This window comes from Triticum aestivum, chromosome 1D, assembly GCF_018294505.1.
Source record: "Triticum aestivum cultivar Chinese Spring chromosome 1D, IWGSC CS RefSeq v2.1, whole genome shotgun sequence".
Lineage (NCBI taxonomy): Eukaryota > Viridiplantae > Streptophyta > Magnoliopsida > Poales > Poaceae > Triticum > Triticum aestivum.
Window position 1 is genome coordinate 292,782,516 of NC_057796.1, and position 72,089 is coordinate 292,854,604.

General features: G+C 46.2%; 1 long non-coding RNA gene and 1 pseudogene across 1 annotated transcript; both read left to right on the forward strand.

Annotated features, from left to right (window-relative positions):
- The first annotated feature begins 16,343 nt into the window (after window positions 1-16,343).
- On the forward strand, window positions 16,344-21,578 carry LOC123181540 (uncharacterized). The gene is made up of 4 exons (XR_006491759.1): window positions 16,344-16,936; window positions 17,040-17,146; window positions 17,646-17,816; window positions 18,870-21,578. It is a non-coding gene; the product is annotated as an uncharacterized lncRNA (long non-coding RNA).
- A 38,714-nt stretch (window positions 21,579-60,292) lies between these two features.
- Window positions 60,293-65,961, forward strand: LOC123158987 (uncharacterized; annotated as a pseudogene).
- Window positions 65,962-72,089: the final 6,128 nt, after the last annotated feature.

Genomic DNA, 72,089 nt, shown 5'->3' on the forward strand with positions numbered 1-72,089 from the left:
GGAATAGAACTGGCCCTTAACCTGCAATTTAATTGTGCGTGCAATGATGAATCACTCTTGCCTGCTATAGTGTACATTTAGGCATCATCATACATGGCATAACCTAATACATGTGCATTCCATTGTAGAATCTGGAATATGCAATGTTTATGTTAGTTCATGCGTTGCACATGATGTTTAAACGCCCCTTAAATCTGGTTAGTCAAGTTACGGTCTGTAAGCCTCCTTCTTTGCTTCTTTTCTTGATATGTAAGATTTGCTCACACATCTATTCAATTGCTTGTTTGTATCAGCCAACCATACTAGGACTGTTTGCTTTGATTACTTGTTGTTCTTGACCTAACACTCTAACAGATCTTGTTAATGATTTAAACACTAAGGGCTGCTGTAGTGGGGGCTTGTCTAACTCATAGGTGACATAAAGGTTTGGCTGTACACTAAAGTAGGCTCTCCAAGAGTACCTAGAGATCCAGTTCGAAGATATGCCTAGTTTTTACATAGTGCACACATAGTAAATGCTCATTTCATTGTGTGCAAGTGCAAGAGATGTGGCATGTTTCATTATGTGGTGTTGTTTTGTTATAATCTCATCCTTTTCTGTTGTTCACAGACTGGAAAGTATGCATATTTATCTTCCAAGGAGACGAGTAACTAGTTTGTGTCACCTTACAGAGGGGGTGCAATGAAGATAAGATTGAGGATTTCCAAGTACAAGATGTTAGGAAGGAGCCTTGCAAGAGAAGTAGGAGCAGCGCTGAGCCTGTTCAACCAGTTAAGGTAAGTCACTTTATCCAACTCAATAGTTCAATTGCTTGTTTGTTTCAGGCATAGTTAATTTGCTCTTTTCAATTGCTTTATTTGTCCTTAGTTAATGAGATGCCCAAACAATGATGCCTGATGTTGGGTACTTGTATAACTATTAGTTGACATAATTAAAAGCCTTGCCATTTAATTACTCTGGCGAAGTGTGCCTGAAGCTTTGAAGTCTATTATCTAACTATTACTGCATGAGGCTCACAATCTAGTTTATACTAGGCTAATGATTGCATAGTTTTGCTCGCTGTAGTAGGTTTGTATGAATCCCTCCGCTATTCATTATGCCCCCTAAGACTTTGATTGAGCTACAGAATGGCCAACTGCTTGCTTACTTATATGCAACGTGTTGTCTAAATTTGTAACTTGTCTGTGTTTTGGATTTGGCCCCAACATCATGCTCCTCTCGTGAGCTAAGAGAGATTTTTGCATGCGGGCTACACAGACTACCATTTTATAATTTTTAAAATATCACCTACTTATGCTTCATGACGTGTAACATTATTGTTAGTCCTGTTTTGCCATGTACAAAATAGTCTGTCTTGCTCGCTTCACTGTTGTAACTATATTTTTGCCCTAGTCATGTGTATTTACAGAAACATTTCAGGATGAACTGACATCAACACAAAGATCTGCGAGCAGTGTGGCATGGCCATTACCAAATGATTATGGATTGGAAATGGAATGTGCTGATGTAATCGAGCATCAACTAGAGGTGGCAAGACAACGCGTGCATGATTCTCAACGTACAATCAACAAGTTGAGACTAGACTTGCAGGTATTAGATGCAGGAGTAAGAAATGAAACAAGACACTGAGGTAACCACAAAGGAGTTGGAGATTTTGCAGACTGAAATTTGTGCTATTTGAATCCGGCCAATCCTATTTTCTGAAGAGATTATAGCTCAAATGGTAAGTTATGTTGATGTGTGTCCATGATGTATGAGCTTTATTTGTCCAGTGTATGTAATTTTCTATTGTGTACGCTTTATTATCACTGGTGCCGAACTATAATGCCCAGTGGGTATATTCGGCTGTAATTTCTTTATTGTATAGTGTAGGATTATTCTACGTTTCTATGCCTTAGTCTTTTTATTGTATATTATATGTTTTTTAGAGGCGATAGTATAGAGTAGGATAATTCTTGAATATGCTATATCGTTGAAACGGGGGCCAACACGCCCAAACATTTCCTCGACGCCATACAAACGAACAAACATGTGTAGTCAAAGTGGGCCTTAATTGGGCTGGTCAAAATAATATTTCGTGGATCCCAAATGGTGTGGCCCACCATACCAATGGCTCTTAGCAGGCCGTTAACAGGCCAAAAGCTCGATATGGCCGTATATAGGGAAATGGCCTGCGGGCCTCTAGCGGGCCGAAATACATGTCAATTTTGTCTCAGCCCTTTTACTTTACGGGCCCGTAAGAGGCCGAAAGTGTTATGGGCCAGAGGAGGCCCAATTTGCAAACTAGGCTTTTAACAAGCCGAAAGTCGCGTCGAGCAGAAATTTTGCCTTGCGGAACATGGGCCCCTAATGGACCCAAAGTCAAAGGCCCAACTGTTGTGCGGGCCGTTAACAGACCGAAAAAGACAAAATGGGCTAGGAATTGGCCCATTTACCGAATGGGCCGAGGACACGCCTAAAGTCACAACGGGCTAGAATTGGCCCAACTGCAGAATGTGCCGTGAAAAGGCCGAAAGACGTTCCGGGCCGTTAACGGGCTGGAACTGACAATGGGCTGCTAACAGACCAAAAGTAGCTCAGGCCGTAATCGGGCCCAAAGACGTAGCGGGCCGTTAACTGGCTAAAACTGACGATGGGCTAGAAATTGTCAAATCTAGAATGGGCCTTTGATGGGCCGATTATGTGTAACTTGTACGGGGCGTGCTTATAAATGGGCCTGACTCAAGTAGGCCGCTAATGGGCCGGCCCGTTTATTTTGACAGGCCTGGCGTTTTAACCTGAATGGGCCACTGTTGGGCCGAGACACGTATCGACGTATCATAGGCGCGTTCCGTCCATTCACTGGATGACAACTGTCTGAACACCGGGCCGACACGTGGATCTGCTGGTGAATGAGAATTTTACATGTGGAGAATCCCCATTGGTCCGCGCTGTTAACGGGTTATCGGATCCAAACCGAAACCCGATAGCTTAACGGTGACCCGTTACGGTCGATGACACGTGTTGGTTACCCTTGACGAAAGCACTTCTATGGCGCGCGACTTATCGTCATGGAAGTGGACACTTCTGTGATGATAATTTTTGTAATGTCATGGAACACTTCTACGACAGCACAGGTATGACTATCTTGATTCTATCATAAAATCGTCATGGATGTACATGCATGACAGAAAACGTGACCTACTGTGAGAAACACGTATCATCACGGAAGTGTATTTTTTTTGTAGTGTCATCAAAGCGTATATTCCAACTCCGAGATGCTTGCACCAGTCCATAGATGGATTGCTGGAGCTTGCATACTTTGTTAGCATTCTTAGGATCGACAAAACCTTCTGGTTGCATCATATACAACTCTTCCTCAAGGAAACCATTAAGGAACGCTGCTTCGACGTCCATTTGCTAGATTTCATAATTGAAATATGTGGCAATTGCTAACATAATTCTAGCAGACTTAAGAATCTCTACGGGTGAGAAAGTCTCATCGTAGTCAACTCCTTGAATTTGTGGAAAATCCTTTGCGACAAGTCGAGCTTTATAGACAATGACATTACCATCAGCGTATGTCTTCTTCTTAAAGATCCATTTGTTCTCAATGGCTTGTCGGTCATCGAGAAGGTCCACCAAAGTCCATACTTTGTTCTCACACATGGATCCTATCTCAGATTTCATGGCCTCAAGCCATTTATTGGAATCCAGGCTCATCATTGCTTCTCCATAGTTCGTAGGTTCGTCATTGTCTAACAACATGACTTCCAGGACAGGATTATCATACGACTCTGGTGCGGAACGTACCCTGGTCAACCTACGAAGTTCAGTAGCAACTTGATCCAAAGTTTCATGATCATCATCATTCGCTTCTTCTTCGACTGGCATAGGCATCACGGGAACTTCTCTCTGTGATGTACAACTCTCCAATTCAAGAGGAGGTATGATTACCTCATCAAGCTCTACTTTCCTCCCACTCACTTCTTTCGAGAGAAACTCCTTCTCTAGAAAGGACCCATTCTTATGAACAAAAATTTGCCCTCAAATCTGTGATAGAAGGTATACACAATGGTCCCTTTAGGGTATCCTATGAACACACACTTCTCTTCTTTGGGTTTGAGCTTATCAGGTTGAAGCCTCTTGACATAAGCGTCGCATCCCCAAACTTTAAGAAATGACAACTTAGGTTTCTTACCAAACCATAATTCATACGGTGTCGTCTCAATGGATTTAGATGGTGCCCTATTTAAAGTGAATGCGGCTGTCTCTAATGCATAACCCCAAAACAATAGTGGCAAAACAGTAAGAGACATCATCGAACGCACCATATTTAATAAAGTATGATTACGATGTTCAGACACACCATTACGCTGGTGTTCCAGGTGGCGTGAGTTTTGAAATGATTCCACATTGTCTTAAATGTGTGCCAAACTCGTAACTCAAATATTCACCTCCATGATTAGATCGTAGAAACTTTATTTTCTTGTTACGATGATTCTCCACTTAATTCTGAAATTCTTTGAACTTTTCAATTGTTTCAAACTTGTGTTTCATTAAGTAAATATACCCATATCTACTCAAATCATCCATGAAGGTAAGAAAATAACGATATCCACTGCGCGCTTCAACACTCATCGGACCGCATACATCGGTATGTATTATTTCCAATAAGTCACTTGCCCGCTCCATTGTTCCAGAAAATGGGGTTTTAGTCATCTTGCCCATGTGGCATGGTTCGCATGTTTCAAATGATTCATAACCAAGTGATTCCAAAAGTCCATCAGCATGGAGTTTCTTCATGCGTTTTACACCAATATGACCTAAGCGGCAGTGCCACAAGTATGTGGTACTATCATCATTAACTTTGCATTTTTTTGGCATCAATATGATGAACATGTGTATCACTATGATCGAGATTCAACAAGAATAAACCATTCACAAGGGGTGCATGACCATAAAAATGTTACTCATATAAATAGAACAACCATTATTCTCTGACTTCAATGAATAACCATCTCGCAATAAACAAGATCCAGATATAATCTTCATCTTCTATTTGTTTTCTTGTCTTCAAGTAATTGGCAATATAAGGATTCTCAATGCAATTTACTGCACAATACATGTAAATTTCCTCTAGATCAAAATCAAGAAATCTCTTAAGGTTATATTATGGAATATCCCTAGTTATACGTTTCATTTCTTCATATCCCAGAAGCAAACTAAGTTCATTATGATGCGCAAGGGAAATCAAGTCATCACAATTTTTGGACACGATTCAATCATGAAATAATTTGCATTGGAGATTTAAATGACCACGTTCATTGCAAAGTTCACAAGTATGGCGAGAAAAAATAAATTTTTCAGCACAAACATCTAGCCTCTCTTGCAACCATTTAGTTTCTAAATACTTATGCCTCTTGCAAAATCTATCTTCCCTTTTTGGTATGTAACTACAAACTCTATGCACTCCACAAAAATTGACACGCTTATAAGAAACATTTTTATCATGACTAGTGCAATCATCATTAGTACTATGGATATTCAACGAATTCATACTAACAACATTGCAATCAAGCTCATCATTCAAAGATTTAGTACCAAACATTTTATGAACTTCTTCTTCTAACACTTGAGCACAATTTTCCTTTCCATCATTTTCACGAAAGACATTAAAAAGATGAAGCATATGAGGCAACCTCAATTCCATCTTTTGTAGTTTTCTTTTATAGCCTAAACTAGTGATAAAACAAGAAACTAAAAGATTCGATTGCAAGATCTAAAGATATACCTCCAAGCACTAACCTCCCCGGCAACTACGCCAGAAAAGAGCTTGATGTCTACTATGCAACTTTATCCTGGTAGACGTTTTTGGGCCTCCAACTGCAGAGTTTTGTAGGACAGTAGAAAATTTCCCTCAAGTGGATGACCTAAGGTTTATCAATCCGTGGGAGGCGTAGGATGAAGATGGTCTCTCTCAAACAACCCTGCAACCAAATAACAAAGAGTCTCTTGTGTCCCCAACACACCCAATACAATGGTAAATTGTATAGGTGCACTAGTTCGGCGAAGAGATGGTGATACAAGTGCAATATGGATAGTAGATATGGGTTTTTGTAATCTAAAAATATAAAAACAACAAGGTAACTAATAATAAAAGTGAGCACAAACGGTATTGCAATGCTTGAAAACAAGGCCTAGGGTTCATACTTTCACTAGTGAAAGTTCTCTCAACAATGATAACATAATTAAATCATATAACAATCCCTCAACGTGCAACAAAGAATCACTCCAAAGTTTCTATCAGAGAACGTAGGATGAAAACGTGCATCAACCCCTATGCATAGATTACCCCAATGTCACCTCGGGTATCCGCGAGTTGAGTGCCAAAACATACATCAAGTGAATCAATAGAACATCCCATTGTCACCACAGATATCCCATTGCAAGACATACATCAAGTGTTCTCAAATACAATACTCAATCCAACATAACGAAACCTCAAAGAGCAAGACTCAATTCATCACGACAAGAGATAGAGAGGGGAGAAACACCATATGATCCAACTATAATAACTAAGCTCGTGGAACATCAAGATCGTGCCAAATCAAGAACACGAGAGAGAGAGTGAGAGATCAAACACATAGCTACTGGTACATACCCTCAGCCCCGAGGGTGAACTACTCCCTCCTCGTCATGGAGACCGTCGGGATGATGAAGATGGCCATCGGTGATGGTTTCCCCCTTCGGCAGGGTGCCGGAACGGGCTCCCGATTGGTTTTTCGTGGCTACAAAGGCTTGCGGTGGCGGAACTCCCGATCTAGGTTTATTTCTGGGGGTTTCTATATTTATAGGAATTTTTGGCGTCGGGAACAACTCAGGAGGGTTCCACGAGGCGACGACAAGGCAGGGGGCGCGCCCTAGGGGGGTGGGCGCGCCCTCCACCCTTGTGGATGCCCCGTGGCTCCTCTGGCCCAACTCTTTTGCTTCGGGGGCTTCTTCTGGCCCATAAAAAATCACCGTAAAGTTTCAGCTCGTTTGGACTCCGTTTGGTATTCCTTTTCTGTAAAACACAAAAACAAGGAAAAAACAGAAACTGACACTGGGCTCTAGATTAATAAGTTAGTCCCAAAAATAATATAAAATAGCATATAAATGCATATAAAACATCCAAGATGGATAATATAATAGCATGGAACAATCAAAAATTATAGATATGTTGGAGGCGTATCAATAGACACACTCTCCCCTCTCATTGCTATGCATCTTCATGGATAGATCTTGTGTGTGCGTAGAATTTTTTTTGTTTTCCATGCAACGTTTCCCAACGGTGGCATCCGAGCCAGGTCTATGCGTAGATGATATGCATGAGTAGAACACAAAGAGTTGTGGGCGGTGATAGTCATACTACTTACCACCAACGTCTTACTTTGATTCGGCAGTATTGTGGGATGAAGCGGCCCAGACCAACCTTACATGTCCACGCACATGAGACCGGTTCCACCGACTGACATACAACTTGTTTTGCATAAAGGTGGCTGGCGGGTGTTTGTTTCTCCTACTTTAGTTGAATCGAATTTGACTACGGCCGGTCCTTGAAGAAGGTTAAAACAGCAAACTTGATAAATCATCGTTGTTATTTTTGCGTAGTTAAGAACGGTTCTTGCTAGAAGCCCGTAGCAGCCACGTAAAACTTGCAACAACAAAGTAGAGGACGTCTAACTTGTTTTTGCAGGGCATGTTGTGATGTGATATGGTCAAGACGTGATGTGATATACGTTGATGTATGAGATGATCATGTTTTGTAATATCGACAACCGGCAGGAGCCTTAGGGTTGTCTGTTAATTATTGTATGAAATGCAAGCGCCATGTAATTGCTTTACTTTATTGCTTGGGTTAGCAATAGTTGTAGAAGCAATAGTTGGCGAGACGACCCCGGCGCAACAATGGAGATCAAGTTGTCAAGCCGGTGACGATGGAGATCATGACGATGCTTTGGAGATGGAGATCAAAAGCACAAGATGATGATGGCCATATTATGTCTCATATTTTCATTGCATGTGATGTTTATCCTTTATGCATCTTATTTTGCTTAAAACGGCGGTAGCATTATAAGATGATCTCTTCACTAAATTTCAAGATAAAAAGTGTTCTCCCTGAGTATGCACCGTTGCCAAAGTTCGTTGTTTCGAAACACCTCATGATGATCGGGTGTGATAGACTCTACGTTCACATACAATGGGTGTAAGATAGTTTTGCACATGCAGTATACTTTGGTTAAACTTGATGAGCCTAGCATGTACAGACATGGTCGCGGAACATTGGAGACAGAAAGGTCAAACGTGAGTCATATAGTAGATATGATCAACATAGAGTTGTTCACCATTGATGACTACCCCATCTCACGTGATGATCAGACATGGGTTAGTTGATTTGGATCATGTATCACTTAAGTAACTTGAGGGATGTTAATTTAAGTGGGAGTTCATTAGTAATTTGATTAATTGAACTTAAATTTATCATGAACTTAGTCTTAATAGTTTTGCATATCTATGTTGTAGATCAATGGCCCGCGCTACCGTTCCCATAAATTTTAATGCGTTCCGAGAGAAAGCTAAGGTTAAAGATGATGGTAGCAACTACACGGACTAGGTCCGTAACTTGAGGATTATCCTCATTGTTGCATAGAAGAATTATGTCCTTGATACACCGCTAGGTGACAAACCTGCCGCAGAGCTACTGCAGATGTTATTAACGTCTGGCAAGCTCGATCTGATGACTACTCAATAGTTCAGTGTGCCATGCTTTACGGCTTAGAACCGGGACTTCAAGGACGTTTTGAACGTCATGGAGCATATGAGATGTTCCAAGAGTTGAAGTTGATATTTCAAGCAAATGCCCGGGTTGAGAGATATGAAGTCTCCAACAAGTTCTGTAAATGCAAGATGGAGGAGAATAGTTCTCTCAGTGAACACATACTCAAAATGTCTGGGTATCATAACCACTTGACTTAGCTGGGATTTGATCTTTCCAGTTGATAGTGTTATTGACAAAGTTCTTCAATCACTGCCACCAAGCTACAAAGGCTTCGTAATGAACTATAATATGCAAGGGATGACGAAAACAATTCCTAAGCTTTTTGCAATGCTTAAGGCCGCAAAGGTAGAAATCAAGAAGGAGCATCAAGTGTTGATGGTTAACAAGACCACTAGTTTCAAGAAAAAGGGCAAGGGAAAGAAAGGGAACTTCAAGAAGAATGGCAAGCAAGTTGCCGCTACCGTGAAGAAGCCCAAAGCTGGACCCAAGCCTGAAACTGAGTGCTTCTACTTCAAAGGGAATGGTCACTAGAAGCGGAACTGCCCCAAATACTTGGCGGATAAGAAGGATGGCAAAGTGAACAAAGGTATATTTGATATACATGTTATTGATGTGTACCTTACTAATGCTCGTAGTAGTGCATGTGTATTTGATACTGGTTCAGTTGCTTTGTAACTTGAAACAGGAGCTGCGGAATAAAAAAGATAGACTAAGGACGAGGTGACGATGCGCGTCGGGAATGGTTCCAAGGTCGATGTGATCGCCGTCGGCATGCTTCCTCTACATCGACCTTCGGGATTAGTTTTAGACCTTAATAATTGTTATTTGGTGCCAGCGTTGAGCATGAACATTATATCTGGATCTTGTTTATTGCGAGACGGTTATTCATTTAAGTCAGAGAATAATGGTTGTTCTATTTATATGAGTAATATCTTTTATGGTCATGCATCCTTGATGAATGGTCTATTCTTGTTGAACCTCGATCGTAGTGATACACATATTCATAATATTGATGCCAAAAGATGCAAAGTTGATAATGATAGTGCAACATACTTGTGGCACTACCGTTTAGGTCATATTGGTGTAAAGCGCATGAAGAAACTCCATGCGGATGGACTTTTGGAGTCACTTGATTATGAATCATTTGATACTTGCGAACCATGCCTCATGGGCAAGATGACTAAAACCCCGTTCTCCGGAACAATGGAGCGAGCTAATGACTTATTGGAAATAATACATACCGATGTATGCGGTCCGATGAGTGTTGAAGAACACGGCGGGTATCGTTATTTTCTAACCTTTACAGATGATTTGAGTAGGTATGGGTATATCTACTTAATGAAACGCAAATCTGAAACATTTGAAAAGTTCAAAGAATTCCAGAGTGAAGTAGAGAATCATCATAACAAGAAAAAATAAAGTTTCTACGATCTGATCATGGGGGTGAATATTTGAGTTATGAGTTTAGCTTTCATTTAAAACAATGTGGAATTGTTTCACAACTCAGCCACCTGGGACACCACAGCGTAATGGTGTGTCCAAACGTCGTAACCGTACTTTATTAGATATGGTGTGTTCTATGATGTCTCTTACCAATTTACCACTACCGTTTTGGGGTTATGCATTAGAGACAGCTGCATTCATGTTAAATAGGGCACCGTCTAAATCTGTTGAGATGACACCGTATGATCTATGGTTTGGCAAGAAACCTAAGTTATTGTTTCTTAAAGTTTGGGGATGCGACACTTATGTAAAAAGGCTTCGGCCTGATAAGCTCAAACCCAAATCGGAGAAGTGCGTCTTCATAGGATACCCTAAGGAAACTATTGGGTACACCTTCTACCAGAGATCCGAGACAAGATTTTTGTTGCAAAGAATGGATCCTTTCTAGAGAAGGAGTTTCTCTTGAAAGAAGTGAGTGGGAGGAAAGTAGAACTTGATGAGATAATTGTATCTTCTCTAAAATTGGAAAGTAGCACATCACAGAAAATCGTTCCCGTGATGCCTACACCAACTAGAGAGGAAGCATATGATGATGATCATGAAACTTCAGATCAAGTTACTACTGAACCTTGTTGGTCGACCAGAGCACGATCCGCACCAGAGTGGTACGGTAATCTTGCCCTGGAAGCTATGTTATTAGACCATGGCGAACCTGCGAACTATGAAGAAGCTATGATGAGCCCAGATTCTGATAAATGGCTTGAGGCCATGAAATCTGAGATAGGATCCATGTATGAGAACAAAATGTGGACTTTGATGGACTTGCCTGATGATCGGCAAGCCATAGAGAATAAATGGATCTTCAAGAAGAAGACTGATGCTGATGGTAATATTACTGTCTACAAAGCTTGACTTGTCGCAAAAGGTTTTCGACAAGTTCAAGGGGTTGACTACGATGAGACTTTCTCACCCGTAGGGATGCTTATGTCTGTTCGAATCATGTTAGCAATTGCCGCATTTTATGATTATGAAATCTGGCAGATGGACGTCAAAACTGCATTCCATAATCGATTTCTTAAAGAATAGTTATATATGATGCAACCAGAAGGTTTTGTCGATCCTAAAGGTGGTGACAAAGTGTGCAAGCTCCAGCGATCCATCTATGGACTGGTGCAAGCATCTTAGAGTTGGAATATACGCTTTGATGGGGTGATCAAAGCATATGGTTTTATATAGACTTACGGTGAAGCCTGTATTTACAAGGAAGTGAGTGGGAGCTCTGTAGCATTTCTGATATTATATGTGGATGACATACTGCTGATTGGAAATGATATAGAATTTCTGGATAGCATAAAAGGATACTTGAATAAGAATTTTTCAATGAAAGACCTCGGTGAAGCTGCTTATATATTGGGCATCAAGATCTATAGGGATAGATCGAGACGCTTAATAGGACTTTCATAAAGCACATACCTTGACAAAGTTTTGAAGAAGTTCAAAATGGATCAGTCAAAGAAAGGGTTCTTGCCTGTCTTACAAGGTGTGAAGTTGAGTCAGACTCAAAGCCCAACCACTGCAGAAGATAGAGAGAAAATGAAAGTCATTCCCTATGCCTCAACCATAGGGTCTATCATCTATGATACACTGTGTACCAGACCTGATGTGTGCCTTCCATAAGTTTGGCAGGAGGTACCAAAGTAATCCAGGAGTGGATCACTGGACAACGATCAAGAACATCCTGAAGTATCTGAAAAGGACCAAGGATATGTTTCTTGTTTATGGAGGTGACGAAGAGCTCGTCGTAAATAATTACGTCGATGCTAGCTTCGACACTGATCTAGATGACTCTAAGTTACAAACCGGATACATATTTATATTGAATGCTGGAGCTGTTAGTTGGTGCAGTTCCAAGTAGAGCGTCGTGGCGGGATCTACGTGTGAAGCGAGTACATAGCTGCTTCGAAAGTAGCACATGAAGGAGTCTGGATGAAGGAGTTCATATCTGATCTGGGTGTAATACCTAGTGCATCGGGTCCAATGCAAATCTTTTGTGACAATACTGGAGCAATAGTCTTGGCGAAGGAATCCAAATTTCACAAGAGAACCAAACACATCAAGAGACGCTTCAATTCCATCCGCGATCAAGTCAAGGAGGGAGACATAGAGATTTGCAAAATACATATGGATTTGAATATAGCAGACCCGTTGACTAAGCCTCTTCCACGAGCAAAACATGATCAGCACCAAGACTCCATGGGTGTTAGATTCATTACAATGTAATCTAGATTATTGACTCTAGTGCAAGTGGGAGACTGAAGGAAATATGCCCTAGAGGCAATAATAAAGTTGTTATTTTTACATTTCCTTATTCGTGATAAAGGTTTATTATTCATGCTAGAATTGTATTGATCGGAAACTTAAATACATGTGTGGATACATAAACAAATACGTGTCCCTAGTAAGCCTCTACTAGACTAGCTTGTTGATCAAAGATGGTTAAGGTTTCCTAAGCATAGACATGTGTTGTCGCTTGATAACGGGATCACATCATTAGGAGAATGATGTGATGGACAAGACCCATCCGTTAGCTTAGCATATGATCGTTCAGTTTATTACTACTGCTTTCTTAATGTCAAATACATGTTCCTTCGATCATGAGATCATGCAACTCCCGGATACCGGAGGAATACCTTGTGTGCTATCAAACGTCACAATGTAACTTGGTGATCATAAAGATGCTCTACAGGTATCTCCAAAGGTGTCTATTGAGTTGGCATGGATCGAGATTGGGATTTGTCACTCCGAGTATCGGAGAGGTATGTCTGCGCTCTCTCGGTAATACATATCATAATAAGCTTGCAAGCAAAATGACTAAGGAGTTAGTTATGAGATGATGTATTACGGAACGAGTAAAGAGACTTGCCGGTAATGAGATTGAACTAGGTATGGAGATATCGACGATAGAATCTCGGGCAAGTAACATACCGACAGACAAAGGGAATTACGTATGTTGTCATAATGGTTCGACCGATAAAGATCTTCGTAGAATATGTAGGAACCAATATGGGCATCCAGGTTCTGCTATTGGTTATTGACCGGAGAGGTGTCTCGGTCATGTCTACATAGTTCTCGAACCCGTTGGGTCCGCACGCTTAACGTTCGTTGACGACATAGTGTGATATGAGTTATGTGATTTGGTGACATAATGTTGTTCGAAGTCCCGGATGAGATCACGAACATGACGAGGAGATCCGGAATGGTCCGGAGGTAAAGATTGATATATAGGACGATGATATTCGACACCGGAAGAGTTTCGGGAGGTACCGGGTAGTCATCGGATCACCGGAAGGGGTTCCGGACAATCCCGGGAGGTCTATGGGCCTAATGGGCCAAGGGGAGGCACACACCAGCCCACAAGGGGGCTGGCGCGCCTCTCCCTGGCCGTCGGCCCTAGGGAAGGAAAGGGGGGAGGGCTAGCCCCTCCCGCCTTCCCCTCCTCATGGGAGAAAGGAAAGGGGGGGCGCCACCCTCCGCTGCCTTTCCCCGCGAGCCTAAGAAAGGCAAGGGGGTGTGGCTAGGGCAAGGCCCAAGGTGGCCGCCGGCCCCTTGGAGGAGCCCTAGGCTGCCTCCCTTCCTCCCCCAACCTGTATATATGAGAGGGAGGGGTGCCACACAAACCACGACAATCTCTTAGCCGTGTGTGGTGCCCCTCTCCACAGGTTCGTCTCTCGGTCATATTTTCGGAGTGCTTAGGCGAAGCCCTGCGGAGATAGCATCACCACCACCCGTTGTGCTGCCGGAACTCATCCACTACTTCGTCCGTCTTGCTGGATCAAGAAGGCGAGGACGTCACCGAGCTAAACATATGCTGAACGCGAAGGTGCCGTACATTCGGTACTTGATCGGTATGATCGCGAAGAAGTTCCACTACATCAACCACATTACTAAATGCTTCTGCTTACGGTCTACGAGGGTACGTAGACACACTCTCCCCTCTCGTTGTTATGCATCTCCATGGATAGATCTTGCGTGTGCGTAGATTTTTTATTTTATTTTCCATGCAACGTTTCCCAACAATTAATTTTTACAGAGAATGTACATACACCTTCCAAGATTGAAATTTATATGCTTTCTAAAATAGCGTACAAAAAGTTTACTACTCTCTAAGGAAATGCAATAGCCCCCGAGTCTTAAGATAGTTTTAATAAAACTGGCTTGAGGGTCAAATATTTTTTAAATAAGAATGTGTAGTAGTCCCCGGGTCTCTGGATGAACGGAGAAACCATCCAGAAGATCAACTCGTTCTTTCATTACTAACCTATCCCTTTAATGTGCAGGAGTCGGTGTCTTCCTCATTCTCCAATTTATTACAAGAACTAAAGGATCTAAATAGCCAGTTGACACGGTCCAAGGAAGACATGGGTGTTATACATCAGTAGATGGGAATGACGCAAGGTAAATTGTGGATGTGTTTTACTATTTAAACATATAATGAGGCTAGCCAACTTGCCTCCAGAGGGCTCCCTCGTGCGCAGCCCTTTGTGGCCGTATGATCTGGCCTTCGGCGCGTCTGGATCGTATTCCCCTTACGGTTAAATCTTTTTCACCTCAAGGTTGTTTTTCGTGTCCAATGACGGGTGCGATCGCCTCGAGCTCGCATTGGCCGGGTCACTCTCGCGCATGTGCGGGACGTTTTTGCCCAATCCGCTGCTCACGCGCCGCATTGACCTCCTTGATCAATCCCCTCGTGCCGCACCAGCTGAACCCTGCTAATTTTTTTTAAATAATACATTTTTTTATTAATTTTCATAAATATTATGCTGGGTAATTTTTTTTCAAAAATAATACACCGTCGGCCCGCTGCAGGCCGAATGGGCCTAGTTGGCCCACAGCAGGCCGATTGGACTCCAGTCGGCCTACAGCTGGCCGACTGGCCCCTGTCGGCCCACTGTGCGCTGATTGGGTCCTGTCAGCCCACTGTGGGCCGACTGGAGTTAATTCGCTCGTTGTGGGCTAATTGTTTTTTCAAAAAAAGTAGGCATAAAAATATATGTTTAAAAAATGTTAAACGTGTATAAAAAAATGTTCCTGATGTATACAAAAAATGTACAATATATATGCAAAAAAGTTAACTAAAAATATGTTTTAAAAAGTGTTAATCATGTATTTAAAAATTGTTAAATGTGTGTATAAAAAATGTTCCTTATCTATACAAAAAATATAGAATGTGTATGAAAAAAAGTTGACACAAAAACAATGTTTGAAAAAAATGTTAATCATGTATTTGAAAAAATGTTTCTTATCTATACAAAAAATATAGAATGTGTATGAAAAAAAGTTGACACCAAAAAATATGTTTGAAAAAAATGTTAATCATGTATTTGAAAAAATGTTCAACGAGTACACAAAAATGTTTCATGTATTGGAATGAAAGGTTACACGTGTATAAAAAATGTTCCAGCTCCGGATCCGGTATGGGAGCATCACGGACCTAAGTATGATTGGTTGCTCTTTTTGTATGGAACTGGAACATTATTTTGAAACATATTTTTTTGGTGTCAACTTTTTTTCATACACATTCTATATTTTTTGAATAGATAAGAAACATTTTTTATACACACATTTAACAATTTTTAATCATGTATTTGAAAAAATGTCAACTTTTCAAACATATTTTTTTGGTGTCAATTTTTTTTCAAACACATTCTATATTTTTTGTATAAATAAGGAACATTTTTTATACACACATGTAACAATTTTTAAATACATGCTTAACACTTTTTAAAAGATATTTTTTATGTCAACTTTTTTGCATATATATTGTACATTTTTTGTATACATCAGGAAATTTTTTTATACACGTTTAACTTTTTTAATTACATGATTAACATTTTTTAAACATATATTTTTTATGCCTACTTTGTTTGCAAAAACAATTAGCCCACAGCGAGCCAATTAGCTTCAATCGGCCCACTCCCGACAGGACGCAATCAGCCCACAGTGGGCCGCCTAGGCCATGTATTTTTTTTATCCAGCGTAATATTTATGAAAATTAATTAAAAAAATGTATTATTTAAAAAAAATAGCCTGAACCCTAGCCCCTTTCCCCGATCCCCACAGCAGCCGCACCCTCTCCTCGCTCGCAGCCGCCTCCTCTCCTCTCCTCCACGCCGCCGGCCTTGTCTCTTCGCTCGCCTCCTCCTCTCTTCCATGCCTCCATGGTTCCAGATTGGGCACTGGTCGCCGTCGTGCGAGAGCAGGGCAGCGGGGTCTTCGCGGAGGAGTGGAGGGGGAGGATGCGGACGACAGGGCGAAGGAGGTGGCTGGCGAGGAGGACAAGCAGCAGGGGGGAGGAGAAGGGTGACGCCTCGCACACCGTCTCCTCCCCGCGGCGGTTGGCCGGTCGACTCGTCGCGCCACCGCGTCCTCACCTCCTCTGCGCCATGAGAGGCGCCGCCTCTGCTTCCACCCCCGCTTCCTGCTTCCTTCCTCCTTGGCACCACAGCTGCCGCTCTACTCCCTCCCTTGTCAGCCACCGGCTCACGAACCTCCCTCGTTTGGGCCAGGGCAGAAGGCCATGGCGAATCTTGCGCCTCTAGAAGAAGCAGCAGGGTTGGTGGAGCGTCGAATACGGGCGGGGTCAACGGTTGAGGGAGGGTCGCCCACCGAAGCAGCAGGAGAAAGACCTTGAGGTGGTTCAGATTTGCCTCTACATCCTTTCTCTCTTTCCCTAGGTTTTGATCTCCTGTACATATTTTGGCCACCTGAGTTCTATCCGCTCTCTGTCAATTTCAGTGAAGCTGCATCATCCAACACAGCGAGATGAAATACTCAGAAGAAATTGCAGCAAGTGCGATTGATAGTCAGGGAATTGATTTGATTCTGAATCTTCCGTTCTTCGGGTACTTATTTCACACTCTCTCTGATTGGTCAATGTGCTATGCAAAGTTGTTATATATATGGATTAAATTTGCTTTCATACATGTCTGCATCATAATTAATGTTATTCCCTTCTGAATTAGCAAGTTTTAGACGATAATTCACAATAATGTCAATGCTAGGTTTGATTCACCACCAATGCTCTTTAGGTTACAAAGGGGTTTTTAATTGAGCATTCAACTCCGCCTTCGTCAGTATAAAAAATTCATGGAGGTTTGGTGTCTTCTTTATTATCTGGGTGCATTATGTACTATGCATGTTACTAACTGTGAGTATTGTTGCCAGTCAATATGCATTCGTCTACTTTGGATCTTTTTTTTCTTACTTTATACTTGCTTTGCTATTTGTCGTGTATGCACATGATTTGGATTGATCTACTTAGAAGCATGAGTTTATGAAAATTGATATCTACTAGGATTGCTCTGCTCCTGTTGACATGCGATGCCAATTGTGACATGACAGATTTGTCTGAAGTGGAACGGATGGTCGTCACCTTTGACTAAGCTGCTGAGCCCAAGAACTTTGGCAGACTGGTGGCCTAGCTGTTCAACTTCTCAACACGGTTCAATTTTGTCTTTGGTCATCCTTGCATACACTCGGCAGAGAAGTATCTATACTGAATTTCTGCTCTAGGTAATTTATACTCATATAATTTATCTCTAATACCCAGTCCGAATCATTAGTGCTAGATCGACAATTTTTAAGCCCTATTTGTGGAAGTGCATTGCATGTGTAACTAAACTGGGCGCGACCAATCTTGAGGTTTACCATGAATTTTTATAAAATGGTCCGTAAGCAAGGCATGGGGCAATCACGAATAACTCATATATGAGGGTATGTGCCCCTTGTGCTATATTTATAGCAGGTTGTACTCACTACTCAGCATAAATTGTGAGGTTTGATCTGGTAGAGAAGGACCGAGATAGTCTGGTCTTACCTACATATAGGAGTCGTTATTGAGGACTGAGCATCGAGCGTGATTCCGTTTCCAGTCCATGTAGATTAGCCATTTGACGACTTAGCTAGAAACTTTATAGGTTTTTAGTATATATATCTTCAGTTATGTTGTCATGCTGTGACACGAATTAATAGAAAATAACCATGTAGTATCTTTTTTTTATACGAGTAAAGTGTGTACAATAAATTTGCAAAAATGGTCCATCAACTAGCTGAATAAAGAAACACTCTATGGGAAAGGTGAACAAGCACACTAAAGCACACAAGTCGTAGTAATTCCAAAGTATTTTTATAACTGCGTTTTAGTAGACTATGTCATGATTTGCTTTTTCTGAACCTTGATAACATTATCCTGGATTTGAGACAACAGTCTACAAATTTTTCCCTTTATTTTTTATCATTGTGAAGACCAAATCTACAAAATCAACCAGTTGTGAATTCATCAAGTACGAGACCTCTGTCTATATCATTTCTGCAGGTCGAACATGAAAGGATGCCGGCTGATTGCTTTTCCAAAACTGATGTTTCATGTCTTGAAACTTTCCCCATTTTTGTTTTCAGAGGACAAATGATATCTCGGATTAGTTAGCTTCTTTTTACAGTTCCTATCCATTGAACTATATGCAATTTTCAGCTAGACCTCTTTTTTACAGTTCCTATCCATTGAACTATATGCAATTTTCAGCTAGACCTCTTTTTTACAGTTCCTATCCATTGAACTATATGCAGTGTCAACGAACAGCGTGAGATGAGATAGCTGCAACGGTGGGGCCAAACAATCCTATGGCAGCAGCAATAGTCAGCCCACAGTAAATCTCTGTTAAGTGCTCCTTTCTCTTTACCTTTTTACTCCCGTGTCTCTGATTTTGATTTCATAATCTATGTTTTTAGCTAGGCACCATGTTTGCGGATTTCATAAAGAAGGGTAGATGAAGAAGCTATCAGAAGATTTTGTTGAATGAAACTTGCATTCTGATGTTACGAGTGTAGAAATATATTCTGCATTTTTAGGAAATTAGATAATAGGACCGGCTAAGGCTAGCCAACTTGCCTCCAGAGGGCTCCCTCGCGCGCAGCCCTTTGTGGCCGTCTGATCTGGCCTTCGGCGCGTCTGGATCGTTGGATATTCCCCTTACGGTCAAATCTTTTTCACCTCACGGGTGTTTTTCGTGTCCAATGACGGGTGGGATCGCCTCGAGCTCGCATTGGCCGGGTCACTCTCGCGCATGTGCGGGACGTTTTTGCCCAATCCGCTGCTCACGCACCGCATTGACCTCCTTGCCCAATCCCCTCGTGCCGCACCAGCTGAAACTTAGCCCCTTTCCCCGATCCCCACAGCAGCCGCACCCTCTCCTCGCTTGCAGCCGCCTCCTCTCCTTTCCCCCACGCCGCCGGCCTTGTCTTTTCATTTCTTATGTGAAATAAATCATCAGTGGCATTCTTGGTTTCCCATATTGTTTTTGGTTATAGATTTAAAGTGACCTTTTCTGTTTTTTGCAAACCAGAGGGGTTGTTCCAATTATAAATGTATTGCAACTTCTTTTGGCTGCTATAAAATGCTTGGTTGCTCAATATAGTAGATGCATGTGAGACTACACATTGGTGCAATATTAGTTCTTAACTTCATGAGCAATGAATATAACATTTTACCGGAGATCATACCCACTGACGACACTGTATGATACAACATTGATTACAATGGCGTTTGTAGCGCCATCATAGGACAGTTTCTCCCGACCTTTAACCTGTGTGTAGAATGTGGAAACAATTGAGGATAGGGTGGCTATCCCTATATGACAGGTCTGACGGTGCATCTGAAATTGCCATGTAGTTGCATAGCTGTCAAAGAGTAAGCATGTGAAAGTTGGGTTACCTCTATATTTGTTAGAGTTGGAACTTGGTACAGTTTTGCAAAATAAGATGATAGCTCACATTTTCTGGATGACCCAATGCTTCTTTGGTGAAATTTGATCAGCCTTACATATACATTTGAAATGTTATGCTGTATACAGTTCATCAGGTACTGGAATTTGCCGGACATTAATGTTTCCGTTTTTTATCTGTTTCTTATTTTCCGAGTCACATCTCTACAATGTTTCCAATGAGGCAAGGACACCTGTTTTCCTCCTTGCATGCCAATTATTTGAGAGACAAATAAACATTGTTGTTGGCCTATGAATTATCACATCATTCCCCTGATTCTTTTTAGATCATTTTGTTTTAGAGTTTTTGTTTCTTGAAACCTCAAAATAGTGACTGGCATCTTGTCCATGTTGCATCATTTTATACTGACAATCAGGAGATATAGTTGATCCTTCATTTCTCTTGGAACCTTATCCAAACATTAGAGAATGAAACTAAAGCTACGTACAGAGAGAATGTGTAGACTTCTTGCTGGGCATGAACTCCGGTTCGCCTATTACGAGTGAGACCACTTCACTTTGCTTCCAATATTGTAGATGGCGGAAGTGGTGCTCTTACATACAACCGTTAGAGAAGTATATGTAGCCATTTCCTCTGTAGAAAGGAATGCTATTTTAGGTGGTTGTGAGTTTTGAACCTTTCATTGCCGAAGAGAACCGATGATCTTCCTTCACAAGTTTATTTTTACCTATGTATTATGGTCATGCTCCCATTGTTTGGGTGATTTTACCTAGGCTATGCACGTACATATAATATTGCCATGTTCCCCTTATTCATGCATCACCAACATTGCTGCCAAATTGATGTTCTGTTTCTCTATGCACTGGTGTTATAGACTGCCATTTGTTTTGTCGAACAATTTGTGAAACTGATTTTCCATTGCTCTATGTACTGGTTTTACAGATTGCTATTTGTTTTATCTAGCTTAGTAATTCATTTGGTTTACATCCTCATGATATAGATATACACATGCCCCTTTCCTATTTTAGCTATCATTTGCCAACCTCTTCATTATCTGACTATGCACATTTGTTCCTATATACAAATGTGATTGACATTATGGTGTTTACAAAACGACATGTCACCTCAATGCCATTTGTGAAGAACAAGTATGTGGCTCGGGAGGGCCTGGGTTGACGGATGCTGTCATCAGGAGTGGCCACATTGTTGGGTCCTCAACAATTTTGACTGAAGACTCCTGGACTTTACCATTGCGAAATCATGTGAGCAGAGGTGTTCCAGGAATCTTTGGGAAGACGTGTGTATATATGCCATGTGTCCCACTATCATTTTTTGTCTTTGTGAGTTGCTGAAAAGATCTTAGTCATTTCAACTCAGATGAAGTTGTTAGGATGATTAGGTCGCAGCTTATGCAAAATGTACTGTAATAGATTCAGATAAATTCTGGAGGGGTGAAACCCTTTGAAGTCATAGCTAACATGGCTCTATGTTACTCCAATAAGGTAACAAACTATGCATGTTAAATATATGTTTTCAAAGATAAATTGTCCTTCATTTTTCGCCTTAAAGGCTTTGAATTGTTACCCGAAGTAGTTGCTAAAACCTACTTATACTAACAAAGTCAAATATTTTAAAACACTTGGGGCTTGACATGGTTTTGCGCTTGCTCACAAACAAAGTTACTGAAAATAGCAAATATTTCACGTACAGGTTTTTAAATGGGACTGCGCCATTTGGCACAACGAGTCATCTATGATCCTAAATTAAGTTGCACATTTATGAAAACTATAAGAACAAAAATGCCCAAGGCTGAATCGTTTTAGTATTACTGAACAAATACAACAGAGATACTGAACGAACAATATCAATTTATTTATGCTGGTACAAGGTCAACTTCTTTTGTTGATGATCATATTCACGTGTCTTTGGCCACATATATATGATCCCAGGCTTCAGATTAGAATTGGGCTCACACACAACATTGAATGAACAAGAATATACATAACTTAATGTGTCAGCACACATACTGCTTCTATTGCTGACAGTGATGTTCTCCTATTTTAAGCAACATATGGTACCATCGATGCCTCCATCAGAGACACATACTAAACTTTAATACTCATCATGACACATACTAAACTGTCAGCACTTTCATCGGAACTAATATCCACAGGAGATCCACTCCTGACGGGCCACACACATTGTTTTTTGTGGGCTGGGCCAGGTAATATATGGGCCATTCGAATACCTATGCCTCTGTATGCACAACACAAAGATTTTTTTTCTTCGTGCATATGGAAAATAAAAGTTTGGTGCAAACACCGGTAAAAAAATACATCCATAGCTGGTCTATACATCTTATACAAACATGTTTTTTTAACTTAGGTTTGTCATCATGAAGACCACATTTTCAAACTAAAACAATGCTTCCTTAGTTGGTCTGTACATGTTATACAAATATTTTGTTTTTCCAAACTCAGATTCCGCAACGTGATAAACATATTTTCAATGTAGCAATGGTTTAATACATGGTCCTTGCAAAATGAAACTATTTTCATCGACAACATGGCTTTAGCGGGTCTCTGCGCCATTTGGCGCAACGGGTCAACTAGTTTATTTAACAGTCGAGCGACACAATTAAGTAATGTGAGCGTCCATGTTTTGAGCAGTGGCAGGAGAGGCGTTAGCTACGCTACACGCCGAGCTATCAGGCATGATCCAAATTGGAACGATAAAAGGTGATGGCGCTACAAGGCGCCCGAGACCTTGACGGGGTCATAGAAGCTCGGTAGGCGGCTCAATCTTTTTGAAAATTGTGAAAAAAAACTAAGGAGCATAGAGGCGAGACGGACACGCCGGTTCGGCAATTCCCAAGCAGTCCATCTTCCACTTTTTCTTTCTTTTTTGTAAAACCTCCAAAAATGAGCGCCTATGGAGATTCAAACCCCACACGCTTAGGCTATGTACAACCCAACTAACCGGAAAACTTTAACGTTGTGCTACTTACCTTCTTTAATTCTTCTTCAAATAACCAATGTGAATCTGTTTGTTTTTTTACGGTTTTTGCATTTTGCCGGTTTATTTCTTTCTTAAAATTCGTGATTTTTTTTTCCAAAAATCGATGAACTTTCTTCAATTTATAAACTTTTTTAAAAACTTGATGAACGTTTTTTTGAAATTCGATGCACTTTTTTTCTAAATCATTTTTTTTTCAAAATTGATGATTTTTTAAATAAAAAGTTGATGAACTTTTTAAATTCAATGATTTTTTTGTCAAATTATGATTTTTTTCTATCAAATTAATGAACTGTTTCAAATTTAATATTTTTTTCAAAATTGCTGAATTTTTTTCAAATTCAGTAATTGTTTGTTCAAAATTGGTGATTTTTTTTCAATTTGCGATATTTTTCCAAATCCTTGAACTCTTCTTTGAATTTGCAATCTTTTTCCAAATCTGTGAACATTTTTCAATTTGCATGAAGTTTGTTTAACAATGGTCAATGGTCAACGACCAACCGCTTGACGGTTTTTTCGGCAACAGCTAGCGTATGCCCTTTTTTTGCTTGAAGCAGCGTGGCTTTTTTTTAGAATTTACAGCATGGCTTTTTTGAGTCGTGCAACGTGCATGAGTGAGAGATCTCTCTTTTATCGGTTGATGAGGGCTTTCGTTGGGCCGGTTTCGAAGCTGGCCCATTCCACTACAGGCAGCACAGCGGGAATTCATTAATGGCGCAAAAAACAGCTCTCGTGAGGATTTGATCCCACAACAACTTCCACCTCTGGTGCGAGTTGCCCAACCACTAGACCAAACAGGCTTTAATAAATCATTAGGGCGCAAACTGTTTAAGATGTATAGCCACGCTATTTACTAGATAAAGAAATTAGAAAAGCGTGATTTTTGAAGAAAACAATGTGAAGAAAATTTGAAAGTTCGCACATCTCAAAACAAACCACGAATTCAAAGAATTTTCATCAATTAGGAAAAAAATCAACGATTTCAAAAACATTCACAAACTTGGAAAATAGTTCATCGACTTTTCAAAAAAGTTCATCATTTTTGAAAAAGATATATTAAAATTTTAAAAAGTTCATAAGCTTTGAAAAAAGTTCATCTATTTTCAAAAAAGTTCATCGATTTTGAAAAGGTTCATAGATTTCGAAAAGAGTTCATCAATTTTCAAGAAAAGTCCACAAACTTGAAAAAAAGTTCATCAATTTCCAAACAAAAAGTTCATCGATTTTGAAAAAAGTTCATCAAAATTGAAAAAGTTCATGGATTATCAAAAAAAAGTTCATCAAATTTGAAAAAGTTCATTGAATTTGAAAAAGTTTGTCAAATTTGAAAGATAAGTTCTTGCATTTTTGAAAAAAGTTCATCAAAGTTTAATTTTTTTACAAAATTTGAAGATAGTTCATGGATTTTTGAAAAACGTTCGTTGGTTTTGAAGGAAAATTTCATCGATTTACAATCACGCATTTAAGAAAAATAAATAAATAAAAAGAACAGAAAAAAGTAAAAAGAAAAAGAAACAGAAAAAGGAAAAGGAATTTCGAACTGGAGAAAGAGTAAGAATTCTTACTCAAGAAGTTATCATGCATTAAGCTAGCGATGGTTGTAGTGGTTAGCGTGGTGTGCTGTGAATGTATAGGTTTCGGTTTCATGTTTGATTCGCGCAGTGCACCATTTTTTGAACTTTATAAAGAGAAGAAGCAAAACGCTAAATGGGCCGGCCCATCTCGCGGCAGAGGGAGTGCGCTGCAGGTGCCCGTTTGCGAAAATGACCTGTAACGGGCGCCTGCAGCGATAAATAGAAGCGCCGATGAGGGGTGAGCGACGATCCTGTCTGCTGCGGTGTGAGCGAGCGAATGTTTGGGCCACGGCCCAGTATGATCGTCTGTGACCGCCAGCGCACATAACGGGCGGCAAATGCGTTGATTAGGAGAAATCACTAATTGAGGAGCGCTCCCCGCAACGATTAGTCGGGGAGCGCTCCCCGCGCGCCAAGTGTCACGCGCGGAGCGGCCGTGAGACTTTTCCGAGGTGCTCCGCGCGCGACACTTGTCGCGCGCACGGCGTCTCCCGTGATTTCCGGTTTTCCTTTGTGGTTTTTCCTTTTTTCACTTTAGTCCTTATACTTTTAATGTTTTGTAATACCTTTTGATCTGTTTTGAGATATGTTTCTCTCTGGTGTGGGCGAACCGTCGTCGCGCACTGTTCTTTCTTTGCCGTCGTCTCCGCCCGTCGCGGCCGCCGCTCTTGTCGCGTGGTTACGGCGGCCCCCGTCCCGGTCGCCGCGCTTGTTGCCTGCTCTTACGGCGGTCCTTCTTTAGCGTCGACCGCGCTTCCCCGTTCGCGATATCGTCGTTCCTTACCGGTTGCCTTTGTGGGTTCCCTGTTTCCGTTTCTCGTTTCTCTTTTTGTTCCCATTATATTTCCGGGATATGGAGATTTATGGGGTAGTTATGGGTGGGGACTACCAACACTATCAGATGTCAAGTTTCAACTGGGTTTTGTGGGATTAGTTCTTGATAATCATTGTGTTCCTTGCAGTTATGGCTTGTCCCTTTTGCCGTATGCCTGGTGGCCCGTGTTCTTCTGTTGATTCTTCTATAGATGGGTTCAGTGTGGTCCTGGATCGGCGTTGTTGGAGGCGTGCTGTAAGAATATCATTTTATAATTGTTCAATTTTTGGCACACATGCTTATTTCTTTTGGTGCTGCCCATGCTGTTTAGGTTTTGATTATGATCCTTATTTTGATTTGTTGTGTAGTATGTTCCGTGCAGTGTTAGAGCTCATCTTGCTCGTTACATCGAGGAGTGTAGGGCTTTAGCCATAAGGAGGGGTGAAGAAGATACTGATCTTGCTCTTCAGTGCAATGAGGTTATTTGTATGGTGTTCTGTTTAGTCATGGTCGGGTGAGGAGCAAATTCCATGGTCCTTCCTGGGAACTATTGGTCAGTGATTATGGTGTTTGTCCTCGTGATATAATGACCATTAGGCTTGAACATTATGGAACGTGGATTGGTATTGATTTTTATCGTGTTGGTCGTGGAGATGCGTTGTCTCCTTTACCGTCTGTTGGTAAGGTTTATTTTTAAGGAAGTTTTTAGCTTGTTTTATTGCACATGATGATTTTTCTGTTCCCTTGAGCCTGTGTAATTATATTTTGTAGCTCTTGATGGTTTGAGCGACTTCGAGATGGAACTTGTTGGGAGTTGTTATTACACCCGTGGTGTTTTTCTTAATTATCAGTACATGTATTTCATGAGGTGTCAACTCTTTGATGATGACTACATACCCTGTTGTCCTTTTGTTCACAGGATTGATTCCATGAATGTTAATGGTCATCATATGGTCAGATTTTTTCCACTGTTTTTTCTTTGTTTCTGTTTATTTATTTATTTATATTATCTCTTCTATTTATAGTTTTGAATTTTTGTTCTATTTCTGATAGCTTGATGTTTTTTGTCAGGTTATTCCTGGTATTGTTGTGAGGAGTTTGTGACTTTTCCTAGGACTGGCGTTTTAACCCTTGAAGTTACTTTGGAATCTGGTGATGATGATATATATGTGAGCACTCCTTGCTCCTACTTCATTGTCTTGGGTAGTAGAATGGTGTTCAAACAGGAAGGTTTCAGTGATTTTCTCCAGGCATCGTCTATTGAAGTAAACAGCTTGGTGCTGATAACTTTCAAAGAGCGTGATGGGAGGCTTGTTGTTATCTTCAATCTTCTGCCGCAGTGATGTTAGTTATAGCCTTTGAACATAAATGGATTTTGTTTAAAAATCTATGCTAGGTTTAATGTTATCTAGATATATGAAACGATATGAACCTAAGTGTTCATTGCTGTTGTATGTTTGTAGAAGAGGTATGGCTGTGCATCTCTTTTAAAGATGTTTTTTTGGACGGATGTTATTTAATTGGGGTCATAGTTATCAATACAGTAGAGGCACGTGTGTTGTTTACTCTGAGGCACGGTTGTGCATCTCTTTTATGTGAGGCACGTGGATTAAGCAAATGAAGGCACATAATTGAAGTCAGTGCAGGCACGGTTGTGAGGAGGCACGGGTATACTGAGAGGTACGTGTGTGCAACGCCAAAGTTGTACGGGCGAGATACTATGGGTTTCATGTGAGAGGCACGTGTGTGTGTAGCACGTAGAGTTACTGTTGGTTTTATGTGAGGCACGTGGATTGAGCAAAACGGAGGCATGGAATTATAGTCAGTACATGCACGGTTGTGTGGAGGCACGGGTATACTGAGAGACGCGTCTGTGCAGCACCAAAGTTGCACTGGCGATCACGCGTGCGGAGCACGTAGAGTTACCATGGGTTTCATGTGAGGCACGTTGATCAAGCAAACAGAGGCACGGAAGTGAAGTCAGTACAAGCACGGTTGTGTGGAGGCACAGTTTTGAACCCTCTTGCTGCTGTCAAGTTTCTAGAGGCACAGATGTACGGCAGTAGAGGCATCGGTCCGAACATTTGGTTAGAGGGGCTCGGTTGTGGATGCACAGGTGTGAAGTCTCTAGGGTCACGGGTGCGTGGCACCACATGCATGGATTGAGTAGACACTTAGAGAGCCACGCTTGTCCATAGGTCAGTTGCATACGGTAGTGTAGTTTGTGGCATCGTGCAGAACTGGTGTACGGAGAGGAACCTGTGTGCAATAGCAAGGATGTTCTGAATGGATGGAGCGGTGTTTGATGCGAAATGGAGGCAAGGATTTTTTCAATGTGGTTAAAGTAACAAAGTTCTTGTCGCTTGTGTCTGTGTACCGAATGTTCTTCTGCAATATTTATGAATTGTTCACGCCAATGTTTAATAAGCATTGTACTGAAAGTTTACAATGATATCATCACATATTCTTGTAAATGCACGATACTCTTGTAAAGATTGAGTATGAAAATTATAATACAATATCGTGCGACATATCTCTCGTTCTATAATCATGGATACAATGTATGCTTGCTCAGTACCGGGACATAACTTACTAATTGCATTTAGACATGCAAAACGTAGTATGCATTTGTACATGAGCACACCACTGTGTTCAAAGTTCAAACATAAAATAGTAATACAATACACACAGCATCTTTGAGCAATAACAAACATATTTACAACATAGGTTCATACAATCTAAATTATGATAATAGTAGTTCCTACTAGTTTAATGTAGACATCCATTTTCTCGCAATTTACCAACCAATGTTTCCCTTCCGGCGCTTCCAGCCGCTGGAAGATCCCTCGTCTTTGTTCTTACGTGGGCAGAGTCTTTCTTTCATTGGTTGTTGGTGGAGGTGACGTAGCCCGTTCTTGATGATTAGGATTCTACGGTACAACTCGTAGCTAACATACCCGTCCTTTGCCACGTACTCAAGGTGTATCGGGGAAAGTGGCTTCCACTCCCAGAACTGGTGCTTCTCCTTTGGGAATGATTTCTTCATGTTCTTGTATGAGGGGTCGATGATGGCCGCTGCAAGGTCACCCATGGAGTCCCTTTCTCCACCACCCTTGATGCAGAATAACCTCTGGATGTCGACGTGGTGCTCGTCTGGAATTTTGATCCATGCACGGGCAAGCATGGTCTTGTCGTTCCTGGTGTCGACGCTAGTGAAAGTTACCGCTTTCCGTTGGAGGAAGTCAACTAACACCTGGGAGCGCTCGGATCTGCAGTAGTGGTATACAAGGACATGCTCGCGCATGGCAAGTTGGACGACGGCGATCCCTTGTCATATGTAACTGCTCTTACATGTGTACTCGAGGTCGAGGCCGACGAACTTGTTCTTCTCCTCCTTTAGCCATTCCTCGTACTTTTTGATGATCCGCTCCACGGTCCATGGGTCGTTGGTGTACACCACCTCCAGCACGGTTGTACCGTGGGTAGTGATGTGTTTGGTGAGTGTTGTTAGTTTCCCGTCGTCCATGGCTGGAGGTGTGCGGTGGTGAACTGCGGCCGGCGAGAAACTTTCAAGGAAGAGGATGCAAATGGAGTTGGAAAAGTGAAAGGGTTCTTCTGTCGTGCAAAAAAGGAAACCGCCAAAGAGCAGTTGCTAGTCACGCGGCGGTTCCAGGCGTAGATTTTCGGAAACAGGGTTTTGTTTTATCTGTTTTTTTTAAGATTTTCACTTCTCTTGTTCATTGAATTTTTTTATTCGTTGCGTGCTGCGTGCGTGATCCATATGTGCGTATTCCATCTTTGGCTGTGAAAGTAGTCGTGTAAATGGTAGAACACTCAACAGATGCATGGTCGTGCCTTTGTTGTGAAAACGTTTTTTTCAATTAATAATCTTCCTTGGTTAGGGAGGCACTGTTGTTATGTTATTTGGTGCACAAGTGTGTGTTTAGGAAAAGTTGAAGTAAATATAGTTTGGACTTGAAAACGGAGTCCTGTTTGGTTTTTAATTGAGATATGTTTCACTAGATGGTTTGAATAAGTTTGATAACATGGCATTGCTAGAGGTTTTGAATCAAAAACTGATTCTTGTTTCGTTTGATTTTTGAAAATGAATCTTTTTGTTTTTTGGTTTTTTGAATTGTGAACTTTTCAAAGGATAAGAACTAAATTTTTTCGAATGAATCATTCCGATAGTTCAAACAACATTTGTTGCAAAGGATCTACCGATGGTTGAAACAGCAAGTTGAGGGTCCGTAAGAGCTACATAAGTTGCAAAAGATTGTTCCGATAGTTCAAGCAAGCACATGGTCCATAATAGTTACATTACTCTACCATCCTAACTAGCAAACCTATAGTAATCAGTGTTTTTCTCCTGGAGGCATCATCATGAAACGAGCGTTGAACATTCTAGGAGATACACTGTTTGCTTCCATTTTAGGTGCTGGTTCCGACGGAATCTACATAATGCGCTGAATGATGATGGAAACAGAACGGTCATGGCGCTCTTTGAAAGTGATTAGAACAATGTTCTTTTCAACAACGGATGCATCTGATATGAAGTCTCTGAAAGAAGACTTTTCTATTACCATCCTGCCGTCGTTTTTGGAGATGTAGTACGACGAAGGAGTGATGACATGGGTAGGTTCATCAGGAGCTTCAAGGGTCACCCTGCCATTGGTTGGCATGTCCACCCATCTCTTCAGTGTTGAGACAACGCTCCTCGGAATTTTCTAGAAGAAATCGAAATTAAATAGAAATTAAAACCGTTGATTTGTCACTTGGACAATAAATAAAAAGAATGGCTGAATACGGTGAGTGCGCAAACATTAAGAAATTCCATATTGAAAGTAATATAATTCCTGGCATGTTCAGGTTTGTGTGTAAACAGATAAAACAACATATTAAGAGAACAATAGAAGTTTTGTTGTTTTAGGTTTGAATAAATAGGTTCTTTATAATTTTACATATAAGCAATATTACGTCAGTATTGTTTATATTACATATGAGCAAAATACGTTTGGTATTTTAACAAGGACAGTTGTAACCAACCATGCGTAGTCTTTGGTGTTAGTGGGAGTCAAGACATGGACAAATGGACGGCAACGGATGAAAGTATCTCTGAAAAGGCGTTGTAGAAAGAATCGTGTCTGGTCGTAGGTAAGCTCAATATCCTTAGAGTAGACACAACAGTGAACATGGTCGAAATCGTCAAAAGAAAGATCGTCGAGAGCTAGAAAAAGAAAAAGATTTTAAAGTTAGATAAAGTTATATCCAACAAGGGGTTAATATTATTCAGTTCGATTCATGCATATAAAATTACAGCGAAAGAAGATAAGTTTGTAATATAAAAATATAGCGAAAGAAGATAAGTTTGTAATATTAAATACCTACCAACGTGGGGTAATGGAAGCAGCCTTTTGTCATCCTGATATGTTTGTATTTCGAGATTGAGACCCTCGTCTGGTAGTTCAAAATCTATGCGGTCTCCAGCACGAAGTTCATAATCATCCGCAAAGGTGTTCCACTCACCACCGCAGAACTTTGTGTAGTTCGCCCTATGCTTAAACAAAGCATTGTAAGACCTTCCTTCATGTGTAAGAAGGGCTGGATCTACCTGCTCTTTACGCAATTTTCTTGCTTCTTTCTTCCTCTCGTCAATGTATTCAGCGAGAAAAGCTCTGACATTAGAAGGTACATACTGGAAAAAATAGTACAAATAACAACCTGTAAGTATAAATTTGAACTCGCGTATTATTAATGTTAAAAGTTTTCTTAAATTGGATATGAATTTTTGATAAGAATTACAGATTTTTGGCATATGTTGACTAATTTTAATTAGAACTGAAGATGCACTATAGTAATCAAGGTATGGGCAGGCAAACTAATGGAAAATGAAAACACAAGACAGGTGCGAAGAAGTGACAGCACGGGAACCTAGTGTAGGTGCAAGGGGGTATGAGTAACAGTGACGATTTCTACTGTGTTGTAAGCAACTAATACGTTAGTAATGCTTACTAACCATGCGTCTCCAGCAATTTTCATCAAGAATAACCTCAAAGTGCTGGAGAACTTGAGGGTGTGGTTCGCAAGGGCCGCCTGGTTGGCGGCAGGTAGGGCAAATCATACCTAAATAATTCAGAACAACTATGTTAAGAAAACAAGAATATCATAACAATTTAAAACAAGCTTCAGCGTTGAAGGTAGACAATGACTAGCTTCTGCTACGTTAGTCGTATTAAAAATATCCGTACGAAGGCAGACAACAATTACAAATTTACCAGAAATCTTCTCATCTAGTCCTTCCAGAAAAGCAGTATGACAGAGTTTAGATCACTTGTTTAGATTTTCAAATGGTTTTTTATTGCTTTAGAGAATGAAGTCGTTGTACCGGATCTGATGCTTCAATAACTATCAAATGAAAAACCTAAACATAAAATAGTAATAATTTAAATATCTTTTTCAAAACATAGATACGGATCGGAGCATGCTGCTTACGCATATGCTTTTTACCTGGGAGAGAAGAAGAACGGGCGTCGACGAACGGAGATTGGGGTATGGGAAGCTTAGGGCAAGTACCCACGGCCAGCAAATCTACGAGAGAAGCACGACTTAGAAGTTAATCGAGAGACCCAATAAAAACTCTACAATAACTTGTTTGAAATGAGACTGTGTGCAAGGAAGAAGCACGAACCCTAGAAGTAGGCGGACGGATAAGCCAGATGGGTTGTGATGGGAAGCTTAGGGCAAGCACCCACGGCCAGCAATCTACGAGAGAAGCACGGCTTAGAAATTAATCGAGAGACCCAATAAAAACTCTATAATAACTTGTTTGAAATCAGATTGTGTGCGGGGAAGAAGCACGAACCCTAGGCTAGAAGCAGGGGACGGAGAAGGCAAGTGAGTTGTGATGTGGCTGAGGGAGTCGGAGCTTATTTAAATATAAAGCAGTCTTGAGAGAGCAAGAGTAGTAATGAGTGCTTCTTGTTTTATTTTTTATCCTGCAAAATGGAATGAATGCTGGTTTGTGGATGGTGTGTGCGTGCATTCCGAGGTGTTATGTGGATGCGAGACATTTGACTCGTCCAGCTGCCTCTCACTGTAGTTGTACAGCCGTGCTGCTTCCCAGCGGAGTCTTCTACGTGCCTATCCTGCCTCACATACTTTTTGTGAGGCACGGTTATACATGCTAAAAAGCATACTCGTGCTTCTGTGTTTTATCTTTTAATCACATGTTTAATCAGATATGGTTGGGTGTGTCTTTAGGAGAGGATCGGTGATGATGTTATTAGATGCACGGTCGTTGTAACAGGAGAGGCATGGTCGATATGTCGGGGGATGCAAGTTGACGGGAGGCATGATGGTTGCTAACGAGAGGCACGTTTGCATCTGAAATCGAGCCACGGTTCGTGACTCTGGTATTGCAATTTTTTTCAGGAAGTCGCTGACCCAGGGGAGCCACTGTTTTTATGTACGCTGGCTTCAGGCGGGAATATGTATGATAGCCCACGGTTATATGTATGTCAGAAGCATGGACGTGCTTTTGTTTTGGCAATGTTTCTGGTGGTACGCAGACATGGTCCGTTGATGTCACTGAGGTTTGTCTTTAACCAAATTGGAGGCACGCGTGCGGCTTTTGTTCTGGCCGAACCGTGCTTCTATTTTTGTTCACTCCCAGTGTAGTATTTGTACGACAGGGTCATCTCGTTTGCCTCTTCGCATTGTTCTCTCGGTCAAAAGATGTGCTGGTGACCGATGGGATGGCTTTTTATTGATAGTATTTATTGTGCCAGATACCGTGCTAGAGTTAATCTAGAGGCTCCTCGATTACAGCGTGGCAGTCGTGACTTTTGAAGTGCATGGTTTCATGGGCTGCAGAAGCACAATCGTCCATTCACCGTTCCCGGTGCAATTAAATGGGCGCATGGTAACTGAGTCGTCTTTCCCCAAGGTTAAGTAGTGGTCTATTCCTGGAGGTTATCGCGTCTTATTCTCTCCAGAGAAGTGCAGGTAGCTCCCGTCATCCTCGCCTCGTATGAGAAGCACAGTCAAACTCCATTGTCGTCTCACCCTCGCTTCCATGGACGACTTCAGGAACACTACTGAGCGTCTCTTTATAGATGCCGATGGTAATACCAAGTTCGAGGTGTTGTACACCAACGAGCCCTACAAGGTGGAGGAGATTCTTACTCTCTACGAGGAATGGCTGCGTGAGGACAGGTGCAAGTTTGTTGGTCTTGATCTGGAGTACACACCAGAGGATTATTCTGATCGTAGTAGAAAAGTCGCCGTTATGCAGCTGGCGATGCGCAAGCATGTTCTTGTCTATCACTTGTGCAAGGCCAGGACGGAGTGCGCTGCTCTGAAGGATTTCCTTCGGAACAAAGGTATAATTTTCGCTAGTGTCGACGTCAGGAACGATAGGGATGTTCTGGCAAACAGTTACCTCAAAATCCCAAGAGAGTGTCACATCGACCTTCAAGAGGAGCTCATGATCAAAGGAGGCAATCTAAGGGATTCCATGGCAGATTTGGCAGGAGCCATCATAAACAAATCTTACTTGAGTATGAAGTCGTCTTTTCCACAAGGTCTGCATGACTACTGGGAATGGAAGCCGCTTTCCCTTGAACACCTGAAATATGCGGCAATTGTAAGTGAAAATTTCGTTTTTTTATGTTTTTCTGTCTTTATATTTTTGTTTTATTGCAACAATAGTACTTTTCCCCCTTTACGTATATCTTCATTCTCATCCGCTTTTTGTTTTAGGATGGGTATGTCAGCTACGAGCTCTACCGCCGAGTTCTGTCTATGAAGGACATGATGCATCCTCGTTGTCTTCCCGACCCTAGACGCCGTTGATGCTTCTGAGCAGAACTCCAACTGAGTAGAATGGTCCCGGTGGTCTGAGCAGAATGGACTCCTGGAAGACTTTCATTTCTTTTTTTTCTATAATTAATGAGTACTTTTAGTTCAAACCTATGGAGTATCGTCTCATGTTATGTGAATATAACTTCTTATGTTTTTTCATGTTACAAGTTCATTGTTGACGTTTGCGCGAGTTCATGTACATTTAGTGAACCCGTTGAAGTGGCGCATATGTATTGGTTGGGAGAAGCGCGCTTTGTGTTTGGCTTATATTCAGTGCCGTTTGTTTGTGATTGTATTGTTGTCTTTTACACGTTCGCACAAGAGAGGCACGTCTGCTAACGTACGAGGCAACATTTTAGTTTCATGTCTTTGTGTGCTTTAGGACCGCACCTCAAGAATCCGGACATCCGTGTCTGTTCAGGCTTCACTTCCGTGGCTTCTTTCCGTCTATGCATGTACCTCATGTGACACACGCCATGTCTGTACGTGCTGGTTTCACATGGCAGTTCCTCTTGACACTACACAACCGTGCCTTTGCCACCACTCTTTTGTGTATCCAGGTGGTTTGTACCCGTGCCTCAAGAACTACGAGAAGCCGCAATTCCGTGCCTGTATACGCTTTAATTCCGTGTCTCCTGTACGTGCATTTGCGTGTCTCAGGCGTCATGCTGGCTGTGACTCTACGTGCCTCTGGTGCCAGACGCCCGTCCGCGAGGGGACGCATATGTATTGTTTGGGAGAAGCGTGTTTTTTGTTTGGCTTATATTCACCGCCGTTTGTTTGTGTTTGTATTGTTGAGTTTTACACATTCGCACAATAGAGGCACGTCTGGTAACGTACGAGGCAACATTTTCAGTTTCCTGTCTTTGTGTTCTTCGGGACCATGCCTCTAGAAGCCCGGCATCCGTGTCTGTGGAGGCTTCACTTCCGTGGCTTCTTTTTCGCTATTCATGTACCTCACGTGACACACGCGATGTCTCTATGTGGTGGTGTCACACGGCAGTTTCTCTTCAGACTACACAACCGTGCCTCTGCCACCACTCTTTTGTGCATCCAGGTGGTTTGTACCCGTGCCTCGAGAACGCCAATTCCAAAGCCGTACCTGTGCGCCAAAAGCCGCAATTCCGTGCTTGTATACGCTTCAGTTCTATGCGTCCTGTACCTGCATTCGCTTGTCTCAGGAGACACGCTGGCTGTGACTCTACGTGCCTGTGGTGCCAAACGCCCGTTCGTGAGGGGATGCGGTGGCTGTGACTCGTCGTGCCTGTGCTTCTACACGCCCGTGCCTCTGGACACTTTAAAACTGTGGCTCTTTCACTTCTTCCGTTGATTCGCTGCTTGTATTTGATGTATCTCACGTGATACACGTCACGACTCTATGTGTCTGCGGTGTCACATGGTTGTCCCTCTTGAGAGTTTGCAACCGTTGTCGGGGGTTGGGTGCGACATATGCCAATGGATGGCTTATCATGGTGGGAGCAAGTAGAACGTCGCTGGTGCCTGGAAGCGGGATGAGGCGTAGACACGAACGCCGGCGCACTTTACCCAGGTTCGGGGCTCTCCTAGGAGATAACACCCCTAGTCCTACTCTGCGGGGTCTCCGCATGATCACTAAGGCACTAGTGAGTACAATGGTGCTCCTCGAGCTGTTTGCTAGAGGTGGAAGAAAGCAAGGCTAGCTCTCTCCTTTCTCTATGGGTGAGTCTAGTTCTAACAGGTTGGGAACCCTTTGCGTGGGTGCCCTGGGGGTTTATATAGGCCTACCCCCAGGGGTACATTTGTAATATTGCCGGGTGTAGGACCTGGCTGTCAGTGTCTCTGATCTCCGGCTTCTCCGCTGGCTGCTGGGGCCCGCCGCCTGGTGGGCCCCGTCGACTGGTCAGGTACGAAGCAGACAGGCTGCCCCCGCCGCTCGCGGGTCTTGCCGGCTGCTGATCACTGTAGCCATGATGCTAATGACGCAGGCTTGGTCGGGGGGGGGGGTGTGGCTACAGTCCCGCCGTCTGGCGGGCGATCACTATAGCCACACCGTGTCTCGTCGGGTTAATGGCGCATGTGCCTCGAGGGAGGCATAGGCCGCCTGCTGGAACCCGGCTTCCCTCAGGCCCGGCTGGTCCGGCTTCTTCCGCCTTCAGGACTCTCACTGCCTGGTAGGGCCCGCCGCCTGCAGGCCGTACCGACAGGCCGTCGTGTGAACAGGGCTCCGCCCATCAGGGATGACGCCAAGGGGGGAGTGGCAATAGTGCCGCGCCGTGCAGAGATCTCCGCCTGTACGGGGCACTGTGGCCACGCCCGGCCCTGGATTTGGGGGGATGGGCTATGCTGTAGTCACACCCTGCCTTGTCCTCTTGACGAGGGCGCCGCGGGCCGACTGCTAGGAGCCGGCTTCTCTGGAAGCCGCCTACTAGGAGTCGGCCTGTCTTAAAGCCATCTTCTGGAACTCGGCCGCCTATGGGCAGCCGGCTATTCCTCCAGCCGGCCACCAGAAGGCGGCACTTCGTCTTGACGCTTTGAGGGGCGCAGCCAGCCCCGATGTCTTGAAAGGTTCTGGGTCTCGGGTTAGCCTACCCATGGCCCATTACTCCGACAGTAGTCCCCGAAGCTGGTGAGGCGCCGCGGCTGAGCAGCCGCGGAGCCTCAACAGTTTCCTTCTTCGAGTGCTCGCGGTGGAGTTTCGTCAGACTTCTGCCAAGCCGCCTGGTGGGAGTCGGCCTTAGCCAGGCGGACTTGTCCAGAACTTCGAATCGCGACGGCGGGAACCAGGTGGCTTGCTTGCTAAGCTTCCAGGTCACCGCCCGTCGTGGTCGTGCCACGTGGCGTCGAGTGGCCGGGTCGGCCTGCCAGCCCACGCGCGCGATGGGACGCGCCTGCGGGCGCCCCCCGCCACTACAGGGCCTTGGGACACGAGCGGATCCGCTGGGGCCGAGGCGGGCGGTTGAGTTTCCCCGCGGAGTTACTGCGCGCAGTAACTCGCGCGATAAAGGTGGGAGCGTGGGGACGTGGGCACAGTTAATCCCACGATCCCACGCCCGCCCCCTCGGCTTCGTAGCCCGTAGGCCTATAAGTAGGGGGAGCGGCGGAGCACGCGCGCCCCTCCACCCCAATCTTTCCTCCTTCTTCTTCCTCTTGCCATAGCGCCTCCAAGCCACACCGAGCGCTGCAGTGGTTCGTCTCCGATGAGCTCATCTGTCAACCTCCCGCCCCCATGGCACGCTCCGGAGCATGGGACGGCTCCGAAGTCCATGAAGACCACATCGACTTTCTCCGCCAGACGCGGTGGCTGCCCGGCAAGGACTACGTGAAGGTTCGCCTCGCGCCGGAGAGGGAGTTCTCGCCGGCGCCGGAGGAGGGCGAGCGGGTCGTCTTCCGCTCGCACTGCCTGCGCGGCCTCGGCCTGCCGGCGAGCGGCTTCTTCCAGGCCTTCCTCGAGTTCTACAATCTTCAGCCGCACCACCTCACCCCGAACACGGTGGTGCTGCTGTCCGCCTTCGTCACTCTATGCGAAGGCTTCCTCGGCGTCCTCCCCACCATCGAGCTTTGGGGGGAGTTCTTCTACACCAAGCTCAGCACCCTCGTCGCGGGCGTACTGGCTCAATGCGGTGCGGAGGCCGGCGGCCGAAAATCCGTTTCCTCCCATCACGCTGATCAAGTCGGTGAAGATGTGGCAGCGGTCGTACTTCTACGTGAAGAGCGTCTTCCCGGAGGGCGACTGGGTCAACTTGCCGGCTTACGCAGCCGGCCCGTCGGCTCGGAGGCGGCCCAACTGGTTGTACCGGGCCAAGACACTGTCGCCTTCTGGAGCCGCCGCCATCGCGCGGCTCCGGGTGCTGACACAGTCAGAGGGCCTGACCGGGCCCGACTTGCTATCCGCCTTCGTGGCGCGCCGGGTGCTCCCGCTCCAGGGCCGCCCTCACATGATCTGTCAGATGAGCGGGCATCGGGACCCAAGCCGGCTGTGCACCAAGGAGATGCCTCACGCAGAGGTGGCTCACATGGTGAACTACCTTGCGAACTGCGAGCTCACGGAGGAGTGGCGGTTTGGCAAGGAGCCGTATTCGCGCGCCGACCCCCCGCCTATGGTAAGTTGTCTTTCCTTTTCTCTATCTTTTTTGTTGCCGAGTTCTACCTGTCCAACCTGACCAATCGGCCTTTGAACAGAGCCCCCCCTCCAGCCGGCCGCCGGCACCACGGGGCCGGAGCGTCAATTCCTCCCCGACCGAGCGGAGAGCGACGTGGATGACCCCGACTTGGGGGCGGCGGCCTTGGAGGACGACGCCGAGGGAGGAGGCGGTGAAGCAGGCGGCTCAGGGCTCGGAGCCGGCCTCAAGGACTGGCCTGACGACGATGCGGGGGAAGTCACCCCGCGCCACCAGCCAGGGTCCGACCAGCTGGGCGCGAGCTCATCTGCCGCGCCGGGTGCCCAAGGTGGTGCGAAAAAATACAGGGCCGCGCCGAGCTTGTTCGGCAGCCGGCCAAAGAAGCCCAAGGGTTCGGCCGCGGCGACCAAGCGGGTTGAAGCGGCCGCGAAGGCCCTCCGCTTTCGCAAGCTGGTGAAGGAGCCGCATCTGGTTTCCGCGTAAGTACTGACTTCGTCTCGTACTTCCCCCTTCCTTGCTGATCTTCCCTGAATTTCTTTGCTTTGCTTCCCTTGATCTAGGGCCCCGCTCTCTCTTGAGAAGTCGGCCACCGCCTCCATCGTTGGGTCAGCGGAGACTTCTGCCACCACCCGGCGGATCAATCCGGCCGCCGACCTCCGGGAGGCAACGGAGCAAAACGCGTGGGAGGCGCGCGAGGAGCAGGAGGCAGCCCACCTGGAGAAGGCGGAAGCGGAAAAGGCGGAGGCTGCCGCCCTGAAGAAGCTGGCGGAAGCCGAGGCAGCCGCCGCGGCGAAGAAGCAGGCTGAAGAAACCGGGCGCCGCCAGTCGGCGATATTCGTCACTCCCTTGAACTCCGCACCGCCACCACCGGAGTTCATGGCGCAGACTGGGGAAGCCGGCGGCGAACACCCTGTCATGGAGAGGGACAGCGGCGACGTTGCCATGCCGGACGTAATTGTGCCCCGGCCACCACCTTCTGAGGAAGCGCGGGACAAGCAGCTGGCTGATCCACCGGCGCCACCGGCCAGAGACGAAGTGACGATGGGCCCAACTCCTGAGGTCCGTACCCCGACGCGTCGCCGGCTTGCCAAGGCGGCCTCGGCGCCACGCCCGCTGGAGGCCGGCGCCGCAAGCTCCTCGATCCCGGACACCGAGGCGACCAGCGCCGCGCCCACTGGGTGGGTGTGGGGAGGCAGGACGGGCCCTCTGAACAAGGCGATCCTGGACGTTCAAGCCAAACTCCGCGCCGAGGCCGACGCTCTCAAGAACTGCAACAAGGCGTTCCTGGAATCGCGAGAAGCCATCCGGGTACGCTTCTTGCTTCTTTGTTTTTAATTCTTGTATTGTTTCGTGGGGGCGCATTAGCGCACCCACTGGGTGTAGTCCTCGAGTTTCGAGCCAGCTGCTGAGCAGGCGGCTCGGAACTTTAATTGGCAAGCTCCGAATGCTAATGTCTTTGCTGCAGGATTATCATAACCTCCGTGCGGCCGCCTTCAACTCCAAAGTCCAGGAGTTGGATCAACGTGTCGTCAACTTGTCGGAGAGCCGGAGTAAGTATTTTTATCTCTTTGCGGGGGCGCGCTGGCGCACCCGCGGGCTGTAGTCCCCGAGATTCGGGCCGACTGCTGAGCAGTTGGGCCGGATCTTCCTGGCGACTGATCTTCTTTGGTTTGATATTGACGACTTCTTTCTCCGTGGGGCGCGCTGGCGCACCCGTGGGCTGTAGTCCCCGAGATTCGGGCCAACTGCTGAGCAGTCGGGCCGGATCTCCCCAGCGACTATACTTCTTCTCTGTTGGAAACTGACACCTTTCCCTTCTTCTTTTCTCTGCAGAGGCCAACGCCGCCTTGCAGCAGTAGCTGGGTGAAGCCAACACCGCGCTACGCGCTAAGGAGGTGGAGTGCGGCAAGCTGGCTGAAGAACGTGACCGGCTGGTCGCGCAACTAGCGGAGCAGGCGGAGCTTCTTAAGAAGGCCCAGAAGGAGGCGGAGGACAAGGAGTCCAGCCTCCTTGCTGAGTTCGCGACCGAACGCTCCGCCTGGACCGACAAGGAGGCGATGCTGACTTCCGGCTTTCACGAGATTGAAGACATAGTTGATGGTGAGCTTCCCTCTTTTTCCTTCTTTGAGCTGCCGGCTGCTGGTCGAGCCGGCCTCTTGTCTCTAACTTTGGCTCTTTGCTTTCTGTTTTGGCAGACTTCTTCCCTGGTCATTCTGACGCCGCCAATCAGGCCATTGAAGCTGATCGCGAAGGACGGAGGGTGGAAGGCGCACAGATCGCTGCCGACGCCCCCCGAACCCTTAGCGAGCAGCTCCTGAGCATCGAGGCCCGTCTTCGGCCGGCTCACCGGATGCTGCGCCGTCTTCAGCATGTCGGAGCTCAGGCGATCGCTGCTCTGTGGCCGGACATGCCGGCACCGCATACTCCCAGTCAGACTGCCGACTGGCTGGAGGTGGCGGCCGGCCGTCTTGAGGCCTGGAAGGGTTCCTCGGCCCGAGGTTGAGCGCGCCGGGCCTTGGAGTTTGTCAAGGCATGGTACCCTGGGCTAAATCTAGCCCAGTTGACCACGTTTCGGCAGGAGGCCCAGGAGGAGCTGGTGGCAGTAGAGGATGACCTTTTCAAGCGCGCGGCGGCAATCGCCGAGTATACCGACACCAGCGTATTCATCCCGGAGCGGGCCGAGAACGGCGCCGAGGCGCCACCAAAATGGTTCGGGCTGAACCCGGAGGACGGCGAGGACTCGGCCGAGGTGATCGACTCCAGCGGCGAGGAAGAAGACGAGGAGGGGGAGGAAGGCGAAGAGGAGGCGCCAGAGGTCGGAGCGGATGGCCAACCTCAGCTCGACCGCGCCTCCAGCAACGAGCCACGCCCGAGCGAGCCGGCTACCACTGGAGGCGACCAAGCGGAGACTGGCCAGCCGGCCGCTCCACCAACCGGCGCCACCGACTCCTCCGATCCACCGAACCTGTCTGCTACTCCCTAGGCTGCCAGTTTATCTTTTGCTTTACCTGCTTATCAGTCTCGACGAACTTGTTAACTTTGCACAATTCCACCCGCGGGGTGTATTTTAAACTTCTATTGAATGTCGGCCAAGGGCCTTTTGATATGTAAATATTTTTGCCGAGTTCTATCTTTTCTTGCTTTCTGTTCCTTGGCCTTTTTCCTTTGCCGCCCTCCCTTAGTTGCCGTCTTGCCAGCCTGACAGCCGCTCAGCAGACTGTGGCTGGGTCAAGTACTTAGCTACTTTCGGGAAGGCAAGTACTTAGCCGATTAGAACGCTTTAGCAAGTTAAGTAGAAGCCGGCTAGCCGGCTGCTCAACAGCCGGTCGTAGAGGTGGGAAGCCGGCTTGAACTATGCACATGCTTTGGGTCCTTAGCCATTTTTCATGTGGGCACCCTTTCTTCCTTTCTCCTGCCCACCAGACAGTCGCTCTGCGAGCTGCGGCTTCTGGCAGGAGACGGCTTAAGTGCCAACACATTACTTGTCCGACTGCAGGAAGCATTTCATAGTACAAGGTGGCGAGTCCTCGGGCCGACTAGTCAGACCCGGTGCCAAGCGGCATAAAGGAAATAACACATTCATAGGCATAATTCTTATCATATAGATAAAAGAGGGCAGTCCTCGAGCTCTTCTCGGGGGACTCGGAGTCTTCGTACTTTAATACAAAAGGTAGCGTGGTACATACTGCATCAACTGTAAAATCTTCGGAGGAGATTTGCATTCCATGGCCGCTCCATCTCCTTGCCGGAGTCGTCCCTCTTGCGCGCTCGAGGCTTCTGAGCGTCGATCAGGTAATAGGAGTCGTTACGCAACACCTTGCTGATGATGAAGGGGCCTTCCCAAGGCGCTGAGAGCTTGTGCTGGCCGGCTGTTCGCTGGATCAGCCGGAGCACAAGGTCTCCCTCTTGGAAGGATCTCGGCTTGACCTTCCGGTTGTAGTATCGGCGCAGGCTCTGCTGGTAGATGGTGGACCGGCTGAGTGCCAACAACCGGCCCTCTTCCCGCAGATCGACACCGTCTTGACGTGCTTCTTCTGCCTCCTCTTCGGTGTACATGGTGACTCGAGGGGAGTCGAATTCTATGTCCGTCGGGATGACGGCTTCGGCACCATAGACGAGGAAGAAAGGCGTGAAGCCGGTTGACTTGTTCGGAGTTGTGCGCAGGCTCCAGAGGACGGCCGACAGCTCGTCGAGCCAACAACCGACCGAACGCTCCAGCGGCTCGACTAGTCGGGGCTTGATGCCGGACAAAATGAGGCCGTTTGCTCGCTCCACCTGGCCGTTTGACTGCGGATGGGCAACGGACGCTAAGTCCAGTCGGATGCCCTGCGTCGCGCAGAAATAGGCCAAGGCGCCTTTGGCAAAGTTTGTGCCATTGTCGGTGATGATGCTGTGCGGTATGCCATACCGGATGGTGATGTCGGAGATGAAAGTCACAGCAGTCGGACCATTCAATTTCTTGATTGGTTTTGCTTCTATCCACTTGGTGAACTTGTCCACCGCGACAAGCAGATGAGTCATGCCACCTCGCGCTGTTTTGAATGGTCCCACCATGTACAGGCCCCAGACGGCAAAGGGCCAGGCAATGGGGATGGTCTTGAGTGCGGAAGCCGGCTGATGAGGCTTGGAGCGGAACTTCTGGCACCCTTTGCATTTCTGGACCAAGTCTTTGGCGTCTTCTAGAGCAGTCGGCCAGAAAAAACCATGGCGGAAAGCTTTGGCAACAAGTGCTCTTGAAGCCGCGTGGTGACCACACTCGCCTTGATGGATTTCTTTGAGGATTGCTTGGCCTTGCTCTGGCTCTACGCAGCGCTGGTAAACACCAGTGACACTGCGCCTCACAAGTTCTTTATTGACGATGGTGTATGCTGCAGCTTGGCATTGCACTGGTCGGGCCAAGATCTCATCAGCCGGCAGCTCTTTGTTCACCAGAAAGTTGAGGATGGGCTGGGCCCATGAAGGTGCTGCAATTTCTTCGACTGCTACTTGGACGAGGGCGGTTGGGCCGGGAGGCGGCGGGTTGGAGTCGGCGGCCGCTTGCTGAGTCGATGAAGTCCCCGGGCCGACTGCTGTAGTCCCCGGGTCGGGCTCTGAAGTCCCCGGGCTGACCGCTGCAGTCCCCGGGCCGGGTTCTGAAGTCCCCGGGCCGGGCGCGACTGCCGCGGCCCCCGGGCCACCTGCCGAAATTCCCATGCCGGCTGCTGGGGCTCTCAAGTCGGATCTGATTGCTTCAAGAGGAGCCGACACGAAGATGGAATCCGACTCTGGCGATGGCTTGACAGACGGCTTGAGGAGGCGTTGCAGGGCGACGCCGGTTGGTATTGCTTGCCGGGTGGAGCCGATTCGTGCCAAGGCATTTGCTTGCTCATTGTCATTTCTTGGCACATGGAGGAACTCGCACCCTTCAAAGTATCCACTGAGCTGCTGGACGAGGAAGCAGTAGCTGGCCATGTTTGCATCTTTGGCGTCCCAGTCGCCCGACGACTGCTGGACCACCAAGTCAGAGTCTCCATAACACAGGATCTGGCGAATGCCGAGTTCCTTGGCAAGCCGGAGCCTGTGTATGAGTGCTTCGTACTCGGCGACGTTGTTGGAGGCGGCAAAGTGAATTTGCAGCGCATATCTGAGCTTGTCGCCTTTGGGAGAGGTGAGGACGATGCCGGCTCCCAAACCGGTGCGCATCTTGGAACCATCAAAATGCATTTGCCAATGGGTGGAGTCTGGCGCAGGCGGCAGGTACTGGGTCTCGGCCCAGTCGACGAGGAAGTCGGCCAGTGCTTGGGACTTGATGGCGGTGCGAGGCTGATAATAGATGGTGTAGGGGGCCAAATCTATGGCCCATTTGGCCACTCGGCCTGAAGCATCTCGGCTTCCGATGATCTCGGCAAGCAGAGCAGTGCAGACAACAGTGATTGGGTACGGCTTCAATTTCTTGGCGGCAAAGTGCATGCCGTAGCACATCTTCTGATAGTGGGGGTAGTTTTTCTTGGAGGCGGACAACACTTCACTCAGGCAATACACTGGCCTCTGGACTGGTAGTGCTTTGCCTTCCTCCTTGCGTTCCACAACTATGACAGTGCTGACCACCCGGCTGGTGGCGGCGATGTAGAGGAGCATGGGTTCCTTAGGAGTCGGAGCCGCCAGGACAGGCGGAGTGGTCAGCATCTTCTTGAGCTGGAGAAAAGCTTCGTCTGCCTTGTCGTTCCACTCGAAAAAAGTGGTCTTCTTCATGAGCTGGTACAGGGGAAGAGCCTTCTCGCCCAGCCGAATGATGAAGCGGCTGATGGATGCCAAGCAGCCGGTGAATTTCTGCATGTCCAGCAGTCGGGTGGGCACTTCCATCCTCTTGATGGCCTTGATTTTCATGGGGTTGCATTCTATGCCGCGCTCTGAGACCAGGAAGCCAAGAAGCTGGCCGGCTGGTACTCCAAAGACGCATTTCTCCGGGTTGAGCTTGATTTGAAATCGGCGCAAGTTCTCAAAGGTCTCCTTGAGGTCTTCTAGCAGCGTTCCACGCTTCTCCGTCTTCACCACAACATTGTCCACATAAACATGGGCGTTCCTGCCGAGTTGCTTGAGGAGGCACTTCTGCATGCAACGTTGAAACGTGGCGCCGGCGTTCCTCAAGCCGAACGTCATGATCAAGTAGCAGAAGGCTCCAAACGGTGTGATGAAGGTGGTCTTCAGCCTGTCGGCCGGGTTCAGCTTGATCTGGTGATACCCCGAGTATGCGTCCAAGAAACTCAACAGCTCGCATCTGGCTGTGGAGTCTATCACTTGGTCAATTCTTGGCAAAGCAAATGGGTCTTTGGGGTAGGCTTTGTTGAGGCTGGTATAATCAATACGCATGCACCACTGCTTGTTTTTCTTCAGCACAAGGACTGGGTTGGCCAGCCACTCTGGAAAGAACACTTCCATGATGAAGCCGGCTGCCAGCAGCCGGGCTATCTCTTCTCCAACGACTCTTCTCTTCTCTTCTGACAGGCGGCGCAAGGGCTGCTTGACTGGTTTGGCATCAGACCGGACATGCAATTTGTGCTCTTCGAAATCCGTCGGAACACCCGGCATGTCTTTGGGAGACCATGCAAAGATATCCCGATTCTCACGGAGGAAATCGACGAGCTCGCCTTCCTATTTGCTGTCAAGGTTTGCTCCTATGAGAGCGTGCCTCTCCGGGTGCTCCGGGTCCAAGGGTATCTTCTTTGTCTCTTTCACAGGCTTGAACGAGCCCTCGGCTTCTGACTCCTTGGGATTGGGTGGCATTTCCGGCTGCTTGCCTGCCATCGCCACAACCCGGTCAAGGAGCCGCTTCTCAGCCGCGATCACAAGGGACTCGGCCAGCCGGCTGCTATCTGCTGCACAGGCGGATGACTTCTTGTAATCCCCTGCTATGGTCAGAATTCCCTTGGAACTCGGCATCTTCATCTTAAGGTAAGCATAGTGGGGGACCGCCATGAACTTGGCCAGAGCTGGCCGGCCAAGTAGTGCATGGTATGGGCTCTCAAGGTCCACCACCTCAAACCAGACTGGCTCTCGGCGGAAGTGATCTTTGTCTCCAAAGAGGACGTCTATCTGGATCTTGCCGATTGGTGAGCAGGAAAGGCCAGGAACTATGCCATGGAATACAGTCCGGCTGGGCTGAAGCTGCCTTTGTTTGATTCCTAACTTCTCCATGGTATCCTTGTACAGGATGTTGATGCTGCTGCCGCCATCTATCAGAACTCGGAAAAAACGAGCAGCTCGCCTCTCTGTGGCAAAAGTGGCATCCAGAACCAGGGCATAAGAGCCGGGATTGGGCATTACTTCCGGGTGGTCGGCTCTGCTCCAGCTGATGGGCTTCTCGGACCAATGCATGAACCCGGGGGTCTCTGATGCCACTGCATTTACTTCTTGCTGTCGTTGCCGTCTGCTGTGCTTGTCGTCGGCCACGCTGGTGAACACGACATAAGCTCCGTGCTCTTCGGGATACTCGTCTTGTATGGCTCCGACCAGTCGAACTGCCGGCTGCTGGGGTGGGGGAGGAGGCGGCTGCCCATCAGGCGGAGGAAGCAGAAGGCCGTCACCCTTGGCGATCCTGGTAAGCCAATGGCACTTCTGAGTGGTGTGGTTGAACGGCTTCGCGCCACTGTGAAATTTGCAGGGTGCATCAAGAGTTTGCTCATACGAGAAAGTAGGCAGCCAATTGGGCTTGCCGCCCTTCTGGCGCTTGGATGGAGGCTGCCCTTCTGGCTGCTGGTCTTCGACTGTCGCCACCTGCCAGCTTGTAGAAGCCAGCTGCGTGGCCTTGCGTTTGCTGTTGTTGGGTTGCTGACGCCGACTGGTGTCACCAGTCGGGGCCCGAGGAGCCAGAGGAGCTACTTTGCCAGATGCATCAACTTGGATCTCCGCCTTCATGGAGGAGTCGGCTGTGGCGTATTTATCTGCTATGCTCAGCAGCTCGTCGAGGGTCGCCGGCTCGTCGCAGAGAAGCTTGTGCTTGAGGTGGGTGCCCTCTCGGCACCCGGCGGTGAAGTACTCGATGGCCTGCACCTCGTGCACGCCCTCGCAAGAGTTGCGGAGCTCGGCCCAGCGTGTGAGGAAGTCGCGAGTCGACTCGTTGGGGCCTTGGACACACAAGGAGAGCTGGCGAGGCTTGGGCGGCTGCTTGTACGTGCTGGTGAAGTTGCGGATGAAGGCTTCGGTGAAATCGACCCAGCTGTTGATGCTGCGGGGCTTCAGGCTGTTCAGCCATGTCCGGGCCGTGCCATGGAGCATGACCGGAACGTACTTCACGACAACGCGCTTGTTGCCGTTCGTGATGCTGACGGCTGTGGAGTAGTCGACCAGCCAGTCCTCCGGCTTCACGGAGCCGGTGTATTTGGGCGTGTCTCTTGGGAGCGTGAACCCTTTGGGGAAGGGCTCATCTCGAATGCGGGGGCCGAAATAGGGCGGACCCAGCTCATCTTCTTCTTCTAGTGCGAGGGATCGGTTGAGGCGGTCGATCCGGTGGCAGGCATCATTCTCTCCGACTCCTTCTCGGCGGCCAAGGCGGTCGCCGAGTGTCGGGTGCTCAACAGGCGATGGGGAGACGCGCCTTTCCCTGCGAGGGGGAGGAGGCGGACAGTCATCCCGTCGTTCCACTGCTCTCGGGCGGCCGTCTTGGTCGCGCTCGATGGTGAGGCGAGTCTGGCTGCGGCTGGCAGCCGGCTCCTTGTCTCTTCTTCAGCGGACGCCACCAGTCGGCGTCCGGGATGTCGCGCCTTGATCTCGGCGGGGAGGCGGATCGTCATTTTGCCGGTTGGGCGCCTCAGTGCGGCAGCCGGCCTCGTGCTGCTTAGCAGCCGCGTCGAGAAGTCGCTGGACGTGCTTCGCCATCTGGCGACGCTCTTCGCCCTCGAACTTGTGCAGCTCTTCTGCTGCCGCCTGGGCAGCTCGTATATTTTCCGCGGGCGTGGCGTAGACGGGGCGATCTGCCCCGAACAGGCTGGCGATGGCCACGCCGCGTTGCTGGACTGTGCCGATGCAGCTAGGCCCACCAGGAGCCGGCGTGCCACCCATAGCGCGGTCCATCTCGCGCTGGTAGGCCTCCGATAGGCGTCTCATGTAGGCCAGCTTCTTGGCGCTCTCGACGAGCTAGGCGCGGCGTGCTTCCAGCATCTCGGCGTCGGCGTCTTCTGGAATGGGCGCCGTCAGGTCTTGCAGTGCCGCATCGAGCGGGTCATGAGCACCTCTGCCAGAGTGCTCGCTGTGGCCGATGACAAGCACCTCCGTGACGGTGCTTCCGCCACTCTCCGCGCGAGGAAGCGGCTCGTCGTAGACCACCACGTTGGTGGGGAACGCGTCAAGCGACGCAGTGTCGGAGTCGACAAGCATCGGCTCGGTGGAGCCAACAGATTCCAAGTCTACAGCAGGCTCGCTGGTGACATGGAGCTGATCGAGGAGGCTCGCGAGGCGGCTCTCAGGGCCATCAGTGCACGCATCAGACGCGGGCTCGTCGGAGAGGCGAATCTCGCCAACAAGATCGGCGAGGCAGCTCGCCACGCAGGCGACCTCCGCGCCATGCAGCGCGTCGGCGCAGACTCCGTCTGGTGTGCCGGGCTGGCTGCGCTCGCCAGGGAGGAACAGGGTTCCCGTCCAGAACAGGTCTCCAGAAGACGGTGCACCTCGCCCCACGGTGGGCGCCAAATGTCGGGGGTTGGGTGCAACATATGCCAATGGATGGCTTATCATGGTGGGAGCGAGTAGAACGTCGCCGGTGCCTGGAAGCGGGATGAGGCGTAGACACGAACACCGGCGCACTTTACCCAGGTTTGGGGCTCTCCTAGGAGATAACACCCCTAGTCCTGCTCTGCGGGGTCTCCGCATGATCACTAAGGCACTAGTGAGTACAATGGTGCTCCTCGAGCTGTTTGCTAGAGGTGGAAGAAAGCAAGGCTAGCTCTCTCCTTTCTCTATGGGTGAGTCTAGTTCTAACAGGTTGGGAACCCTTTGCATGGGTGCCCTGGGGGTTTATATAGGCCTACCCCCACGGGTACATTTGTAATATTGCCGGGTGTAGGACCCGGCTGTCAGTGTCTCTGATCTTCGGCTTCTCCGCTGGCTGCTGGGGCCCGCCGCCTGGTAGGCCCCGCCGACTGGTCAGGTATGGAGAAGACAGGCCGCCCCCGCCGCTCGCGGGTCTTGCCGGCTGCTGATCACTGTAGCCATGATGCTAATGACGCAGGCTTGGTCGGGGGGGGGGGGTGGCTACAGTCCCGCCGTCTGGCAGGCGATCACTATAGCCACACCGTGTCTCGTTGGGTTAATGGCGCACGGGCCTCGAGGAAGGCATAGGTCGCCTGCTGGAACCCGGCTTCCCTCAGGCCCGACTGGTCCGGCTTCTTCCGCCTTCAGGACTCTCACTGCCTGGTAGGGCCCGCCGCCTGCAGGCCGTACCGACAGGCCATCGTGTGAACAGGGCTCCGCCCGTTAGGGATGACGCCAAGGGGGGAGTGGCAACAGTGCCGCGCCGTGCAGAGATCTCCGCCTGTACGGGGCACTGTGGCCACGCCCGGCCCTGGATTTGGGGGGATGGGCTACGCTGTAGTCACACCCTGCCTTGTCCTCTTGATGAGGGCACAGACTTTGAGGGCGCCGCGGGCTGACTGCTAGGAGCCGGCTTCTCTGGAAGCCGCCTACTAGGAGTCGGCCTGTCTTAAAGCCGTCTTCTGGAACTCGGCCGCCTATGGGTAGCCGACTATTCCTCCAGCCGACCACTAGAAGGCGGCACTTCGTCTTGACACTTTGAGGGGCGCAGCCAGCCCCGATGCCTTGAAAGGTTCCGGGTCTCGGGTTAGCCTACCCGTGGCCCATTACTCCAACAACCGTGCCTCTCGAACAGAGTGTTCTTACCGATGCCTCTGCCACCTCTCTTTTTTGCATCCAGAGGATTTGTACCTGTGCCTCGAGAATGCCAATTCAAAAACCGTGCTTGTGCATCGGAGAAGCTGCAATTCCATGTCTGTATGCAGAGGGTGTGTAGCCGTGGCTCGAGAACGTCAATTGCAAGGCCGTATTCATGCCTTGCCAAGCCGAAGCACGTGCCTGTAGAGGCTAAGTTTCCGTGCCTTCGTTGCCTCCATTCACGTGTTTCCGGCGAGTTGCTGCCTGTATCTCTACGTGCCTGTGGTGATACCCGTGCCTGTGGAATAGACAGGTATGTGCGTCGTGTGCCTGCATACCCGTGTCTGTGGGATAGACACGTATGTGCGTCTTGTGCCTGCATAGCCGGGCCTCACGTGAAACCAGCCTTGACTATCGAGGGACAGATGTTGTGAATCTAGCTAGATGAGGCACGGATGAGTTTTGGCCTTCGGATCTAAGGTGTACGGCTGGCTGTTCGTTTGCTTCATTGGATTCTTCCGTCGGTGGTCTTTGTTCAAAGCAGGAATTGATGACCGATGTGCCGGCTGTTCGATGTGACTATTCAGTGTGTCAGTTACCGTAAAATAAAGTTAGAGGCTCCTCGATTTCTCCACGGCATCAAATATTTGTGCACAGCCATGACTTTACGAAGTGCATGGTTTCATGAGCTTCGGAAGCACAACCGTCTATTCGCTGTTCCTAGTTCACACATTAATGCGCATTGTAACTCAAACGTCCCTCGCCAAGGTTAAATACTGGCCGTGTTTGTGAGGTCTCCACGTCGTATTGTAGCCACAGAATCAGGCAGTTCCCACCCTCCTCACCACTCCCCAACCTTGTCGCAGGGTCTCAGGAATCTCCATTGGCACCTTGCTGCTCGCTGCCATGGACGACTTTTTGAACACCACCGAGTACCATCCTATAGTTGCCGATCGTAACACGAAGCTCGACGTGTGGTACACCAACGAGCCTGGCAAGGTGGAGGAGATCATTGCCTTGTACGAGGACTGGTTGCGCGAGGAGAAGCACAAGTTTGTTGGTCTCGGCATGGAGTTCACGCGAAAGGATTGTTACGGGCGTAGAAAAGTCGCCGTCATGCAACTGGCTATGCGAATCATGTTTTGGTCTATCACTTCTGCAGGGCCAGGACGGAGTGCCCTGCCCTGAAGGATTTCCTTGAGAATAGAGGTATAACTTTCTCTAGTGTGGGCGTCAGGAATATTAGAGATGCTCTTTTTCAAGATTTCATCAGAATTCCAGAAGGGTACCACATCGACATCCAAGAGAAGTTTATGATCAAAGGCGGCGAAGAAAGGGACTCCATGGAGGACTTAGCAGGAGCCATCATTGATGAATCTTATTCGAAGCCGGAGTCATCTTTTCCAGAACTTCTTCGTCACTACTGGGATTGGAAGCCACTTACTTTTGATCACCTGAAATCTGGAGCTACTATAAGTGAAGATTTCATTTTCGTTAGTTTCTGCCTTTGTTGCTATAACAGTACTTGTTTTTTTGTATATTCATGTTTTCATTTGCTTTTCCTTTAGGAAGGGTATGTGAGCTATGAGCTATACCGCCGGTTTCTGTCGATGAGGGACATCCTGCATCATCGCTGTCTTCCTGATCTCAGATGGCGAGGACATTTCTAAGGAGTAGTCTAGGTGGAAGTGCTGGCAAGATGGATTGTGTGATGAATTGGTTATTTGATAGTTATTGTATGGGGTAATATTACATAGACTGATGAATTTGTAATTGTGGTGGTTTTATTTTGAACCGGATGGAGTTGACTAGTTTGGAAATCTAAGTTTATTTTCGTGATCATCTAAGTTTTTCTTGATTGGGTGCCTTCAAGAATATTTTCCTCTAATGATTTTTTGCTACGAGTTGGTATAAGATGAGATGTATTAAGGGGAGCACTCAGATGTGCACTTTCGTGATTCTAGGCAGCGCACAGTCGTCTGTTTAGGGAGGCATTGTTTTTGTTTTAGGCAAGGCACACTCTGGTGTTATTAGTTTGCTAGCTGCTTCAGTTCTTCTCTCAATATTGTCACACTGACAGGTAGGGGCATTACTTTCACTTTGTGTTCATACTGTGTTTGGCACGGTTGTGGTTGTGTGTTTGAAATGTTTTTATGCAGAGCTTGAGTGTTTTTAAGATTCTTCAGATTTTCTCACCGTTCTGTCTGTTTCAATATATGTTGTCTATTTCAATATTTGTTGTTTGTTTTAGGGACGGTAATCCAGTGTGATACTTGCTATGGGAGTATTGTGTTAGCGACGGTTGCGTTTCTGTGTTTCAATTATTGTGGTGGTACTTTGATTTTGAAAGGCATGGCCGTGAAGGCATTTGATGCATTGTCGTATGTTTGGCAGAGGTGTTATCCTTTCTTTGGGTACTAAATTCGGAGAGGCACTGCGTTATGTTAGTATGAGTCACTGTCATGGTTGTATGTTCTGTAATATTTCTAGGTAGTCTGCTAGTGAAGTCACGTCTGTCTAGTTAGTGGAGGCATGTCCTATGTTATGTTGAGTCAGAGTTCTATCTGTCGTTCACAAGTGCTTCCTCTGACACGTTTGCTCGGAGAGGCACATCTACGATGTTATTCAAAGGCAAGGTCGTGCCTTTCTTTCGGAATGTTTGCTTTCCCTTATTTGCTGAGAGAGACTCGTTGGTGAAACTTGTGAGGTCACGGACCTTTTACAGTTGAAGCCACGGTCGTTCTTCTGTTTTGGTATTTTTTTCAGTTTAGTCGTCTATCCCAGAGGATGGATCTTCTTTCGTTAACTTGAGTCACGGTCGTGCTTCCATGACTCGTTGGCTTGGAGAGGGACCGGTGTTAAGCTATCGAGGGGACGGTCCTGTGTTAACTGGTGGTGCACTTGTGTGTGTCAGCTTAGTTGTCCGTGGTAAGAGAGGCACGTTCTTCGTGGATAAGAGGCACGACAGTGCCTCCGTGACCTGCATTACTGGAGGTGAGTCATTTAGCTCCTTCGTCAGATGCTTACGAATCGATAGTGTTTTTCCTCTGTGTTCCAATTGTTTCATTTATTATGTCTACTCGAAGTGAGTGGTGTTCTAGTGCAAGGAAGTGAGTGATGTCTTGAATATGATGTTTACAACTTTTGGAAAAAATACGATTCTTATTTATAATGTTTGCTGTTCAGGAATTTAAGATTTGATCATTTGAACGCACAACTGTGTTTAATGGGATCCATAGCAGATATCTTGTACCGACACAAAAATAGCTGAAACGATGTTGTGATTACATGAGTCGATATGGCTGAAACAATGTTCGGATGGCTCCAGCTAAATTAAGGCACAGTTAAGCAGTAGGCATGTTTTTCCAACTCTTCTTCTTTCGCGCCGGATATTGTGCTTGTCGAGGACGATGCTCAGTGCCTCAAATACATGGCCTGTGTTGTAGTTGGATGTTATCATTTTGAAAGTTAGTTGTTCTCTCATCGGTTTCACATGGATCTGCAAACACATAACCGTGCAAACTAATAAAATTTATTGTAAAACTTAATGTTCAGCTGGCTTGGATGAACGTATGTTGATGTGTTGTCAATGAGAGTGAACTTACATTATTGATAAAAAATGAATTATTATTCAAATTAATGAGCGGCATCAAATGCATGGTGTAAATAGCACTGTCATCCCTGAAAATTGAGAGCATTAATGTCTGTGATTAGAAGGTGAACAGTAGATATGGGATGTGTAGTGGAACAAAAAGATGCATGGTTTAAATGAGGTAGAGCTACAGTTAAAAGAAACTCACTCTCTGTCTGAGTTACATACACTCTGCACAGGTTTGACATGAAAGGAGGCCATGGTGTGAGGATAGTTGTTGTAAGCAGAATGGTAAGCTCTCTTGAAGTTTTCGATGACAATGTCCGAGTGTTCCTTTATACCGTCGCAATTGATATAAGGACACAGAATTTCGAAGCGACGCATTGCAAGATTCACGATGATGAGGTAGATAAAATGTGGATCCTTTCTCACAGGTATTAAGACCTAAAACAATTAACAGGGAATAATATCATTGTAACAAGAAAAACTTGTAGAATCAAGACGAACACTGGGCAGATAGAGTGAGTAGGGTGAACTCACGATGTTACATTTGTTGGGCAGCCTGTACCCAATAGTTTTTTCCACAATGTGTTCCTTGAGTAGTTCTGTGCTTGCTCCTAGAACTTTAAATTTATCCTGCAGAAAATTGAAGCTGTGTCACTCAGTGTGGTAGTAGTAGTAAATGTGGTTTGTTATTATTATTTATGAGAAACAAGAACTTACAGAAGCGTCAATGTACATTATATGCTTGTGCACAAATGTTGGCGTTGCGTAGAATTGTTCTTTCATCAGCAACGCTGAGTAAGCATCGACCACGAATGAGTTGATATATCCGTATACCTTCATTGACAAACCTAAAGTTCGATGATCGGCCCAACGTCGATCGACGAAGAATATCCTCTTGCTGTCAAAAAAACAAATGAATTTTAAATCATAAGATTTTCTTTTTAACATAAGAGGAAATGATTAGTATTCAATTACAATAGTAGAAGAATCGAGCCGAAACACTTGAATATGATAGCTTCAGGCAGAATACATTGCATTAGTAAACGAAGGGACCAAAACTTTACTGTAACAGGAACAACGAATTCATTACCTATCATTTTGCTTGACACCTGGCGTATTGTCGACGATTGTTTCATACACTTCTTTCTCCTCGTTGTGGAATCTCTTATTTCCAAAAGTTGGCAGTGATCTTGATGGTCATTCCCTTGGTCAGTGAATCGAGTCTGTTCTAGCTCAGAATGATGTTGATGAGGCTGGAAGACATGACCACCGGAGTTCAATTGACCATTACTAAGTTGCAGACGACCCTCATTATAATTGTTGTTTCTTTGGAACATTAGGCGTTGTGGTTGGTGCTGCATGCGCAGTTCTAATGTTCTGACAGTTGGATCACCGGTTGAGCTTGAAGGAATATCTGTTGGAAAATGCTGGAGAGGATGGCCGGAATACTGCATGCTGTTGAACTGTTGTTGCAAGGCACTGTAACTTTGCCCATTAGACTCACCTCTGTGTGGTTGCTGATTGTTCTTCTCTTGAGGTTGGCGTTGTTGGCACCGTGTAGTGCTGTTATTCTGAGCATCATTGTGTTGGGGGTAGTGGGCATCACGGACAGTGGTTTGTTGCTGGTACTGCTTGTGACTTTGGTTGTTCATCGCATATGGTGAGCGCTGGCTGTTGTTTGAACCGCCGTTATTCTGAGCACCAGGATGTCGGTAGAAGTGGTTTTTGATACTAGGAGCTGGTTGGTTGTAGTGTTGGGACAAGGGAGTTGCTGGTAAACTTTGGGACAAGAAAGTTTGAGTTAAACCTGTAGAGTATGACGTATCAAAGGCCTGTGTGAGGTGGCTACCGCCTGACATTGATCCTGGTCTTCTGGGTATAGGTGGCTCTGGATAGTTAGAAAGGGAAGATCTAGCTGACGAGCTTGAATTCTTGGCCAAGTGTGAGACAGTATCAGGTTGGCATTGTTGTGATGCTACTTGGTTATGAAAGGGTTGTTTCTTTTTTTGTTCAATGACTCTGTCAAGTTGTTCATAGATAGATGGGTCAGACCATATTTGATCATCATCAATGAATCCACAATCAAGGAGTCCTCTGTGGTTGTCAGCATGTAGAGACTGGTTGTTTGCAGTTTCTGTTGAATTATGTGGAGGCTCCAGTATCCTAACTCTTTCTTAGGAGGCGTGTACTCTTGTTACCTGGATCTTCTGACTGCTGTAAGGACCTCTTGTGAGCTGCCATTTGTGGTTCCGGTTCTGGCGGATGTGCGCTTGTGGTAATAGGGACGCTGTCTGTGGGATCAATAGGTGGTTGCTTCGTACATTGTTCATGTTCTTCTGTAATGTTATTGTCTTCTGCATCGACAGATGTTGCAGCAACCAGTGGAGCATCACTAGTGGATGGAATTGCTTTTCCCGTGTCCAGTATTGAGCCAAAACCGCCAGCAGAATCACTGGGGACTTCTACTGTAGGAGCAAGGGAGGAAGTAGCTCTTGTGCGTTCTGTTTCAGCAATGTTCTTCTCGTCACTCAAAGTTGAAACAAGATGGACCTTATCTTCCGGCAGCGAAGAAGAACGTTGTCCAGTGACATTGTTTGATTTTTGTGCAGGTTGGGATACAGTGAGGCTCTTTGTGTTGGTTGAAGAGTTGTTGTGAGCGCAGTCAGAACCGCTGGACCGTGCAGTAGTTGGTGACGTTTTCCCAATGTGATAAACAGGTGCTCCAAGTGTATCTGTTGAGATTGGATCAGTCAGTAATTGTTTGTCAACCGCAGAGTGCGAGGTTGATGTTTCTGTTGCAGTAGGTTTTGCTGTTTCCTCCAAGAGTTTTTCCAGTGGGCTTGTCAGAGAGTTGTGGTCTGCAGATCCTCCAGCAGAATTTTGGGTTTCAATCGGTACAGAACACTCAGACGAATTTTCACATGTCATTATAATTGCCCCGCTCTCCAGCATCTCAGATGTTGACACGAAGGGCTCATGAACTGTCAAGCCATCAAGGCAGTTGTGCAGATGGTTATGCACTTTGTCCAGATGAATCTTGGCTTGTTCATCAATGTCCTCTTTGTTGTGGTCGATCCTGTTCACCTCCAGTAGCAACTTAATCTGGGTTGATGATTTTAGGCGTGAAGATAGATGAATTTGGGACTGCTCTTTGTCGTACGGATTCTGGGATTCTGGGTCAGGGGTATCGCAGCAACCCTTTACATTTTCCAGGGAGTATGATGTGGCGTGAAGGACACTGGTCGAGCCACTGCTGGAAGAACTTTGACTGCTTGTCGTGCTAGAACTTGGAAGCGTAGAATATGTTGAAGGGAGTGATGAAAAAGTTTCTTTTTCATTTGAGTTGTCCTGTTGCAAGTTACAATAAACGCCCCGGTCTCTGGTCTTGGTTTCTTTTGCACTAAGATCCCTACCAAGTGAAAGGAGCTTCTCCAATTTCTGCTCGAGACCTGGTTGAAACCGCGAGAAAAGTTCTGTGTACATTTCATTGATAACTTTGGCAATTTTCACCTTGGCCTGGAATTGAAACAAAAACCATCAGAAATTATTAATACCGAGAATGAAAAGAAGTTATTAATACCAAAAATGAAAAATATCTTGTGAACTATAGGAAGGGCATGGAATAATGTGCGCAGAAGGACACATGATGTGCTGCGGGAAGCGCGGCTAACAAAGTCCATGAATCATGGTGAACACATTCCTTGAAAGAGCACACCCGACGTACCTTACGAAGCATGGTTGATCTACCGCCGCAGGGAAGCAGTGCTATATTGAACACAAAAGCACAGCTAACGTACTATAGGAAGCACTTCTATAGTTAACACAAAGTCACAGTTAACGTACTATAGGAAGCACTTGTAGTTTTAACACAAAACACAGATGACGTACTATAGGAAGCACTTCTATATTTAACACAAAGCACAGTTAATATAGGAAGCACTTAGTTTTAACACAAAAGCACAGGTAACGTACTATAGGAAGCACTTCTATATTTAACACAAAGGCACAGCTAACGTACTATAGGAAGCACTTCTAGTTTTAACACAAAAGCACAGCTAACGTACTATAGGAAGCACTTAGTTTTAACACAAAAGCACACTAACGTACTATAGGAAGCACTTCTATATTTAACACAAAGCACAGCTAACGTACTATAGGAAGCACTTCTATTTTAACACAAAGCACAGCTAACGTACTATAGGAAGCACTTCTAGTTTTAACACAAAGCACAGCTAACGTACTATAGGAAGCACTTCTAGTTTTAACACAAAAGCACAGCTAACGTACTATAGGAAGCACTTTGTATATTAACACAAAAGCACAGTAACGTACTATAGGAAGCACTTTATATTTAACACAAAAGCACACTAACGTACTATAGGAAGCACTTCTGTTTAACACAAAAGCACAACTAACGTACTATAGGAAGCACTTCTATATTTAACACAAAGGCACAGCTAAGGTACTATAGGAAGCACTTTTATATTTAACACAAAAGCACAGCTAACGTACTATAGGAAGGACTTCTATATTTAACACAAAAGCACGCTAACGTCCTGTAGGAAGCACTTCTGGTTTTAACACAAAGGCACACCTAACGTATTATAGGAAGCACTTCTAGTTTTAACACAAAAGCACATCTAACGTACTATAGGAAACTATCTGGATGACCACGAAAGGACAGCTAACGGCCTATATGAAGCACTTCTAGTTTTAACACAAAAGCACAGCTAACGTACTATAGGAAACTGTCTGGATGAACACAATAGGACATGTATCTGTTTCGTAAAAACTTAGGGAACATCATTTCAAACATAAAATCAGGTGCAGAAGCTGGAAATCACTTACGGAACAAAGTTTTTCTTGAGGCACAAATTCTTCTATGTAGGCTTCTAGTCTGGGACTCATTTGAAAAAATGGCGCCTGAAAGCCAGGCGGTGATTGGAAAGGCGTGCGCCTAATGTCTTTCAGCTGCCATGTGGAAGGAAACAATTACAGTCAAGTCAAATTAATACATGGAAGCTAAGTCATTATGTTGAGTCGAAAACTTCGCCAAAGGAAAATGATGAAAAGTTGACTCACCGTGTGTTTCCCAAAAATTCCGTCCTCTGTTGACAGGCTGTCTATGTTAGCATAATTCTTAATGGCCTCTGTGTCCCACATGACAAGTCTTGCAGGAGTGTCAGGTTCCAGGTCCATAATCTTCGTATCCAGGTACTCAAAATACGTTATCTGCAAGTGGGGAAGAGGTAAAAATTAATCATGTTCTTGTAGCTGCTTGTGGGTATAAAGAAATGTACAAGTTAGTGAACGAACCACTGGAATCAGGAGGCAGCCACATAGGGCGCCTGCGAATCCTTTGTCCTTGAAGGTCTGGAGTGATGCCACCAGTTTCTCTGTGACAGCATTGGACCAATCATATGATGATATGTTACTTGCTGGTCCTTCTAGAGCGGCTAAGTAGTCGGGGCTAACGCAATCATATGTCGTTGGGCATAGAAATACCACCGTTGCAAACATCACGAAAACCCGTTGAAACACTTCTCCTGTCAGCTCTGGGGTTATGAGATCAGTTAACTCTCTGATGTTTGGAGCATGCCCAGCACACCGAGTTTCAGACTTAACCTGACATCTGAAAGCTTCTGAGCATTTTCTAGGGATAATCTGCCCGCCCAGTGGAATTCCTAAGATCCGGTGCACGGTGTACGAGTTGATAAGGAATCTGTATCCACTAGGCAGTATGAAACACCTGGAAGGGCAATCAAAATAGCAGACAAGCCAGCGAACGAAACACCTTCGAAGCTCGCGACAGCACAGATCTAGAAGGTATCCAAAACCAATATCTCTGACAAGCTGCTTTTGTGGTTCTGTTAGCTTTTCACAGACAGTAATGAATTTCTGGAAGCTAAGTTTTGTGCTGAACTCTTCTTCATATTCACCCATTGTAACAGCTCTGTGGACACAGATAAGAAATGACCTTTAGCAAATGTATTGTTGAACCACATGATTTTCTTGCAGAAGCTTACATATAAACGCCGAGTCGGCAAAACAGAGACAAATATTTAAGCCGTGATTAAAAATGCAGCTAGAATGAGAGGTATTGATTTCCAAAGAAATTTCAATGACACACGCGAGATGCATGATAAAAAACACCTACTTCGAGGCAGCAAGCTGCTTCTTTCTCCTGTACTCCTCAACAAGCTTTTTGTGTGCTGCACGTTTTAACTCGATCCTTAGTCTCTCTGCCTCTAGTTGGTCATGAACCATGAAATCTTGGGTGACAATCTCCGTGCCATCGACAGACTGAGACTGAGTCTCCGACAGCTGTGGGGTGGAGTCCATCTCATTGAACTCTACATAAGAGGTCATGAGACGTCATCGTTACCAGGTCAGCTATGTAAGACAGTTGTTAGCAGTCCATGTGAGACCATCATCAATAGGTTGGTTAGCTAAGACGGATTCTAACTCTGAGTTAGTAACTGCTTTGCAAAAACGGACGTAAGTCCTTTGGATCTCTGCTATAGATTGCGGATCTATACAATCATTTGACCTGTGTCCTCATGTTAGGGATCAGGATAGTGAATTTTGACTGCAGTTTCATTGAGCTCTGCAACTAATATAATCTGTGGTCACGAGAGTGTTTAAGTTTTGCATGGCTGGAGATATAACTCAACTTAGCAAAACCAGGGCGCAAGCATGCAGTTGGCATGATTAAAGTGAGGTCAGCTGAGTCCTAATTTTAAATCCATAACCCTTCTGCTGCTAAGACGGCGCAACAGTTTGAGCACGGACCAGCTGAAGATAATTGGATCCGGAACCGATATTCAAATCGCGCCCCACGTGCTGTGTTGCGCACATGCGGTGTGTATGCAGCCTGCGGAATTGCTAGCACTGGTAATTTTTTTGTTCAAACGTTGAATCGGCGGCATAATCATGGTGAGGATGCAATGGATTACCTGAACAGGAGATCCACGGCGAGTGAGATGAAGGAGACCGATAATTTTTCTGTGACGAGCGAACTCCGCGGAGGGATCAGGATTGGCCTTCCTTTGGAGAGCCAGAATATGCCTCGCCTGTCGCCACCGATGCTAGATGGAGAGAGATCTGGAACTCATCTGCGGATGACCCCACAAGTTAGTCAAATACTTGGAGGAACTATTTGAGAGCCCACATATCAGTATGACTTTGAAGTCCACCTACCACATTTTCTCACCTCAGATGGAGGTACTCCTCGTAGGACTCATATAAGGCTGACCCCACAAGTTAGTGAGAGACTTAGAGGAATTAGTAACTGAGAGCCCACTTGTCAGTCTCGTCGACGGTCAAGTGAAGTCGACCTACCACATCTCGTCACGCCCAAGAAACATGCCCATCTCTCATGCGTCGCAAAACTCACCCCACCTATCAGGTTATTCTTCTCCTGCACTTAAAAAATCAAAGTAGCCTCTCTCTTTCTTTCTCTCTCTCTCTCCCTCTCTCTTTCTCTTATCTCTCTCTCCTAGATTCAAAATCATTGAAGGAGATCGCTGACAAACTGCAGGGAAGCAGATCCCCCACAATTTAGAAAGGTGTGAGTTCCGAACAATCAGCGCATAAGATTCGGCAATCAAAGGTTAGTAAATTTTTTATCAACGCACCTTTTGCGTGGCGATTCCTGATACACGAGATTCAATTCGTTGATGAATTTGCTGTGGCCGGGATTCATAGAATAAAACTGTTTAGTTTTACACTGTAGCTCTTATTTGAGTTTGTTTTTTGTTTTGTGTACTCTCGTCCTTGTAATACGAGCTTGTTACTTTTGTTAGGTTTCATGGTTATCTTTGTGTTAAGTGTTGCACAAGCAAATTAGCATCAGAGGATCTCACTTTGGTTGAGGTTGTAGTTTAATAAAAAATTAATTTATGTATATATTTATATATGTCAATTATATAGAACTAAAAATATATCTCTGTTGCATTGTAAGTGTAAAAGTTTAGTAAGGAATATTGAGATCGACTTCGAAAAGTTTCAACACTGATACTGCAGGTTTATAACCTTTATATTTATTACGTCTGTTTTCTGGGCAGATGTTCAGGAGTGCGTCATCTGGTCAGGACAACAGGGACGGTCGGTCTTTGAACGACATCGACAAGGATTATGGAGGCAGGTAATAGTAAGGCAGTTGAACATTAGTGTTTGGTCTTTTATTTCTGGGACGTTTGCTGTCAAGGTGCCACCACTGAGAACACCAAATAGTAGATCATTAACAACAACAAAAATGATTCTATATATCCTGGATGAATGCTGTAATATCTGTTTATCCTGTGCATCTACTCTACAGTTGAGTATCGAGAGGTGGAAGAATTTTTTTTACTACAAAACGAGAAGAAGATCAAGGATGCAGATGCTGTCAAACACGCACATGCCATGCGGGCTGGAATAATTGGAGTCAAGAGTGAGATACAAGTTCTTGGCAAACGTCCCAACCAGGAGCATGGTGTGCAACAGACACCTGCGAAGAGGGGCATTCTAAGTAGCAGAGACTCCACTAAGTAGATTGTGCAGGTAACAACGAAAACTTCAAACGCTGGTTTTGAACGTACGTGGAAGTTTTACTCGCACGTGCCTCTAATTATTTTTTGGTTTGAAGACACAGATGCCCACAAAGGCGTAGAGCGGGCGTTGTGATGGCCTAGCGTTTGTAGGCGGTCATAATGAAGAGGTACAGGGTAACAAAATTTCCTTTGATGCAAGCAGAAGGATCATTGGCAACAAAAGCATTGGTGTTCAAGGATTCGGTACGGTTTGCACAAGCAAGAAGAGCCCGACGACAAAATCAAACATAGGAGCAATAAACTCTACCATACAGCAGCACCAGAAAGCAATACAGGTGACAGCAAATACGAACGTGCAACAACATTTAAAGCAAATGTATATTTTTTGTGAGCAATTTTTTCTTTGTTTTCGTCTGGTATATTTAAATTGTAGTATCTTCCACACGCAGGTGTACGAGCAAGGAAGCAAGTATCGCGGCAGTCCACGGATCGATGAAAACATAAGGCAAGGTCCTTTGAAAGGATCACCTGTGGCGTTCAACATGAGGGGTCCTTCCAAAGGATCTCCGATGGCATTCAGAATCGTCAGCGAAATCACCAATGCACGGAGGTTGTCACCAAGCTTTGCTGGACAAGAGAGGCATGGGAAAACAAAGGTGACGTCGGAACTATGCTTTTTCAATTCAACACACAAACAGTTTTATGGAAGAACAGGGTAAAGTGCAAAACAGGAGGACGGCTGTCCGTCTGTACGGCTGTATGTGCAGTTGTTCTTTTATATAGGATGTTGTTGTGCCTCTCCGGTTGTATGGTGTAAACAGAAGCACATCTGTGCCTCTTTGTGCAGATGTGTGTGTAGCATGGTCACATTCGTGCTGCTGGGTGTAATGTGAACAGTGCCTCTGGTGTACCGCTTATACTCGGTGAAGAGGCACGGGTCTGGTTTTGGTATACCAGATGAGCCCTGATGAGTCATATAAATCTTTTGTTTAGAAATTAAAAAAATGCATATGCTGCTCTGGACATCTAATTCTGTTTCTTGCCATGTGTTCAGGATTTGGCGGAGGGGATAACAGATGAGGGAAAGAAATATCATAGTTCTCCATCCATTTCGAAGGAAACGCAACGTTCACAGCAGCAAGTAGCGTACAGCGCCAGCACGGATTGCATGGTAGAAGCAGCACAGTCCCTTGGTTGCACGAGTGCCGGAGAAACAGGGAGCAGCATTGCACAATGCAACAGTGGAGAGGCGGACTCATTTATGGATTTGACCGTGCCATGCAGAAACGACGCTGCTGCGTGTGACAAACAACAGAGCAGCAGCAGCTCCGCTGTAAGTGGACCTGTGGCTGGCGATGAGACTGATGTCGTCAGAAGTGAATGCGATCAGACGAACGAAGACACGGTAGACAGAATCATCATGGCGCCGCCGACCATTGTAGAGAAAGAAATGGACGACATGTTTAAAGAAGGCATATACCCAACGATTCAGGAGGTCACCGAAGCGCTCGAACCAGAGGGTGGTATGGTATTCGGATCATTGGATGAGTGCTTTTTCTTTTTCTGCAGATATGCTAGAAAGGTTGGCTTTGCTGCCAAGCGATCAACGAGCAGAAGATCGACATATGATCAGCAGCTTGACAAGCAGGTGTTTCAGTGCACCAAGGAAGGGCAGAATAAAACAACTGAGAGACATGTTAAGGAGAGAAGGAGCAACTTCTTGATCCAGACAAGCTGCCCAGTCCAAATAACAGCCAAGAGGGATACAGATAGGAGGAAATGGTATCTGAAGAAAACGTGCGTCTAGAGCACAACCACCAGCTTCACCCATCTGATTGGATGCTGAAGTTCATGAGATGCTATAAGAAGATGACACCTTAGGAGAAATTCTTTATACAAGTGCTGCAGAAGGCGAGGTTAGAACCAAGGAAGGTTATGCAGATTTTTACTGCCATGGGGAAACCGAGGCGAGAAATTATGTTCGACACGATTGACATAAGCAACATTGCATGCCGGGACAGGGCTGGAGAGCGCGGCACTGATATCGCAGACACCATGAAACTGTTTGCCGATATGGAGAGGCAGAGGCCGGGATTCTACCATGTGGAAGAGACAGAGAACAATGTAGTGCGCAACCTTTTCTGGACAGACTCCTTGTGTAAGATGAATTATGATCTATATGGAGATTTCGTGTCTTTTGACACGACATTCTCTACGAATATATATGGCTTGCCATTTGCACCAATTATAGGTGTCGACAACCACGGGTCGACCGTCCTGTTTGGAGTAGGCCTTTTGAAGGATGAGAAAATAGGGTCATTCAAGTGGCTCCTAAGCACGTTTGTCGAGGCAATGGGAGGTAAAGAGCCGAAATACATAATAACAAACCAGGACCACACGATGAAGACTACAATAAAGGAAGCTCTTCCGAGAACGAGGTACAGGTCCTGCTGGTGGCATATTAGGAAGAACCTGAAGGAAAATAACGCAGCAGTGTTTGCGCAGCACCCCGAGATGTCTGATGATATATTTCGAATCGTCAAAAACTCACTAGATCAAGACGAGTTTGAGCGTGCCTGGAAAGCAGCAATTTCTGTGCACAAGGCGGAAGGCAACAAACACCTGAACACGGTATGGGAACTCCGAAATTTTTGGGTGCCTGCCTACTTCAAGGACTGCTTCTATCCTTTCTCGTCAACAACCACTCGCAGTGAGAGCACGAATTCGATGTGGAAGAATTACGTCGACCACAAGGACACTATAAAAAGGTTTGTTGATGCGTATCACATGATTCAGCAAAATTGCCTCCCCACACTTGACAAGAAAAGACACCGAATAGAAGAGAAGGCGCCATCACTAGAGACGGGTTTTCCGATTGAAAGACAAGCAAGTCAAGTATACACGAATGAAATTTTCAGGGAATTCCAGCTGGAGCTACGGAACTGGACTTACTTCAAGTGCTCTGACCTGGCAAAGGGGAGGCAGTATTTTTTTAAAAAGATTATTGAGCCTGGAGAAAAAGTGTGGAAACCATATCCGGGCGAGGAATTTGACAGGTCTGAGTTCAGGGTAGATGTGGATGAGCAAAAAGAAATATACAGTTGCAGCTGCAAGAAAATGAGTAGGGATGGCATTCAGTGCTGCCATGTGCTTAAGGTGATGGACCAAACATGCATGATCGATCAACTTCCAAAATCCTTTGTCATCCCCAGATGGACCAGGAATCTATCAAAGAGTCTGAAAGTTCTGTCTACAAGTCAAGGTGATAGCATGACCGCACAAGACGATGGAACTATGAGATTCGGCCTTGCTTACGCTGAGTTGTCGGATATCTGTTCAAATGCTTGCAGAAAAGAGAAGGCATACAGTGTGCTTCGTGAGTGTATGGTAGATATGAAAATAAAAGTCATGGCGGCACTTGCTGAGGAACCAGACACAGGCATTCTTGCCGAAACTCTCAAGAACCCTCCCATGAGTGGCTCAAAGGGCACGAAAAAAGGAGATCGAATCAAAGCTGGTTCTGAGAAGAAAGGAAAAGGCAACAAAGCCGCATCCAAGTGCGGCCGTTGTAGAGTAAAGGGTCACAGGAAAACAAACTGCCCGGATAACCCAGAAGTCCAGGAGAGGATGAGGATTGAAGAGGAGAAGAGGAAATCGCAGCAGGAGAAGAGGGCAAGGTCAATGAAATGGCCGACAACACTGACAACACCATCGAGGACATCAAACGGCTCAGGACAATGCACTCCAAGCCCAGGAGGAAGACGTGAGACGCCAGCAACTCCAACGACCCCACTCACAGCAGGGAGCATTTACCAAAGTCTTGCATCTACGCCAGAATCGATCATCACACAAGCCAGGCACATAGAATGCATGCAGGGAAGCCCGGAACAAGGCACGGAATCTGCGCAGTCCATTTTCAGAAAGGAAAGGTCTTAGTGGAGACTTTTTGGTACCGGAGAACAGTATGAATAGAAAATTAAAAGGTAATAATGCAGCTTAAACAGGACGTAAGCAAAAAACAGTGATGACTGCAATCTTTCACTTTGTTTTTATGTATGAATATTAATTTTACAGGTAAATAGGTTTTGCACAAGGGCGGAGAAGGAAGAATGGATCGCTGAACATTCAAAAAATAAGGCCGCACGTGGAGCGATGAAATAGCAAGTGATCGGTGGGGAAGGCGGGCGGGTGTCGATTGTTTATTTCTTGTGTGTGGTTATAAGAACGGCTTGTAAGTTAATTTGCTGCAGTTATAGAAACAAAACAAATTTAAATAAGAACGCCTTTTGCTTCTTTATGTATTTTTACTCGGCGGAGGAAAATATCAGAGGCACAGGTTTCCTTGTTATTTTCCGCAGCCGCATAGGTTTCTGAACGTGGTTGTTGTAAGCATACAAGCATGCTTCTCTGCTGCGTGACAAGAGATAAAATAACCTAAGGCACAGGCAGCCACGGCCATGCCACCGGTGAGTGTTCAACCGTGACTCTCACGGTTGCATGGTCACGTCCGCTGTTATGGAACGAAAACATTTTTAAGCACATATTCTGGGTCGTGCTTCTGGGGATGCGTAACCGTGGCTTTCGTGGTAACGGTGCCTCGCCTGTTCTCACGCCTGTTCTTCTGTTATGGATGCATGTCCTTAAGTAATTCAAATAACCGTGCTTGCGATGCGTGTCCAATCGTGCGTCATGTTCCTTCACGCTGTGCTTCTGTCATGCAAAGATTTAAAACAGAATGGGTCATGGTTGTGTTTGTTTTTCTGTTTCACAAATGGATATAGTGCCTGGCAGTAGGTTCACGATGTTTCTTGTGAGAGAATCACGTCTTTACATGCTACTAAAGCACGTGGAATCACGGCCGTGCCTATGTGGAATGTAGAACAGTGCGTTACAATGCCGAATGCAGGACCGTGTGTCTTGTTCTTGAAAAGTCATGCTTCTGCCATCACTTCACTTACTTGGTTTTGTCCGTGTTTTAGCAGAATCATCTGCAAAGCACATGCATGGCCTTGAATCTTCTAGTGACTTAATTGTCAACGTGCCTGTGGAAAATTTTGCCGCTTGCAGAGGCAAGATGACTATAGAACCGTGCTTCCGGCGTCGAACAGATTCACAAAGACAGGCACGCTTTGTGAATGTGTGCGGTAAATAATTAAATCACGGAGGGGCATGCCCGTGCCTGGTCTGCGAGTACAACAGTGCATCTCGTACCATCAAAGCCGTGGCTCTATTTGATGTTTCAAGCAGCCACCTAGCATTGACTTGTTACCACTTTAGAGTTTTCAGTGACCCAGTCGATCTGTCATGATCAGGACTTCTATTTGCTGTGTGTGTTCTACTATAAGTTTGAGTCTAATTTTGTATGCCTGTTGTTAAGTTCCATTATTAGTTAATACCATCGATCGTTTACTATTACCAACTTAGTTTATCTCTTGTAGTCCACTTTTTATGCATCTCTCTATATGCGTGCGCATGTATTATGTGATTAATTTTTGATGATGTTAATCAATATGCCTCCTCGTGCCTCTTGTACCTGTAAGCCTGCGTCTGTTATCACTGCACGGCACTTCCTCTGTGTATGTCCGTGACCCTGTGGTGAACGTTTGGGTAGAAACATGCTGCACAGCCTAGAACATAGCGTCCTGTAGAACCACAGCAATGCTGTTTCTGCAAATCGAGATGTGCTTGTGCTTTGTTTAAAAGCATGCACGTGCTTCATTGTGAAATAATGAAATACAGATAGCCACGAACGTCCACGCCTTTTAAATCAAATACGGAACCGTGTCCATAGGGAGTTCGCGTCCGTGCGTTTAAATACAAGGAAATAAGATTTTACAAACAGTGTCCCTCATATAGGTCATTCCGTGCCTCACAGAGTAAACATCCGTGGCTGTGCGTAAGACAAAGGTTCATCTCCGTGGGCTAAACGCCCGTGCATCTCCGTCTGATAGAGTCACAGGCTAGCGTGACTCTATGTAATACCACCGACCATGCCTTTGACCGCTGCATGCCCGTGTCTGTGACCCGAAACACTGAAACAAAGAAAGGCAGGAATGCCCACGCCTTCATGTGTGCACACAACATGACTCTAGTTGGTACAAAGAACCTTGGCTGCAGAGACTTCACGCCCGTGCTTTTAAAAACAGCGCCTCTCGAATCGGCCATTACGTTAATGTTCATATCTGTACCCATAAACTTGGAATGAACGTGACCCAGGAAACCAAAACACGTTTGTCATCAAAGTTACTGACTGCGAGGTAACGCAAGACAAAATAAGAAACTTTTAGTCCACTTCTTAATTTCTTCAGACACAATGATCAGGGTCACTGGGCGCGAAATTGCTTGATCTCTTTTATCAAAACGTATGTGTCCAGCTTGAGCTTGTCGTACTCAAGTTTGAGCTTCGCCTTCGTCTTCTCATCCATAAGATCGTACAACCTCGTGGATATCTCCACGATCTTCAAGAGGTGAGCTTCCGTCGCCTCCCACCGGTTCTTCACCTGGACAAAAGAGAAGGTGTCAGATTGATGGCAAGACGCACTATCATCAACTTAGGATGAAGTTCACCACAATGATCCACGTTTCACAACTAATCCGGGTAGCCGAAAGAAAGAAAAAACGAATGAAACAGAAGCAGAGTGAATTTACAGATGAGGAAGCCTCGCCAGCCGAGATCTCATCCTGCGTCTGGACAGGGCTCTCTGGAGTAGTGTCATCCTGCACAGCCATGGAGGAGAGTGTCAGGGTAGAGAACAGCAAGAGGAGTGGATGGCCTGGAGGCGGATAAAAGGATGAAGGGGATGTGGCTAGGTTTCGAGATTCCGTCTAGCTTATTCATGTTTCACAATTAAATCAAGTAGCCGAAGGAAAGAAAAAACGAATGAAGCGGAAGCAGAGTGAACTTACAGATGAGGAACACTCGCCAGCCTGGATCTCCTGCAGTGTCTGGACACTGGGTTCCGCAGTAGTCTCCTCCTGACCATCCATGGCGGAGAGGGTCAGGATGGAGAGCAGCAAGAGGAATGGATGGCCTGGCGGCGGGCAGAGGGGGGAAGAGGGTGTGGCTAGGGTTTCAAGACCCCGTCCTGCTTAAATAGTCGGAGCCTGGCCTCGGGCTACGAGCCATAGCGGCATCACCGGAGGAGACGCCCGTCAGACCCTTGGGTTTTCGGAGCGGTGCCATGTGGCGTTCACACCCGAATACAAGGAGACACCCGTCGAAACATTGGGTTTCCGCAATCAACACACGAACGTGACTCCATGTAAAACACAAGCATGCCTCCCTCAGCATCTTGACCGTGCCACTCCTGGTGATAGATCAACAGATGCATTTGGAACACAAAGAGACACGAAGGTGACCTCTGACCTGAAACACTGACACACTTGACGGTTCGGCGACGGTTCGTGCATTTGAGTTAAAATCCTACAACGAAAACAATTGTAACACGGACAGTCGCCCGATTCTATTAGGTTTCCGTAATAATCGCACAATCGTGACTCTGGGTAAGAATAAACCATGCCTCTTCCATGCCTCTCCACCGACTCATTCTGAATACAATTAGAAAACCTCTACGCGTGACTCTATGTAATTAGAATACCTTTGAGGGCTGTATGCCCGTGCTTGTGACCCTTGACAATGAAACACAGATAACCACGAACGTCGATGCCTTTTTTGAATAACATACTATGGACTATACGTCCGTGCTTTTAAATACAATGAAATAAGCTTTTAAAAACAGTGTCTCTCACATAGGCCATTCCGTGCCTCACAGAGTAAACGCCCGTGGCTGTGCGTAAGACAAAGGTTAGTGTGACTCTATGTAATACCACCGACCATGCCTTTGAGCGCTTCATGCTCGTGCCTGTGACAATTGTGACCCCGCGTAAAACGCAATCATGCCTCTCTACTCCGCCATACCGTGCCTCTCCTGGTGATAGAGTCAACGGAATCATTTGGAACACAAAGAGACACGAACTATTCTACATGCCTGTGTGGCATGTAGAACAGTGCGTTACAATGCCGAAGGCAGGACCGTGTGTCTGGTACGTGACAAGCCGTGCCTGTGCCACGCTTCATTGGTTTTGTCCGTGAGAGTTTCAGCAGAATCATCTGCAAAGCAGAGGAACGGCCTTGAATCTTCTAGTGACTTAATTGTCAACATGCCTGTGGAAAATTTTGCTGCTCGCAGAGGCAAGACGACTGTAGAACCGTGCTTCTGGCGTCAAATAGATTCTTCTATTGAATGTGTGCCGTAAATAATCAAAACACGGTCGGGCACGCCCGTGCCTGGTCTGCATCTTCAACTGTGCATCTCGTACCTTGAAAGCCGTGGCTCTATTTAATGTTTCAAGCAGCCACCTACCTTTTACTTGTTATGAGTAGTAATTAACCCGGACCCTCCTGCCAAAAGAAAAAAGAGGTAATTAATCTGGACCCCTCCGCTCCCCGTCGTGGGTATTTAAGTCGTTTCATGGATTGATAGGCTGTAATCCATTTCTCCAGATCCACCTCAGTGAGCACTGGTCGTGGGCGGCACCACCCCAGCAACGGAGGTGGAGATGGAAAGCGCTGCTCATAGCATCAAGAGTTCGAGAGTGGCGCCACCGGCGTCGACGCCGCCTTCTGGTGGTGTGCTGGTCATCGGAGGGGATGGAAGCGGCGATCGTGCTCCCTCTCGATCCGAGGAGGAAGAAGAGGGATGTCGTGCGGACCGCATGAGCGATCTCGCCGATGGCGTCCTAGGTGAGATCATCTCTCGTCTTCCCATCAAGGATGGCATCCGTACTCGAATCCTCGCACGTCGCTGGCGTCCTTTGTGGCCCATCACTCCTTTGAATCTCGACTGCCGTGAGATCCCTGTCCCACATCTTTTTAACGCCCTAGAAACAGTTCATATCAAGACCATGTCTCAGCTGTTCGCATTCACCAAGGAGCGCGTTCGCAAATGCTATTCCGGAACGCGGCTCTGTCGAAATCCTGTTGTCAGTCTTCCGGAATCCATTCTGTCTGGCCATGCTGGCTCGGTTAGCCGCCTCTCTATCCCGGTGTGCTACCTACAGTGCAGGCCCTCCATCGTTGATGCCTGGCTCCGATCCTGGAAGCTGAACAATATACAGGTTCTTGAGTTCTACTACCTCTTCCCAGAATTTCTGACGCAAGAGGTAACTCTACTGGATCTATGCACTTCAACTACGCCCTCGGCATTGGAGTTCGTGTTTCGGTTTTCCTCCTCTCTCCACACCCTCGGCTTTGCTCTTTGCCAAATAGCAGACAATTACATAGGGACGCTTAAGCTACCACTGGTGAAAAGACTCTCGCTTGTGGAGGTTGATATATCAGATGCCTCGCTGCAAAGCATAATCCACTCTAGTTGCCCAGCACTTGAGTCTCTCCTGCTTGTTTGCAATAGAGGAGGTCGTCGCGTCACAATAAACTCGTCTAACCTTGTAAGCATTGGCATTGTTGTCCACATGGAGAACTCATTATTGAGGATGCCCCTTCACTTCGACGGTTGATTGTTGATTGTCTGGTCGACGATTGTTCGACAACCGTTGTCTCTGCACCTACACTGGAGACATTGGGTGAATTCGTGTTCGTGTCTCCCTCGATGTGTCTTGAGGTACTGCCTTTCCTTCATACTGGAATAGAGCTGCACTTGTTCCAATGTTTGTTCTATTAATTTGATGGTCTATGTTCTATTCTTCATGCAGAGTCACGACTTGGAGTTAACCAGTGTCTCTGCGTCTGAACCGTATCCATGTCATCTCACGTATCTTGAGGTATTGAGTTTTCACGATACTTCCAGCTTCACTTTGTTTGTGAGGAAACAAGTTTTATTTCATCCAACCTTTATTCTATTAGTTTTGTGATCCATCTTCTGTTATTTTTCATCAAGGGTTTGAATGCAGTCAGTCTAACAACAATGTGTCAATCTGTCAAGACCTTGCTTATCTACATGGATTATAAGGTGGACATTGTCGTTGAATTGTTGCAATGCTTTCCAAAACTGGAGAACTTGTTTGTTGAGGTGATGATCTTCAGAAATGTGCATACTGTAGTACTCGTTCCTTTTCAAAATGCTTGTCTTAATTTTGACTTCCTTTTCAAAATGTGCATACTGTAGTACACATGATTTATTGTTGGATACATCCATATATAGAAAAGTCTATGCCTAACTTCTTGTTACGGAGGTGGTAGAACTAATTATTT